At 47.0% G+C, this 71,098-nt stretch overlaps 3 protein-coding genes and 1 non-coding gene across 4 annotated transcripts; all 4 read right to left on the bottom strand.

The window, feature by feature from the left end:
- Positions 1-8,819: 8,819 nt before the first annotated feature.
- Positions 8,820-20,803, bottom strand: LOC117099069 (general transcription factor 3C polypeptide 1-like). The gene is given in 10 exon segments (XM_033238325.1): positions 8,820-9,765; positions 10,496-10,530; positions 10,533-10,687; positions 12,037-12,088; positions 12,814-13,330; positions 13,732-14,012; positions 18,056-18,253; positions 18,256-18,314; positions 18,869-19,156; positions 20,503-20,803. Coding segments are annotated over 10 exon segments (2,085 nt in total). The 5' UTR covers positions 20,790-20,803; the 3' UTR covers positions 8,820-9,552.
- A 19,274-nt stretch (positions 20,804-40,077) lies between these two features.
- On the bottom strand, positions 40,078-42,040 carry LOC117099067 (spermatogenesis-associated protein 31A1-like). The gene is made up of 2 exons (XM_033238323.1): positions 40,668-42,040; positions 40,078-40,177 (listed from the first exon to the last, which is right to left on the bottom strand). The coding sequence occupies exon 1, from the start codon at positions 42,032-42,034 to the stop codon at positions 40,724-40,726; it is 1,311 nt and encodes a 436-aa protein (XP_033094214.1). The 5' UTR covers positions 42,035-42,040; the 3' UTR covers positions 40,078-40,177; positions 40,668-40,723.
- A 4,085-nt stretch (positions 42,041-46,125) lies between these two features.
- On the bottom strand, positions 46,126-69,293 carry LOC117099068 (putative ankyrin repeat domain-containing protein 19). The gene is given in 9 exon segments (XM_033238324.1): positions 46,126-47,565; positions 50,133-50,186; positions 54,720-54,750; positions 54,752-54,788; positions 58,001-58,138; positions 58,914-59,020; positions 63,801-63,974; positions 64,137-64,251; positions 68,316-69,293. Coding segments are annotated over 9 exon segments (1,023 nt in total). The 5' UTR covers positions 68,519-69,293; the 3' UTR covers positions 46,126-47,401.
- On the bottom strand, positions 56,530-56,632 carry LOC117099482. The gene has a single exon (XR_004443818.1). It is a non-coding gene; the product is annotated as a U6 spliceosomal RNA (small nuclear RNA).
- Positions 69,294-71,098: the final 1,805 nt, after the last annotated feature.

Below are 71,098 nucleotides of genomic sequence, written 5' to 3'. Positions count from 1 at the left end.
AGGAGGCTGGGAGTGGTGGCTCATGACTGTAATCCTAGCACTTTGGGAGGCCGAGGTGGGCAGACCATTTGAGGTCAGGAGTTCGAGACCAGCCTGGGCAACATGGTGAAACCCAGTGTCTACTAAAAATACAAAAATTAGCTGGGTGTGGTGGCGCATGCCTGTAATCCCAGCTACTCAGGAGGCTGAGGCAGGAGAATCTGGAAGATGGAGGTTGCAGCGAGCAGAGATTGCACCACTGTACTCCAGCCTGGGTGACAGAGTGAGACTACATCTCAAAAAAAAAAAAAAAGAAAAAAGAAAAATGAATAAGAGTTGTTAGATGTACCAGCTATGGCCAGGCGCGGTGGCTCAAGCCTGTAATCCCAGCACTTTGGGAGGCCGAGACCGGCGGATCACGAGGTCAGGAGATCGAGACCATCCTGGCTAACACTGTGAAACCCCGTCTCTACTAAAAATACAAAAACTAGCCGGGCGAGGTGGCGGCGCCTGTAATCCCAGCTACTCGGGAGGCTGAGGCAGGAGAATGGCGTAAACCCGGGAGGCGGAGCTTGCAATGAGCTGTGATCTGGCCACTGCACTCCAGCCTGGGTGACAGAGCGAGACTCCGTCTCAAAAAAAAAAAAAAAAAAAAAAAGATGTACCAGCTATTTGGGGCAGAGGGAAGAGCCTGGACAAAGGCCTGGAGGTATGACTAAGGGTCAGGAGCAAGTGGGACGGGTGGTTCCTTGCCCTCCAAAGACCAGGCCAGAACTGCTGACAAGCCTCACTTAAGAGGAAGGGGGACCGATAGCAACATCACTTTCCCAGCTGCCGCATTCCTTACCTTGCAAGCTCTGAGGGTCAAAGTCATCCATTTGACAGATGAAATGAAGGCACACTTCAGGCTGGTCACCTGCCTGAGGTCACACACTGAATGAGTGGTCAGAGTTGGAACCAGAACTCTGGGCTCCTGATGCCAATTTCAGCTCTTGTTCAGCTTGCCCTGCTGGAAAGTACCTAGATTGAGAGGTGAGGAAGGTTTAGCAGACCCCTGTGGGTGCCCGTTGCATCTGCCTGTGCAGCAGTTTGGAGACGTGGCTGACCCCAGATCTGCGAGTGGCTACGTGACCCAGGCCTGCCCAATAGGACGTTTCTTCCCCGTGGCAACAGCTTACAGTTTAAGGACAGACATACCCTAGTGGTCCATACTCTCTTTCTGCTTGGATTACTAAGCTGTAAGGAGGGTACTGGGAGGGGCAGCTAGAAACACACAAGAAAGCAGAGCTGAGAGATGGAGACATAGTCCCAGTGATAGCTCTTGAGATCCTGGATCCAGCCATGCCTGAAACCACGTTTCTCCTGGACTGTTTAGATACATTAGTATGGAAGTCTTTACGCTATTCATCAAATATTTCCAGCTTTTGGCCTTCTGGACACATGGCAGGATTGTACCTCCTGACCCTCTGTAGCCAGATGGGGCCATGTGACTGGCTGGGACTGGGCAGTTGTGAGCAGAAGTGATAAGTCTCACTTCTGGGCAGAGCATTTTTCAGATGGCTGCCACGCCCCCTAGGGGGATTTTCCTCTCTGTCACAGAGACGGATGATGATGGTGACTGCTCCATCTGCCTGGGCACCTGGGCCCTTGGGTGAGGAGATATAGACTGAAGTTTCAGTTCACCTGTGATAGACGTGTATCGTGAGCAAGAAATCAATCCTTTGTTGTTCTAAGATGGGGTTGTTTGTTACCACAGCATAATCCTGCCTACCCTAGCTGAATCAGTGAGCTGATAAATTTCCTTTTTATGCTTAAGCTGGTTTGAGGTGGGTTTCTGTCCCCTGCAGCAGAAAGTGTTCTAGCATTATTCTGATATTATCCCCACAGTAAGGACTCTGCTTCCAATGTAAGGAAGGACCCTGCATTAGTCCTTGTGTTACTATAAAGAAATACCAGGCTGGGCTGGGATCACGCCTATAATCCCACCACTTCGGGAGGCTGAGGCAGGCGGATCCCTTGAGGCCAGGAGTTCAAGACCAGCCTGGCCAACATGGCAAAACCCTGTCTCTACTAAAAATACAAAAATTAGTCCAGCATGGTGGCACATGCCTGTAATCCCAGCTACTCAGGAGGCTGAGACACGAGGATCGCTTGAATCTGGGAGGCAGAGGTTGCAGTGAGCCGAGATGGTGCCACTGCACTCCAACGTGAGTGACAGAGAGATCCTGTCTCAAAAAATAAAAATAAAAAAGAGAAATATCAGGAACTAGGTAATTTACAAAGAAGCTTAATTGGCTCACAGTTCTGCAGGCTGTGCAGGAAGCAAGGCACCAACATTTATTCTGGGTGAGGCCTCAGGCAGCTTCCAATTATAGCAGAAGGTGAAGCGGGAGCCTGCGTGTCACCTGGCAAGATCTGGAGGAAGAGAGCAAAGTGGGAGGTCCCAGACTCTTTTAAACAAACAGATCGCCGGGCATGTGGCTCACGTGTGTAATCACTTTGGGAGGCCAAGGTGGGCGGATCACCTGAGGTCAGGAGATTGAGACCAGCCTGAGCAATATGGTGAAACCCCATCTCTACTGAAAAAAAAAAAATACAAAAATCAGCCAGGCTTGATGGCGTGTGCCTGTAGTCCCAGCTGCTTGGGAGGCCGAGGCAGGAGAATTGCTTGAACCCAGGAGGCAGAGTTGCAGTGAGCCGAGTTCACACCACTAAACTCCAGCCCAGCAACACAGCAAGACTTACCCGGATCTCCCATGAAGTGACTGAGTGAGAACTCACTCATCACCAAGGGGATGGTGCTAAGCTGTTCAGGAGGGGTCTGCCTCCATGATCCAGTCACCTCCCCACAGGCCTCACCTCCAACATTGAGAATCACAGTTCAACATGAGATTTGGAGGGGACAAACAGCCAAACCATATCACCCCATTCAAAGGCCCCAGAAGACCAGGCACTAGCACCTTTCATGAATGACCTAGGGCAAGTCATTTGCTGTTACCGAGCCTCAGTTTTCTCTTTTATAAAGTAGAGGTTAGGAATAAGTAAGTCTCTTGGCTTGCTCTGTGAATGAAAAGACAGGGTGGAACAAGCCCTTATTAGATGTCAGTTGTCTTTGTTTTTTTTTTGTTGTTGTTGTTCGTTTGTTTTTGTTGTTTGGTTTTTAGACAGAGTCTCACACTGTTACCCAGGCTGCAGTACAATAACGCAATGTCGGCTCATTGAAAACTCTGCCTCCCGGGTTCAAGCAATTCTCCTGCTTCAGCCTCCTGAGTAGCTGGGATTACAGGCACCTGCCACCACACTCGGCTAATTTTTGTATTTTTAGTAGAGACGGGATTTCACCATGTTGGTAAGGCTGGTCTCATACTCCTGACCTGAAGTGATCCACCCTTCTCAGCCTCCCAAGGTGCTGGGATTGCAGGCATGAGCCACCACACCCAGCCAGAGGGGGGTTGTCTTTCCATCATCACCTTGAGCTAGGCTCCAGGCCAGAGGAGAAGAGGGCTGTGGCCCCAGCCCTTCCCAATCTCCTTCCCAGAGAGTTCATAAATGCTTCCCTCCAGAGGCCTTGAAGCTTTCATTGCTCTCTGCTGGGATTCAAAGAACACATAACCCCAGTTCTCCAACCATCAACAGTTCCTGCGAGATCTCAGTCTGGGATGCTGTCGGGGGGTTCTAGATGCTTTAACGACGGAAGGAGACAGAGGGAAGTGAAGGCCCAGAAAAAGGCAGTGATTTGCCTAGAGTCCATCATGCCCTGCCCCATACCTGAGCTCCTTTTGGCCCCCCTGCTGGAGGTGAAAGCCCCTTCCTCCCTCCTATTTGGGGATGTTGTTTGCCTCGGTCCGGCTGCTGGCCCCATGGTATGGCACAGCCCTGCATAGCCCGCCCAGCCCCAGGTGCACCGGCAGAACCCAGGAAGGGGACTTCCGGTGGAAGATGGAGCAGTGAGCACATGCACTTCCCCTCCCGGGAGCCCATTCCACTGACAGTAAAGGAAGCAGGCACTTCCTTTAAACTCTCGGCAGGGAAGAACAAGAAGAGGACTCATCTGCCGTCAGGAAACACCCACGCATTCATGCAAGATGAGAGGATGGAGTCAAGTCTGCTCGAACATCACCTTTTCCACGTTGGGTTGGGCCCTTTATTCAAAGTGCAACACCCCACTGCCTGGTTTTGCTTTTTCCATCACACTTATTATATCCTTTCATACATCTGTGTTATTTATCCATCATATTTACTGTCTACCCTGCTAGAGCAGGGATCTAAGTCTCCGCTGGGTCTCAGAGCCTAGAATAGTGCCTGGTATAGAGCAGGTGTTCAAAAACATTGAATGAGTGAGTGAATGAATGAATAAATCAATGGTAGAGCAGTGACTGGCAAAGCGGTATGCAAAGAGGAGGGAACCATCTGCCCCAGACCTAGAAAAGGCACGGAATGAGGTGTGCAGATGAAACAGACCGCCTCCTGGGGAGTCTGTAATCAGAGCCAAGAGCCCTTCCTTCATTGCTCAGACCATGGGGCAATCATAGGTCTCCCCGCTGTGTCTAAGGGTGACAAATGTGAAGGTTTTTCTTTCAAAAATCGATGGCCCCAGGCCAGGCGCAGTGGCTCATGTCTGTAATTCCAGCACTTTGGGAGGCCGAGGTGGGTGAATCACCAGAGGGCAGGAGTTCAAGACCTGCCTGGCCAACATGGCAAAACCCCATCTCTACTAAAAATACAACAATTAGCTGGGCATGGTGGTGGGTGCCTGTAATCCCAGCTACTCTGGAGGCTGAGGCAGGAGAATCACTTGAACCCAGGAGCCGGAGGTTGCAGTGAGCAGAGATCGCACCACTGCACTCCAGGCTGGCCAACAGAGTGAGACTCTGTCTCAAAGAAAAAAAAAAATGATGACCCCAGATAAGAAACCCTTTCATCCTACTCTTTAGGGAGTCTCCCAGCACAATGCTGGCTCCTCCACCACCCTAAAACAAATCCCATCCCTGGAAGGCAGTGTGATGGGGAGGTCCCTGAGGCTGGCAGACTGGGAATAGCAGCAGATCCGCTTTCCAGCCTCCAGCCCTGTGGACATGATTTTACCTCCTGCGCCTCAGCTTTCTCATCTATGAAATGGGTATACTGATCAGGCAGACGTCTTAGGGCTGTTGTGGCGTCGAGTTAATGTGTGTAATGTGCCCAGAACAGTGTCTGGCATCTGGCAGGTGCTCAGGAAATCTTGTTGCTAGGATATCATCAATTGTATGGGTAAGTCATGCCCTGCCCCAGTCAGCTCTCACTGGCGTCACCCTGGTGCCTGTATGGACCAAGAGCACCAGACATTTGGAAACCAAGACGAAGTAACGGAAAACAGAGATGCTTGGGCGGCTGCTGCCACCTGCTGGTAAGCACTGCAACCTGCAGATGTCGGCTGAAGGCAGTGCCGTGGCGCTCTGCTGTCCAGGGGAAAAGGGACACACAAGTGTATCTGCCTGGAGCTTATACAGGGGACCCTGGACAATCGTCACAGCAGCCCTCTGCGGCAGACAATATGGGCGATGAAGACGGGGTGAAGCGGCAGGAGTTTGTTTAATTCAACAAAGGTTGGCTTCTACCCTTTGGGTGGATGGACCTGCGTTGGGCAGTGGAGGTAAGGAGGGAGACTCCACACACGCACATACATGCACACTCACACACACAAATGCCCATACACACATACATACACAGCATGTATGTGCACAGATACACACATTCGCGACTTCAAAACGTTTGTGGAGCCCGGGTGCGGTGGCTCACACCACCAACATGGAGAAACCCCGTCTCTACTGAAAATACAAAATTAGCCGGACGTGGTGGCACATGCCTGTAATCCCAGCGACTCGGAATCTGAGGCAGGAGAGTCGCTTGAACCCAGGAGGCGGAGGTTGCAGTGAGCCGAGATCACGCAATTGCACTCCTGCCTGGGCGACAAGAGTGAAAACCTGTCTCAAAAAAAAAAAAAAAGTTGGTGGAAAATGGAATTCAAAGATTAAAAATAAGAGACAAACGTTCTTTCTCGACGTAAGTTCCATCAAGGTCAAGACACTTCGGGGCAATGAGACCAGCCACTCAGCCCCTCCCTGAAAAACTGAGGGTCCTGGGAATTTCACCATGGCAATGCCATCTTTTTTACATTAACTAAAGAAAGGTGCCCTTTAAAGATTTTTTCTTTTTCTTTTAAGATTAGGAAACAAAAAGTCAGAAGGAGCCATATCAGGACTGTAAGGTGAGTGCCTCATGATTTCCCATGGAAACGCTTGCAAAATTGCCCTTGTTTGATGAGGAGGGAGCAGGGGCATTGCTGTAGTGGAGAAAGACTCTCTGGTGAAGCTTTCCCGGGTGGTTTTCCGCTAAAGCTTTGGCTGCTTCCTCAAAACACTCCCATAATAGGGCATGCTGATGCGGATGTGCCAGGGGGTCGCTGAGTTAGCCGTGTTGAGGGCGTGTTTTATGTCACGTAGCATCACAGGCCGGGGCTTCCCAGGGTGTGCACAGACAGATATGGATGGAAATGGGAAGAGGGAAAGTGGGAGGGGCCCTGAAGGGGAGGGGCCTTGAAGGAGAGGGGCCCAGAGGCTTTGCCCAGATTTGAAATGTTGTATGTAAGAGAATACATTCATGTATTTGCTTATCTAAGAAAAAGAGAAAAGAATTAAGAGTGAGAAGGGCAAGACTGTGGGGTACAGGGAAGCTGGGGACACAAAGCTGAGGTGTTCAGGCCTCGTGCGGGTGCCCATCTGGTCTTTGCGTTCCCTACCCTCTCTGCAGGAGACCCAGAGCCACCACCTAGCACTGTTGTGGCAGCCGCAAAAGGGCCAGAGACCCATTTTTGCCCCTTCATAGGTTTTGTTTGGTAGTTAGTACTTAATGTTTCTTCCAAATTTGCATTCCTTCACAGCCTGGGCATACACATTTTAGTTTTCCACAGTTGCTATTACTCCCTAGTATTTAACCCAAGGCCCCTTTCCTCTCATTTATTACCTGCCTGGCCCCTGAAGGCATCTCAGCTCACAACTACTGGTCAATGCTGTGGTTTCTGGAGACTTCTGTGCAGAGAGCTGCCTTGGAAGGATGGATGGATGGATGGATGGGAAGACAAGTGGATGGGTAGGCGGGTGGATGGATGGATGGACAGATGAATGAATGGATGGGTAGGTGGATGGATGGATGGACAGAGGAATGGGTGGATGGGTAGGTGGGTGGATGGATGGATGGGAAGACGAGTGGATGGGTAGGTGGGTGGATGGATGGGCGAATGGATGGATGGATGGATGGATGGACAGATGAGTGGATGGATGGGTAGGTGGGTAGATGGATGGGTGGATGGATGGATGGATGGATGGATGGACAGATGAGTGGATGGATGGATAGGTGGGTAGATGGATGGGCGAATGGATGGATGGATGGACAAATGAATGGATGGATGGGTAGTGGACAGTTGGGTGGATGGATGGGCAGATGGATGGATGGACAGATGAATGGATGGGTAGATAGGTAGGTAGATGGATGGATAGATGGGTGGGCAGATGAGGGGCTTCATGATGGGTAGGAGGGAGGGGAAGAAGGAACAGGTCATCCTCGGGCAGAATGACTGTGGGAATGTGGGCTGGTGTTCACAGAAGCCCCATCTCACCATCTGAGAGCAGTCTCCACCATCCCTGTCTCATCTTCCAACATACGCCCACTCTCTCCATCATCTGGGAGGCACAGGTGAAGAAGGGAACCTGCTGAACCCGACTATGCACTTGCACCTGGTGCTCTTCAGCTCACCTTGCCTCCCTCGAGGGAGACACTCTTCCCCGTTTTCAGACAACAAAACTAAGGCTCTGAAATATGAATGCGAGGGTCGGTTTTTTAGAAACATTTACCGGATTCCCAAACCTTTCTTCCACCACACCACACATTCCCAAATACATTCCCATTTGTACAGCATTTTATTTATGAAGCAGACCACATCCGCTATTCTACTTGATTGCCTCAAAAAATCCCATAGAACACTATTGTTTCTACACTTGAAACTTTAAAGAGAAAAAAAATGAACACTAAGACCTGACCAGGCTTGGCAGTGCAGGGACTCTCTCTCAGGACCCTGACTCCGAAGTCCCTGCCTTTGTCCCTCCTCACCCAGAAGTTTGTGGCCTAGAGTGACCAGGGCGTCCCTCGCAGAGGGAGGATGGAGACAGGGTTGGAAGGTGGGTCAGGTCAGGGGTCCTAAGGGTACACGTTCCCCAGAGGGGACACTTTTCTAGGTGAGAGAAGCTGCAGGTGGGTGTGAGACACAGCTGGCCAGGGCGGGGCCCATCCCACCTAGAGGGAACAGCCTCTGCTCCACACTCTGACTGCCATAGGCAGGAAGCTAAGTCCATTGTTACTGGAACTTTCCATTTTAAGAGATCTGAATTTTTTTAAAAAAAAAATGTGAACTCTACATTTTAAAAATGTTGGCAACTAACTTAAAAATGTAACCATGTGAGCTCAAGAGAACTTCAAGGTGCCAGACCCATCTGCAGGCCCTGCCGATGGCACCAGCTGTGCTGAGCCGAGCTGATCATGGGCCTGGCACTGGGCTGGGAGCTGCTCTGTGGGGGACGGGCCTGGGACCAGCTGAGAAAGCGGCGAGGGAGTCGCCTGTGCCCCTCTCCATCCTGGAGGCCATGTCTCACCGCTGGCTGAGGCCAGGCGGGGCTGCCGAGCTCAGGATCAGGGCCTTCCCTCTTCCTTTGGTTTCATTGGGAACAGCCATTCCAGGTTGTTCTGCAGCCAAAGTAGGGAGTCCCCTAGGGGAATCACTGATTCTTTAGGAAACACACAAAACAGAATGCATTTTACTTCCCTTTAATCAAAAAATAAATAAATACACTCCACAGGGACTTTTTTTTTTAAATGAGGAAAAAAGGTGAAAGAACAAAATAAAACAAACAAAACCCAAACCTACAGTGACTCTTCATTTCCAGCCTGCAGGGAGTCACCAGCCAGGCCGAGGGACACGGACAGCCAGCCCAGCTGGGGCCTGCCAGGTGACTTGCAAGGTCGGAAAGGGAGCTGCTCTGCTCTGGGTGGTTCAGTCCCAGCCAGGGGTTGGAATGTCCTGCCTGTCGAGGGGCCACAGTCCCTGTAGAGGCCCCCCGGCAGCAGTGCACACCGATCCCTATTCTGCAAGGCATATCCCACAAGGCCCTTCCTCTTGGTGGCACTTGGGCACTCAAGGAGCCAGGAGATCCTGCCAAGATGGCTGGAGTCTGGAATGTGAGGTGTGCACAGGCGGGGCGAACTCTGGAGACCCAGAGACAAGCACCAGCTCCCAGTGTGATGAGGCCAGTTCCCAAGGGGCAGGCCCAGAAGAGCCTGGGGAGCAGGCAGGTGGGGGAGCCCCTCTTTCCAGAGTTCCAGGACAGTGGGAAACATGTCGGGCTGTGACTCTGGCCAGAGCACCCGTCCCCTGCTGCAGGAGGCTCGGCAGACCCAAGGCCGGGGCACAGTGGGGTCTGCTGAGCATCAGGCAGAGTGGTGTGGCAGGTGGTGGCTGGGAGGGAGGGAATGCCCATAGGGGTCCTAGAGGGGGATCCACTTGTTCCAGTTGACCTCGTGGGGGAACACACGGCCCAGCCGGAGGGTACAGTCCAAGGTGGGCTCGTAGAAGGCCATGGGGCTCTCGTCCAGGCTGGAGGGCACCTCCACCTCCTCCACCACGGGTGTGGAGAAGAGCGAGACGGCCCTTGGCTTTCTCAGCCAGCACTTCCGGATGCAGCCGAGGGACTCCAGGCCCTGGAGACACCAGACACACAGGTTACAGTGGCACTACCCTCGCCTGCTTGATTTATTCTTTAAGCATTTAGGGAATGCTCTCTCTGTACGAGGAAGCCACTTCCCAGAGCAGGGGGCACCTGAACTGGGCATGAGTCAAGTGGGGATGTACCAGGAGGGTTCAGGCAAAGGCCCTGGTGGGAGAGGCAGCGGCCTGAGTAGCATGTGTACAGCGCGGGCTGGAGCCACCACGCTGAATCTCATTTGTGGAGGAGAGGCCTGCAGCGGGGGCTGCATCCCAGCGTCCTGTGAGCCAAGACTGGCTTCCAGGTGGGGTTCCGTTTGGCTCGCGGGGAATGTGACACTAAACTTCAAGCTCCTAGCTGCCAGAGGAGCTGGAGGCCCCATGCGCACTGGGCCAACGGAGCACAGGGCAACTGTCAGCCGAGCAGGAAGCAGCCGCACCAGGGGGCAGCTGCTTGACCCGTGGGGCCCTGCGGGCTCGTGAGTTAGTGATCCCTGGCACAGAGAAAGCATCAGAGACAAGCACCAGGCACCCCCTCTTCCATGGAGCTGGTGAAGGACACCGAGGGATGGTCTGAGAGGCAAGAGCCCAGGACAAGCTGGGGGAGGGGGTGCAGGCAAGCAGTATGGTGGTACCGCATGCTGCCTGGGGCCTGAACATCATGGCTGGGCCACTGAGAGCACCCAGCCGCCCCCACCCCCTGCTGAGCCTGAGAAGGCCCCATACCTGGAGCAGCTCCAGCACGGCGACGGGCTGCAGGATCCCTGGTAGTGGCGCAGCAGGCAGTTCTCGGGGATGCCAGGCCTGGTCATGATGTGGTATAGCATGGACTCCATCATACCCTTGCATACGGGCAGGTTCAGGTGGCCATCCACGACACGCCATGGCCGGCGGATGAAGCAGATGCTCTCACAGTCCCTGCAGGGGGAGGGCTTGGCATCAGGGCTTGGCGGGGGCAGAAGGGCAGCTCGTTCAGACAGAACACTGAGGCTTAGGGGTGTCTGGGCCTGGCCCAGGTCACAGGGCTGAGACCAGCCGCCACCTCTTGTTCTCTGCTCTCCAAACTCCCCGCTTCTCTCCTGTCTGGACAGAGGGGCCCTTGACCGCCAGCTGGGTGGAACCACGATGTGGGGTCCTGCTCAGATGCAGCTGTAACTGAGGCCTCAGTGCGCCCACCCACGTTGGCAGGAGAGGGCCAAGAGTTGAGACTCCTGGACTTGCCAGCTCTCCTGGCAGTCCGGGCAGCAGCTACCTCCAGGCTGTGGCGAAGCTCACAGGAGTGTGACCCTGAAGCTCTGCCCCACACCATGTGCAGAGTTCCAGGAATGCTTTCCTTGAAACCAGGGACTGAACAGCCACCCGGGGCCCAGGAGTGGGGCGGACCCAGAAGAGCTGGACACCTGGCTCTTATCGCTACGCCTGGCCTTGGAGGGGCACACCTGAGCTCCTGAAGGCCAGGACACAGGGCACTTGGGCCCTCCCAATCTGGGGTCAGCACACACACTCATGGGAGGCGCCCCCACCAGAGGGGCTTCTGTGGCCCCCTTGCTTCCTGTAACTCTGTGGCACAGTTGTCCCAGGGGCAGCTGGGCATTCAGGGCTTATCCCTCTGTGGCCCTGGCTCATCTGCAGGAGTGGGTGAGGTGCCTGTGGGTCGTGAGGAGCCAGTGAAGCGCAGCTGACGGCACCAGGCATGGTTCTCCGCCAGTGCCCTGGGCATTCTGGAAGCGCAGCCCTTGTTCCAGGCCGACCTGGGCACTGCTGGTGCTCAGCACGCCTGCTGCTCACCCACCGCGCCCCTCCAAGTACCCCTGCCGAGAACCACGGTGCTGGGCAGCCTGTCAGAGCTGGCACCTGGGGAAAGACCCTCAAAAACCCTCACACAGGCCGGGCGCAGTGGCTCAAGCCTGTAATCCCAGCACTTTGGGAGGCCGAGACGGGGGATCACGAGGTCAGGAGATCGAGACCATCCTGGCTAACACAGTGAAACCCCGTCTCTACTAAAAATACAAAAACTAGCCGGGCGAGGCGGCAGGCGCCTGTAGTCCCAGCTACTCGGGAGGCTGAGGCAGGAGAATGGCGTAAACCCGGGAGGTGGAGCTTACAGTGAGCTGAGATCCGGCCACTGCACTCCAGTCCGGGGGACAGAGCGAGACTCCGCCTCAAAAAAAAAAAAAAAAAAAAAAAAAACCCTCACACAAATCCTTACCCTCGGTCCTGTCAAGAGCCCCACCTGAAGCCCTGGAGCCAGAACCCCACACACCCACCTTTCCTGCGCTGCATGGGAGATGCTGCTGGCTCCAAAACTCTCTGCGAACCCTGAGGGAAGAGGAAGAGAATGAGAGAGACTCGGAAAGTCAGGGAAGCCATCTCTGCCTCCCCACCTTCAGCATGGCACCCAGCATGAGCAGGGCACCTCGAGGCTCAGGGGATGAAGCGTCAAAAAAAATGACAACGATCATCTCACAGAGCAGCCACTCTGGAGGTGGCGGGGCCGGGGAGACTGCCGCATACAGTGCCACATGCAAGCAGCGTCCCAGGCCCGGACAAGCCCCACACCGGAGGAAGCCAGCGAACACCTCCTTTTCCACCCAGAAGCCCTGACCACAAGGGTGGTGTAAAGCCCGAGGCAAAAACAGCCCAAAGAAAACAAAAACGCCCAGAGAAGCCACATGAGAAGGCTGCTGCTGGCAGACGTGCAGGACAGGAAAGGGCGTGCTGCCACCCGAGGAGGGTGAGACCTCCCTGCCGTTACTGCCCCACAGCAGCCGCTGCAGCACACACGCTGGCCCCATCGCCTGAGCTCCCACTCCAGAACTCACAGTGCTGCCTGGGGGTGTGGGAGGCCTGTGCTCCCCTGGAAATCCATTTATAGGCAGCATCCTGCCCCGTCGGGGCTCAGGCTCCCAGAAGCTGAAGTCAAGCCCCTTTTGTGTCAGTGGCAGGTCCCCCATATCCCGGAGGAAGGCGTGGGGTCCATCGGGGCGGAGGGGAGGGAAAGCACGGGTGGAGTGAGGTGGGGTGGGGGACAAGGCGCACGGTACCTCTGGGGTCTTCAGAGCCCTCTGGAGGCTGTGCCTGGCTACTCAGCTGCTCTTGGCCTGGGGAACTGAACTCCCCGACACCCTCTCGGTCTTCCCGTGCTGCCCCCGCTGCAGCGGTGAATTCAAGAGCTGGGGGTGAAGATGGGGCCTGGGCTTCTGCTCCATCTTCAGCTCTGGGCCCAAGGATGGGGGCGAAGTTTGAGTCCTGGAGTACTGGCCTCTTGGCAAGGGTCATCTGGGTGCCTTCAGTGTCGGTCTCCCCATTCTCACTGGCCCAGCTGGCACGCCTCTTGGTGCCCCGGGGGCTGTGAGAAGGAGGTGCCTGCCCCTCGAGGGGGCCGTCCTCGCTGGAAGACCCCTCTGGGGGTCTGGCCTGGGGGTCTTCTCTCTGGATGTCGGCATCCTCTCTGTCTTTCAGCCGCACCGAGTGCAGGAGCCAGGGCCAGGCAGAGCCCATGGCTACCAGGCGCGCAGTGTTGCCGCCGACCTCCAGCACCTGGTGCTGCTCCAGGAGGGCCTGGGGAGGCAGGAGACACAGGGGGTCTGTGGGGAGCCCGGGATCCTCCGCGCTGGTGACCTCCCCTCCCTGGCGGGTTGAGTGCCCCGAGCAGCCCAGGCTCGCGAGGCGGGCGGGCTCCTAACCCCGGGGCTGCCCCTTGCTAGCCCTGTGCCCTGGAGCAGCTTCTCTTCCTCTCTGGCTGCGGTGAACCACGTCAGCTGTGGTGCGGTTGTGAATCCACAACTGCACCCTCAACGCGGACATGAAATGCCCCAGTTTTCAAATGTTAATGACTTATTCAACGTTAAAAAGAATGCAGCATGCTATGCCCCAAATCAAGCCCATCTTCAGTGTGCACCTGGCCTGGGAGCTGCAATTTCCGCTTCAGTGATATCCGGCTAACCTAAGGCACAGCTCACCTGGACGCAATCTGCGAATGTCCTGGTGCGCCCGCCACCTGCCTTCTCCAAGGCCGAGAACCGTCTGCGCAGCTCCTCCTTGTCAATCCCAAAACAACCCGTGGCTATAATGACTTCCAGGATCTCCAAGGCAGCAGTCAGGTCTTCGGGACTATACCCAGACAGCTCCAGCTGGAGGACAAACTCCTCCAAGCTGCAGGTGTTTTCCTGGGGCTTTATCAGCTTGGTGAACGTGTCAGGGAGGCAGGAGGTTCCCACTGTTAGCTCTTCCAGAGGAGCGGCTGTGGGGACACGGAGGAAGTTCAGAGGCAGCCCGACAGAGGTCCCCCTCCCCTGCCCAATGCACAGGCCACACTCAGGAAAGGCACGCTCCAGCACCAACTCACTGCTTCCCCGACAGCCACAGGGGTCACCTGCTGGGCGGACAGGCTGGGCCCCTGGCATCAGGCTCCTGATCTGTGACCCTGAGCCTGACTACAGCTGACTGGATTTCTCATGGCCACTATGATTCTCCTGCTCAAGACGTAAAGTGAAGGGCACGGAGGCCGAGGACTGGGGTTCGAGAACTGTAAAGCCCAGTGCTCTGAGGGGGAGTCCCTGACCAGGGCTGGCCTGGTCCCATCCCTTCCTGCTGCTCATGTGCCCACTGTTCCTTAGACCCTGTGAAAGACACCAGGCCCCTTCTACACACCCCACTTTTGCCTACACTAGCCAGGGCTGGCTTCTGTTGCTTCCTATGGAATATGTCTCTGCTAAGGCCATAATCGATAGGTTATCACTACATTTTTGCCCAGTCCAAACTCCAAAGTACAGAATTCTACTGTGGTTATGAAGCATATAGCGAACACCATCAACTTCAACAATGCACCTCACTTTATTGTGCTTCACGGATATTGTTTTTTGGGTTTTTTACATACTGAAGGCTTGTGGCAAGTCTGCGCCAAGAGAGTCTATGGGCACTTTCTTAACACCGTGTGCTCGATTTGTGTCTGTCATGCTTGGGAATTCTCATATTTCATCTTTTTCATGATTATATCTGTGACGGTGGCCTGTGATCAGTGACCTTTGTCCTTAACTATTGTCACTATTTAGGGGCACCACAAACCACGCCCACATACGACAGCAAACTTAATTGATAAATGTCATGTGTGTTCTGACAACTCCAGGGACCAGCCATTCCCCATTTTCCTCCCTCTCCTGGGGCTCCCTATTCCTGAGACACAACAATATTGAAGTCAGGTTGGCCAGGTGCAGAGGCTCAGGCCTGTAATCCCAGCACTTTGGGGGGCCGAGGCGGGTGCATCATGAGGTCAGGAGATCGAGACCATCCTGGCTAATGTGGTGAAACCCCATGTCTACTAAAAAATACAAAAAATTAGCTGGGCGTGGTGGTGGGCGCCTGTAGTCCCAGCTACTCGGGAGGCTGAGGCAGGAGAATGGCGTGAACCCAGAAGGTGGAGCTTGCAGTGAGCCGAGATCGCGCCACTGCTCTCCAGCCTGGGCGACAGAGCAAGACTCCATCTCAAAAAAAAAAAAAAAAAAAAAAAAAAAAATTGACGTCAGGCCAGTTAATAACCTTACAATGGCCCCCCTGTGTTCAAGTAAAAGGGAGAGTTGGACATCTCTCACTTTACATCAAAAGCTAGAAAATATCAGGCTTCGCGAGGAAAGCATGGTGACAGCCAGGACAGCCGAAAGCTGGGCCTCTTGTGCCAAAGTTAGTCAAAGTTGTGAGGGCAAAAGAAAAGTTCTTGAAGGAAATTAAAAGTGTTACTCCAGGGAACACACGAACAATAATAAAGCAAAAACAGCCTTGTTGCTGATATGGAGAAAGTTTCAGCGGTCTGGATAGATGAAACCAGTCACAACCTTCCCTTAAGCCAAAGCCTAATCCAGAGCAAGGCCCTAACTCTCTTTAATTCTATGAAGGCTGAGAGAGGTGAGGAAGATGCAGAAGAAAAGCTGGAAGCTAGCAGAGGTTGGTTCATGTAGTTTAAGGAAAGAAGCCGTCTCCGTAACATAAAAGTGCAAGGTGAGGCACCAAGTGCTGCTGGAGAAGCTGCAGCAAGTTCTCCAGAAGCTCTAGCTAGCTGAGATCAGCGATGAAGGTGGATACACTAAACAGATTTTCAATGTGCACAAAACAGCTTTATATTGAAGATGCCATCTAGGACTTTCATGGCTACAAAGGAAAAGGCAAGGCCTGGTTTCAAGGCTTCAAACGACAGCCCACTCTCGATAGGAAGTAATGAAGCTGGTGACTTTAAGTTGAAGCCAGTGCCCATTTCCCACCCCCAAATTCTTAGGGAAGAGAATTATGCTTAATTTATTCTGCCTGTGCTCTATAAAAGGAACTGCAAAGCTGGATGACAGCATGTCTGTTTACAATGTGGCTTACTAAATATTTTAAGCCCACTGTAGAGACCTACTGCTCAGACAAAAAAGATTGCTTTCAAAATGGTATGCTGATTAATGATGCCCCTGGTCACGCATGAGCTCTGATGGAGATGTTCAAGGAGATGAATGTTGTTTTCATGCCTGCTAACACAACATCCATTCTGTACCCCATGGATCAAGGAGTTATTTCACTTTCAAGTCTTATTATTTAAGAAATACATTTGATGGCTGGACACAGCTGTAATCCCAGCACTTTGGGAGGCTAAGCGGGTGGATCACCTGAGGGCAGGAGTTCAAGACCAGCCTGCCCAACATGGTAAAACACCGTCTCTACTAAAAATAAAAATTAGCCGGGTGTGGTGATGGGTGCCTGTAATTCCAGCTACTCGGGAGGCTGAGATAGGAGAATCACTTGAACCTGGGAGGTGGAGGTTGCAGTGAACTGAGATCATACCACTGCACTCCAGTCCAGGCAACAAGAGTGAAACTCTGTCTCAAAAAAGAAAGAAATTCATTTCGTAAGGCTATAGCTACTATAGTGATTCCTCTGATGGATCTGGACAAAGTAAACTGAAAATCTTCTGGAAAGGAGTCACCATTCTAGATGCCGTTAACAACATTTGTGATTCATGGGAGGTGGTCAAAATACCAACATCAACAGGAGTTTGGAAAAAGCTGATTCCCACCCTCATGGACGACTTTGAGGGGTTCAAGTCATCAGTGGAGAAAGTAACTGCAGATGCAGTGGAAATAACAAGAGAACTAGAGGCAGAGTCTGAAGATGGGATGGAGTTGCTGCAATCTCAGGATCAAACTTGAACAGATGACTTGCTTCTTATAGACGAGCAAAGGTGGTTTCTTGAGTTTCTTGACATAGAATCTACTCCTGGTAAAGACGCTGAGAACATCGTTGAAATGGCAGCAAAGGACTTAGAATATTACATAAACTAGGTCTGGTATGGTAGCTCATGCCTGTTGTCGCACCCCTTTGGGAGGCCATGGCGGGAGGATCCCTTGAGGCCTGAGACCAGCCTGGGCAACAGAGCAAGGCGCTGTCTCTACAAAAAATTAAAAAAGTAGCTGGCTGTGGTGGCACATGCCTATAGTCCAAGCTACTTAGGAGACTGAGGCAGGAGGATGACCTGAGCCCAGGAGCTAGAGATGACTGTGAACTATCATCATGCCACTGTACTCCAGCCTAAGCAACAGAGCAAGACCCTGTCTCTAAAAAACAGGCTTGGTGTGGTGGCTTACGCCTGTAATCCCATCACTTTGGGAGGCGGAGGCAGGAAGATCACTTAAGGCCAGAGTTAGAGACCAACCTGGGCACATAGTGAGTCCCCGTCTCACTCATTTCAAATAAATAAATAAAAATAAAAAGTAAAGTTTCAAAGGTCATCAATAGAACCAAAATAGTGTCAAAATTGGAAGTAAAGGAGGCAGGAAATCATGAATGTGAGTGGAATACTCATCTTTCCTAGCAAGGGGTCAAAAGATAGTATCTAAAAGGTTCCTAAGAGCACGAACTTTACTAAGCACCAGGAGACTAGAGCCCCGCTGCCCCCCCGGGGAGAGTGGGCGGGGTGGGGAGGTGGGAGTACTCTGCTCTTCCTGGCGCCTGTGGCACAGCTGTGACTAAAAGACAGCGGTGGTGCGGGGAGTTCTCCCACAGAGGTGTGGGCATAGCACCGGCACCTGGGGAAGGTGTCCCTTGAGTTGGCTGCAAGGATGGGGTGTGTTTTTCCGTGTGTCCTGTGGCTGCATGCCTGGCCTGGGGAGCCCGAAGGTCTAGGTCTCAGGCCAGGCCTCAGGGTCCTCCTGGATGATGGCAAGGCCGGGCCCTCCCCCAGCACCAGCGGGAGCACTCACCAGCGGGCCTGAGCCGGGCAAGGCCGGGCCCTCCCCCAGCACCAGCGGGAGCACTCACCAGCAGGCCTGAGCCGGGCGGGCACAGGGCTGCAGCGGAGCTGGAACTTCATCTGGCAGGAGTTGACCATGATGCTGTCATTGGGATTGAGGTTTCGGGTGCTGACGATGCCGGGGGAGTAGTAGCCCCTCATCAGCAGGTAGTTGGTGTGGGAGGCCTGCGAAGGTTTCACCTCCATGCTCTGGCGCTTGCCCCCATGCCTTCATCCAAGTCATCCTCTTCATCCTTGTCATCCTCCAGGCTGCCATCCTTCCCCAAGCTAGAAGACAATTGCGACCTGGATACCCAAGCACAGGCCAGCCAGCTGCTACTGCAGCCTCTCCCCTCCCTCGAGAGGCCTTGTGGCTGGGCCTCAGCAGTGGCCCCAGCACTGGCTGTGCTTCATTACCAAGGCTGGTGTGGACGGCTGCCCCAGATCCATCCCCTTTCCACCTTCCTGTGCAACGTGCTCACCCCTTGTCACGTATCTGAGTCTCTGTGGGGACTGTTCCTCTTGCCCGTCTCTCAGTCCAGAAAATACCCACTTCCCCAGGAAGCCCCAGCTCTGTTGCAAGGCCCTCAGGACCAGTCCTCCCTTCTCTTCCCTGCCCCTCCCCTGCCCTACTGTGCTGCATCCTTCTCTTTGGCCAATTCCCGTAACACCTGGGAGGCATCAGCAGAGGACGCCTTGGACACTGGCCTACAATCCCCAGTCACTCATCTGCAACGCCCATCCTGCAAGCTCCCGGAAAGCACTACCAACCCCTGCCGGTCTGTGTCTGGCCAATGCCTAGCACGTGGCCAGACCTGATGCTGTGGACGCCGGGCTCTTACCTTTTGATGACCTCATTCTCCACCATTGAGCTATCTGCTACGATGATCTGCTCCGGGATCTTGACATCCACGGAAATAAGGCCCAGAGAGAAGAGGGTCAGGACGGCCACACAATTTCCTCCAGGGCCGTCCAGTGAAAAGGCCACCATGTCATTTGTGGGCTCATTATTATCCTGGTCTTTGAAAGAGAAACGATCAGGCTGGTCCAAGTTGCCGGCAGCCCGCATTCTGTCCAAAAACTGGAATGACTCCGTGCAGATGGTGCTTGGAAATTGCCACGTAAAAATCCTACACAGACAAAAAGAAAGGAAGGGCCTGACTGATGGCCGGCCGTAGGAAGCCATCATTTGGACAGGCTATGAGCACGTCAAATCATTATGATGAGAACTAAGCAAAATGCCCCACTTCTCCCCTAAAGCTCTCCGTCCCATCCCAAATGAAGGCGCTGTGTTCCCATCTAGCAGTGTTTGTGTCTCTCTTCCCCGCTAGCGTGAGTACCTTCCATGCAGAGTACCGTCTCCTCGTCTAATTCAATGTGGCCTCACCTTGCGTTCCAGGAGGGTGCTGGCAGGCTCACCTCACAGGCACTCACTGTACACAGTTGCTGAACTAGGGATGGTGAGCATGCTTTCTGTAATAACAGTCCCCACACAAAGCCAGCCCTGGTCTCACATGTGTGCCCAAGCTGTCTCCATACAGCACCTGGTGAGGCATTTCCCCGGCTCTGTCCAGAGAGCAACATTCCGCGACCCTGCTACCAGGGTCAGAGGGAGGGACCCAAAAGGCCTTCCTTGTCTGCTGACCACTGCCCTCGGTTCAGATGGGGACATGCGGTCAGAGCAGTGTCTCCGTGACAAATGGCCTTGTTGGACTTGGACATGTATCTTCTGCTGCCACACTTATTTCCCAGAGGCCTGAGGGTCATTCGGGGTGAGGGTTGGGGAGGAGGAAGTGTCTGCCATCACGGGGAAGGGATGGTATCAAAGAACTGAAAGAAGATTCATGGTGCTGTCTCTGAGCATCTGACTGCAGCCCTGTGCAGACCTGAGGGTGGGCAAGGAGAACGGTATGAAGGGGGAAGCTGCCAAGGTGGTGGCTTGGAATTTTCTCAGGGACTCTGCATGTGGTCAGGAGGCTGGTGGTGCAACGCTCTCTGCGGCATGAAGCCACACTGCAAGAGCGTTTCAGGAGGGAGCCCCAGGAGGATGTCTGTCTGGACGCACCTCCGCACCCCAACCCCGCACCGGCTGCTGGAGCTGCGAATGGGCCCAGGAGACTTCCCGGGTCTCAGGCCTACACGGAAGAGGGACTGAGGTTATGCTGGAACTGGAGGGTGAACTTCCAGCTGGGCCAATTATTAAATTCAAAACCGATTTCACTCCATCTGATAAGAGAAACGGAAACAAACCACCTGCAAAATGGCAACACCACCAACACAAAGATGCTGCTAGCACTCACCTGATCCCCACACCAGGAAGGAGGAGAGGGGCTGCAGGAAACCCCAGAGCCTGCGTCTTGCGCATGAGGCTGCGAGGGGCCGCGGCTCCAACATGCTTTCATGGCCACAATGCTTCCTTTGCTCCTCTTTATGTGGCTCAACTTCGGAGTACCCAGGGCTCCTGACAGGTACTTACCTGTAGTAGGTCTGGGATAGCTGGTAGGACATTGGCACGAAGGGCAGGGCCCGGTTCTTCTTGGGGCCCAGCGTTTGGTTGACCCTGCGCGGGTTGACCAAGCTCCTCTTCTGGCACTCCATGAAGGCCTTCACAAGAACGTGGTCCTTGTACTCCCGATAGAGGTGGAAAGTCTGCAACACAGTGAGGCAAGGGTGAGTGGGGTTCTCCAGCCGGCCAGGGAAAAGGCTGGGGTATGTGGAGGCAGAGGCTGTGGCTGATGCTTTATAGAGGAAGTGACCGATCATGGGAGGCCCAGAATGGCGTGTGTGTATGTCAGTGTGTGTGTGACTGTGTGTATCGGGGGGGGAAGGGGTGCTGAGGAAGTCGGCAATCCCAGTTCTCGGACCATCACATCACACTTCCAGAGACCACAAAGGGCGGGGAACTGACGAGACAGGGGGCTATTCACTCCCAAGCCGATTGCTTTTGATGCAGACAGACGGAATCAACACAGAGTCATCTGGTCTACCACTCTGTCAAGTCTTTTATACAGACTTGGTTCACTATAAAACTAAGGTGGACAATTATCATGGACAGAATTGTGTTGCCTCGAATTTATGTTGAAGTGCTCACCTCTACTACCTCAGAATGGGGCTGTATTTGGACAGAGGACCTATAAAGAGATCATTGAGGTAACATTAGGTTATATAGGTGGGCCCTAATCAGTAAGACTGATTTCCTTGTAAGACGAGGAGATGTCGACAGAGACCACACACAGACCACGGGACAATCATGTGAGAACACAGTAAGAAGGTGCCATCGGCAAGGGAGGGAGAGAGGCCTCAGAAGAGACCAAATGTGCTAGTTCCTTGATCTTGGACTTCCAGCCTCCAGAACTGTGAGAAAATAAATTTATGTTATTTAAGTCACTCAGGCTGTGGAATTTTGTTATGGCAGCCCTAGTAAACTAATAGAAATACTTTTAGGGACAACAAATCATGGACTTTGTTATTCTAGGAAGATGACTTTAGCACTGTTACCTACTTCTACCTTGAAGTCGTAAAAAAAAGGCAGTGAGAAGCATTTCCATGAAGTGTATAAATTGTGTCCTGTGAAACAGAATGAGTTAATAAGGTTAACACCTGTCAGCTGTGTATGATGCTGTGTCTCCAGTCTCCATCTGGACAGCAAAGGGGAAGGCATGGACAGGAGACCTGCCTTCAGAAGAGCAGCTGACAAAGGGGCCCACAGCCTGGGGACTGTGACGGCAGTCACCTCCCGAGGCCTGGGATCCCACAGCACAACTGTGAAGGGAATGTCTTACTTGCTAGGCCCAGATGGGTAATTTCCTCCCATCACTGTTTTTTTGTGAAAAATTCTTCTGAATATGTAATTTTGCCCCTAAATAAATATGGTGTTGGACATTTTTCTGACTAGGAAGTTAGTAGGATATTTGCTTTTCTAGCATCTTTGTTGGATGACTTTTTATGGTTGCAAAGTCACTTAGAAAAAAGTTCATCCTCCCAGCACCTCCCTGGACCACTGTCCCCATAAATGACATTGAACTCACAACATAAAGGAACTCACCACTACGTAAATAGGTGCTTGACTGTGATTTAACACCTGAATCACTAAAATTGATTGCAATAATTATCCAAAGAAAAACAGCCAAGTGCAGCAGTAACGACAGCCTCTGAGCTCTCTCCACATCTCCTCCGGGACAGCCTCTGAGCTCTCTCCACGTCTCCTCCGGGACAGTCTCTGAGTTCTCTCCACGGCTTCTCTGGGGCAGCCTCTGAGCTCTCTCCACGTCTCCTCCGGGACAGTCTCTGAGTTCTCTCCACGTATCCTCCGGGACAGCCTCTGAGCTCTTTCCACCTCTCCTCCGGGACAGTCTCTGAGTTCTCTCCAAATCTTCTCTGGGACAGCTTCTGAACTCTCTCCAGGTCTCCTCCGGGTCTCCTCTCCCGTAGAATCTGGTCACCTTTGAGTTAAGGCATCTCCTGTGAACAGCCCAGTTGGCTACTCTGAGTTTTGGGGGTAGCTGTCCTTGGTTTATCTGAAGTGCCTGGAGACCATCCTTTCTGTTACCCATTGTAGTGCCTACGTGGCTTAGCTGGAGCCCTACCCTGCTTTTGTTGCCCAACCAATGCCTATGCGACACAGCTAAATTCCCATTCAGCTTTAACTCTGCTTAGTTTTAGAAAACAGGATGTCTGGGGTCAGAAGTTCCTTCTTAGGACTAAACTGGCTGAAGCGGGCAAAATCCGCAATGGAAGCTTGGCCTCTGAAAACCCTCTGGCTTCATTATAATCCAATTTCCATGTTAAACGACGCTCCCACTGGCACCTTTACAGTTGACAATCACCATGACAATGGCCAGAAGAGACCAAAAACAGACAGAAAAGAGGTGGCTCTTTGATTCCAAAAAAAACCTACCTCCCTTCCCAAGAAAAACTATGAATTTTCTTCCCTTTCCTCTTAATACCCAGCCCCTTCATTAAGAATCCTCTGAGAAGTTGATTTGCGGCTATGCTCCCACTTCTCCCATTCCATGGCCATTGAAAAAAGCCCATACTGTTTGATACTCACTCTCAGTTTCATATTCTAGCTTCACACCAAACAAGAAAGAGCCTCTTTTAGGGTAATCAGGACCCTGATTCTATTCCCACATGGAAACTGTTCCCACTCACTACTGGCTTAGCAGAACACACAAACTGTCAGATGGCTCCATTACAATGACTTGACTTTTAATTCTCAATTGTTTCTGTTCCTAAGATTTTAGGACTTTCTACCAACTCATAAAAAAAATCTTTAAAAAGGTAAGACAACCTTCACATCTAAGATGCTCAGCTTTAAACTAGTAAGTTCTTAAGGATGTTTTTTTCTCCAAGGAAACAATTCTCCTCTTTGCTGAGCAGTAATAGAAGTTTTAATATTAAATAAGTACACAAGTAAAAAAAACAGACAAAAATGTCTTCATAGCAAGGCTGTTAACAGTTTTCTTTTCTTTCTTTTTTTCTTTTCTTTTTTTTTTTTATTATACTTTAAGTTCTAGGGTACATGTGCATGACGTTTATATCTTGTATAACTCCCCAATGCAATCCCTCCCTCCTCCCCCCTCCCCATGATAGGCCCCAGTGTGTGATGTTCCCCTTCCCGAGTCCAAGTGATCTCATTGTTCAGTTCCCACCTATGAGTGAGAACATGCGGTGTTTGGTTTTCTCTTCTTGTGATAGTTTGCTAAGAATGATGGATTCCAGCTGCATCCATGTCCCTACAAAGGACGCAAACTCATCCTTTTTGATGGCTGCATAGTATTCCATGGTGTATATGTGCCACATTTTCTTAATCCAGTCTGTCACAGATGGACATTTGGGTTGATTCCAAGTCTTTGCTATTGTGAATAGTGCCGCAATAAACATACGTGTGCATGTGTCTTTGTAGTAGAGTAATTTATAATCCTTTGGGTATATACCCAGTAGTGGGATGGCTGGGTCATATGGTACATCTAGTTCTAGATCCTTGAGGAATCGCCATACTGTTTTCCATAATGGTTGAATTAGTTTACAATCCCACCAACAGTGTAAAAGTGTTCCTATTTCTCCACATCCTCTCCAACACCTGTTGTTTCCTGACTTCTTAATGATTGCCATTCTAACTGGTGTGAGATGGTATCTCATTGTGGTTTTGATTTGCATTTCTCTGATGGCGAGTGATGATGAGCATTTTTTCATGTGTCTGTTGGCTGTATGGATGTCTTCTTTTGAGAAATGTCTGTTCATATCCTTTCCCCACTTTTGATGGGGTTGTTTGTTTTTTCTTGTATATTTGTTTGAGTTCTTTGTAGATTCTGGATATTAGCCCTTTGTCAGATGAGTAGGTTGCAAAAATTTTTTCCCTTCTGTAGGTTGCCTGTTCACTCTGATGGTAGTTTCTTTAGCTGTGCAAAAGCTCTTTAGTTTAATTAGATCCCATGTGTCAATTTTTGCTTTTGCTGCCGTTGCTTTTGGTGTTTTAGACATGAAGTCCTTGCCCATGCCTATGTCCTGAATGGTACTACCTAGATTTTCTTCTAGGGTTTTTATGGTATTAGGTCTAACATTTAAGTCTCTGATCCATCTTGAATTAATTTTCGTATAAGGGGTAAGGAAAGGATCCAGTTTCAGCTTTCTACTACGGCTAGCCAATTTTCCGCACCATTTATTAAATAGGGAATCCTTTCCCATTTCTTGTTTCTCTCAGGTTTGTCAAAGATCAGATGGCTGTAGATGTGTGGTATTATTTCTGAGGACTCTGTTCTGTTCCATTGGTCTATATCTCTGTTGTGGTACCAGTACCATGCTGTTTTGGTTACTGTAGCCTTGTAGTATAGTTTGAAGTCAGGTAGCGTGACGCCTCCAGCTTTGTCCTTTTGACTTAGGATTGTCTTGGCAATGCGGGCTCTTTTTTGGTTCCATATGAACTTTAAAGCCGTTTTTTTCCAATTCTGTGAAGAAACTCATTGGTAGCTTGATGGGGATGGCATTGAATCTATAAATAACCTTGGGCAGTATGGCCATTTTCACGATATTGATTCTTCCTATCCATGAGCATGGTATGTTCTTCCATTTGTTTGTGTCCTCTTTGATTTCACTGAGCAGTGGTTTGTAGTTCTCCTGAAGAGGTCCTTTACGTCCGTTGTAAGCTGGATTCCTAGGTATTTTATTCTCTTTGAAGCAATTGTGAATGGAAGTTCATTCCTGATTTGGCTCTCTGCTTGTCTGTTACTGGTGTATAAGAATGCTTGTGATTTTTGCACATTAATTTTGTATCCTGAGACTTTGCTGAAGTTGCTTATCAGCTTAAGGAGATTTTGGGCTGAGACAATGGGGTTTTCTAAATATACAATCATGTCATCTGCAAACAGGGACAATTTGACTTCTTCTTTTCCTAACTGGATACCCTTGATTTCTTTCTCTTGCCTGATTGCCCTAGCCAGAACTTCCAACACGATGTTGAATAGGAGTGTGAGAGAGGGCATCCCTGTCTTGTGCCAGTTTTCAAAGGAATTTTTCCAGTTTTTGCCCATTCAGTATGATATTAGCTGTGGGTTTGTCATAAATAGCTCTTATTATTTTGAGGTACGTTCCATCAATACCGAATTTATTGAGCGTTTTTAGCATAAAGGGCTGTTGAATTTTGTCAAAAGCCTTTTCTGCATCTATTGAGATAATCATGTGGTTCTTGTCTTTGGTTCTGTTATATGCTGGATTACGTTTATTGATTTGCGAATGTTGAACCAGCCTTGCATCCCAGGGATGAAGCCCACTTGATCATGGTGGATAAGCTTTTTGATGTGCTGCTGAATCCGGTTTGCCAGTATTTTATTGAGAATTTTGCATCGATGTTCATCAGGGATATTGGTCTAAAATTCTCTTTTTTTGTTGTGTCTCTGCCAGGCTTTGGTATCAGGATGATGTTGGCCTCATAAAAAGAGTTGGGGAGGATTCCCTCTTTTTCTATTGATTGAAATAGTTTCAGAAGGAATGGTACCAGCTCCTCCTTGTACCTCTGGTAGAATTCAGCTGTGAATCCATCTGGTCTGGACTTTTTTTGGTGGGTAGGCTATTAATTGTTGCCTCAATTTCAGAGCCTGCTATTGGTCTATTCAGGGATTCAACTTCTTCCTGGTTTAGTCTGGGAGACTGTAAGTGTCCAGGAAATTATCCATTTCTTCTAGATTTTCTAGTTGATTTGCGTAGAGGCATTTATAGTATTCTCTGATGGTTGTTTGTATTTCTGTGGGGTCGGTGGTGATATCCCCTTTATCATTTTTTATTGCGACTATTTGATTCCTCTCTCTTTTCTTCTTTATTAGTCTTGCTAGCGGTCTGTCAATTTTGTTGATCTTTTCAAAAAACCAACTCCTGGATTCATTGATTTTTTGGAGGGTTTTTTGTGTCTCTCCTCCTTCAGTTCTGCTCTGAGCTTAGTTATTTCTTGCCTTCTGCTAGCTTTGGAATGTGTTTGCTCTTGCCTCTCTAGTTCTTTTAATTGTGATGTTAGAGTGTCCATTTTAGATCTCTCCTGCTTTCTCTTGTGGGCATTTAGTGCTATAAATTTCCCTCTACACACTGCTTTAAATGTGTCCCAGAGATTCTGGTATGTTGTATCTTTGTTCTCATTGGTTTCGAAGAACATCTTTATTTCTGCTTTCATTTCGTTATGTACCCAGTAGTCATTCAGGAGCAGGTTGTTCAGTTTCCATGTAGTTGAGCGGTTTTGATTGAGTTTCTTGGTCCTGAGTTCTAGTTTGATTGCACTGTGGTCTGAGAGACAGTTTGTTATAATTTCTGTTCTTGTACATTTGCTGAGGAGTGCTTTACTTCCAATTATGTTCAATTTTGGAATAAGTGCGATGTGGTGCTGAGAAGAATGTATATTCTGTTGATTTGGGGTGGAGAGTTCTACAGATGTCTATTAGGTCCGCTTGGTGCAGAGATGAGTTCAATTCCTGGATATCCTTGTTAACTTTCTGTCTCGTTGATCTGTCTAATATTGACAGTGGAGTGTTGAAGTCTCCCATTATTATTGTATGGAGTCTAAGTCTCTTTGTAGGTCTCTAAGGACTTGCTTTATGAATCTGGGTGCTCCTGTATTGGGTGCATATATATTTAGGAGAGTTAGCTCTTCCTGTTGAATTGATCCCTTTACATTATGTAATGGCCTTGTTTGTCTCTTTTGATCTTTGATGGTTTAAAGTCTGTTTTATCAGAGACTAGGATTGCAACCCCTGCTTTTTTTTTTCTCCATTTGCTTGGTAGATCTTCCTCCATCCCTTTATTTTGAGCCTATGTATGTCTCTGCATGTGAGATGGGTCTCCTGAATACAGCAGACTGATGGTTCTTGACTCTTGATCCAGTTTGCCAGTCTGTGTCTTTTAATTGGAGCATTTAGTCCATTGACATTTAAGGTTAATATTGTTATGTGTGAACTTGATCCTGTCATTATGATATTAACTGGTTATTTTGCTCGTTAGTTGATGCAATTTCTTCCTAGCCTCGATGTTCTTTACATTTTGGCATGTTTTTGCAATGGCTGGTACCGGTTGTTCCTTTCCATGTTTAGGCTTCCTTCAGGGTCTCTTGTAAGGCAGGCCTGGTGGTGACAAAATCTCTAAGCATTTGCTTATCTGTAAAGGATTTTATTTCTCCTTCACTGATGAAGCTTAGTTTGGCTGGATATGAAATTCTGGGTTGAAAATTCTTTTCTTTAAGAACATTGAATATGGCCCCCACTCTCTTCTGGCTTGTAGAGTTTCTGCCGAGAGGTCTGCTGTTATTCTGATGGGCTTCCCTTTTGGGTAACCCGACCTTTCTCTCTGGCTGCCCTTAAGATTTTTTCCTTCATTTCAACTTTGGTGAATCTGGCAATTATGTGTCTTGGAGTTGCTCTTCTGGAGAGTATCTTTGTGGCGTTCTCTGTATTTCCTGAATTTGAATGTTGGCCTGCCCTACTAGGTTGGGGAAGTTCTCCTGGATGATATCCTGAAGAGTGTTTTCCAACTTGGTTCCATTTTCCCCCTCATTTCAGGCACCCCAATCAGACGTAGATTTGGTCTTTTTACATAATCCCATACTTCTTGCAGGCTTTGTTCATTTCTTTTTCTTTTCTTTTTCTTTTGGTTTTCTCTTCTCGCTTCATTCATTCATTTGATCCTCAATCGCTGATACTCTTTCTTCCAGTTGATCGAGTCGGTTACTGAAGCTTGTGCATTTGTCACGTATTTCTCGTGTCATGGTTTTCATCTCTGTCATTTCGTTTATGATCTTCTCTGCATTAATTAGTCTAGCTGTCAATTCTTCCACTTTTTTTTCAAGATTTTAGTTTTCTTGCGCTGGGTACGTAATTCCTCCTTTAGCTCTGAGAGGTTTGATGGACTGAAGCCTTCTTCTCTCATCTCGTCAAAGTCATTCTCTGACCAGCTTTGATCCGTTGCTGGCGATGGGCTGCGCTCCTTTGCAGGAGGAGATGCGCTCTTATTTTTGAATTTCCAGCTTTTCTGCCCTGCTTCTTCCCCATCTTTGTGGTTTTATCTGTCTCTGGTCTTGATGATGGTGACGTACTGATGGGGTTTTGGTATAGGTGTCCTTCCTGTTTGATAGTTTTCCTTCTGACAGTCAGAAGGACTGTCTGTTGGTCTGTTGGAGATTGCTTGAGGTCCACTCCAGACCCTGTTTGCCTGGGTGTCAGCAGCAGAGGTTGCCGAAGATAGAATATTGCTGAACAGCGATTGTACCTGTCTGATTCTTTCTTTGGAAGTTTCCTCTCAGGGGTGACTCCACCCTGTGAGGTGTGGGGTGTCAGACTGCCCCTAGTGGGGGATGTCTCCCAGCTAGGCTACTCAGGGGTCAGGGACCCACCTGAGCAGGCAGTCTGTCCGTTCTCAGATCTCAACCTCCGCGTTAGGAGATCCACGGCTCTCCCCAAACGCTGTCAGACAGAGTCGTTCGCGTCTGCCACGGCCCCGCTCTTTCCCCTAATGGACTGCAGCTGTGCGCTGTCCGCAGAGTAGAGTCTACAGAAACAGGCAGGCTTCCTTGAGCTGCTGTGAGCTCCACCCATTCGGGCTTCCCAGCGGCTTTGTTTACCTACTTAAGCCTCAGCAATGGCGGGCGCCCCCCCCCCAGCCTCGCTGCTGCCTTGCGGATAGATTGCCGCAGACGGCTGTGTTAGCAGTGAGGGAGGCTCCGTGGGCGTGGGACCCTCCCGGCCAGGTATGGGATATATTCTCCTGGTGTGCCTGTTTCCTTAAAGCGCAGTATTGGGGTGGAGTTACCCGATTTTCCAGGTGTTGTGTGTCTCAGTTCCCTCGCTAGGAAAAGGATTTTCTTCCCCCTTGCGCTTCCAGGTGAGGCGATGCCTCGCCCTGCTTCAGCTCACGCTGGTCAGGCTGCAGCAGCTGACCAGCACCGATTGTCCGGCACTCCCTAGAGAGATGACCCCAGTACCTCAGTTGAAAATGCAGAAATCACCGGTCTTCTGTGTCGCTCGCGCTGGGAGTTGAAGACTGGAGCTGTTCCTATCTCTTTCTTTTTTTTAACGGGGTCTCGCTCTGTTGCCCAGGCTGGAGTGCAGTGGCACAATCTCAGCTCACTGCAACCTCTGCCTCCTGGGTTCAAGTGATTCTCCTGCTTCAGCCTCCCAAGTTGCTGGGATCACAGGCGCCTGCCATCACGCCCGGCTAATTTTTTTGTATTTTTAGTAGAGACAGGGTTTTGCCATGTTGGCCAGGCTGGTCTCAAACTCCTGACCTCAGGTGATCTGCCCACCTTGGCCTCCAAAGTGCTGGGATTACAGGCATGAGTCACTGTGCCCTGCCAGATTTCGAATATATGTAAAGAAAAAAGTAAAATTTTCAAATACTTGTTTAGATAAGTACTGATATTTTAAAAACAACCAAGCCTAAATCCCTAGATTTACAATTTTTAAAAAATAAGAAAAGCAATGCAATTCACAGAATAAAATCTTTTGGAGTAAAGTAACATAACTCTAACAACTGGTAAATCTAGAGCAAGAAATGACTTGCCCAAGTAACAGACCTAGTAGGTGGAGAGTTTATCTGACTCCAGAAACCACACTCTACAAAATAAACATATTGACCTTCAGTATGTATATAATCTGTAACTGGTGTGAAACTGTGGCAGAAATACAAAGAGCAGTGGATGGCTGTGTGAATTGAAGTGGTCACTCGAGAAAACTGGTTGAGATTGTGAACCGTAGGGAACAGGGGGTGCTAATTCTGGATTGTTCGGCATAGAGGAGAAAGAAAGAACTGCAAACATTATTACAGTGAAGGAGGGTGAGGCCCTCCTAAAACGGACTACATTTCACCAGAAGCACTGATCCAGGGGGGCAACTGAAGCACAAAAATGATTAGAAACAGAGTGATGCCACCCACGTTTCTTTCTTTCTCTCTCTCTCTCTTTCTTTCTTTTCTTTTCTCTCTTTTCTCTCTCTCTCTCTATTCTTCTTTTCTTTTCTTTCTTCTTTTTTTTTTGGAGTCTCGCTCTGTCGCCCAGGCTGGAGTGCAGTGGCGCGATCTCAGCTCACTACAAGCTCCGCCTCCCGGGTTCCCGCCATTCTCCTGCCTCAGCCTCCGGAGTAGCTGGGACTACAGGCGCCCGCCATCTCGCCAGGCGTGTGTGTGTGTGTGTGTGTGTGTGTGTGTGCGCGTTTAGTAGAGACGGGGTTGCACTCTGTTAGCCAGGATGGTCTCAATTTCCTGACCTCTTGATCTGTCCACCTGAGCCTCCCAAAGTGCTGGGATTATAGGCGTGAGCAGCCACCGCACCCAGCCGATGTCACCCATGTTTCTTAGGAAAGACGTTAGCAGTCTCTAAATCCTCATCTACTGTGCGTGGCACAGCGTTATTTTACAGTTTTCTGAGATTTATAATTGGCATCATTTGCACAGCGGCAGCGTGACGTGGCTGTGGAGAGCATAGAAGGCTTGTCCCCGGGGAAGTGGGCTCTTCTGGTTGCAACATGGTGGAGGCCAGCCCCCCACAAAGAGGGAAGGTGCCGCAGCAAACCTCTGAGCAACCAAAAAAGGAGCACCTGCTTGAAAAGGTGACAGCCACGAGGCCATGGGCCAGTTATAAGGATTAATTGTGTTACAGGAATGGTTATAAACTGACCGACCTCAGAAGGTATATGGAGGAGGCAATTATCAAGCCCCTTGATGGTCTGTGGTTGGATGCTGTGTACTTTGACAACAGTGCGAGCATGGCAGAAAATGTAGCTGTGTATGTAGGGGAAAACCTCCAGAAAGTTTTTCTGTGGGAGTTCTTTGTAAACTATTAATAATGCAACTGGCAATTGTACTGCAGTCTATGAAGGGAAATCACTCTTAGGGATCAATGCTGTAGAAAGATAACTTGTTTTTTGCTTCTTTGCTCAGTGTTAAGAAGTCCTCACATCATTGTCACCCCCCCCCCCCGCGACATCTGTTCTGTAGTGCCTGATTTATTGAAAGTAGTATGAGGCCTGTTTTAAACATAAATCTATTCTAAATCTAAATTTGTAATACCTTCTGAATGTCATTTAGACAGTCTTTTTTCTGGAGATTAAAAATCACTTTATTTCTAGCAAAATGCTCTGACGTAAAATATTTTAACAACAAAGAAGATCTGTGTTTGTTGTTTTCTCCATTATCTAATTATTGATATCCATTTCATCTGGGCACATACAAATGGTAAAAATATTTACAAGCTTTGGAGTAGGTGAATCTAATCAAAAATAAAATATAGATGTTAATAGAGCCTGGAAATATTGTCAATACCTTTTTAACAGATTGAGCCTTGTTGATTATTTCTTCTGGGGTAAAGGCTCAAATTTATTCTGTGAAATTAGACACACAAATTATCTGAAGCAATGTATGGCAGATGAATATACAGTGATTGATGGAAATGTTGCTTTCGTGCACATTGTTCATTGCAATTTTGCATAAGTTACTGAACTATGAATTACTATTGAGGAACAGCACATTCAACATGTCATAGCAATCAATGCTTTAGTATGGACATTTTCTATGTTTCTAGACTCTCTGGCCACTCTTAGCAAATTTAAATCAAATGACTGAAGTACAATCACTTATTTTAACTGTGTTAAAATAGTCAATTTGAAAAGTATATTTTTCTGTATGAATTTTTTTTATTTACTTGACTCTATTTTGTTCTGATAACTAAACTTATCTATATAAATTGCACTATTGAAAAAAAAGTATAGGCTGGGTGCAGTGGCTCACGCCTGTAATCCCAGCACTTTGGGACGCCGAGGCGGGGGATCATGTCATCAGGAGATCAAGACGATCCTGGCTAACATGGTGAAACCCAGTCTCTACTAAAAAAACACACACACAAAAATTAGCCAGGCGTGGTGGCAGGCGCCTGTAGTCCCAGCTACTCAGGAGGCTGAGGCACGAGAATGGCATGAACCCGGGAGTTGGAGCTTGCAGTGAGCCGATATCAGGCCACAGCACTCCAGCCTGGGTGACAGAGTGAGACTCCATCTCAAAAAAATAAAAAATAATAATAAAGTAAAATAAAAATTAGCCGGGCGTGGTTGCAGGTGCCTGTAGTCCCCGCTATAGGCTGAGCTCGGTGGCTCAGGCCTATAATCCCAGCACTTTGGGAGTACGAGGTGGGCGACCACAAGGTCAGGAGATTGAGACCATCCTGGCTAACACAGTGAAACCCCATCTCTACTAAAAATACACAAAATTAGCCAGGCATGGTGGCAGGCACCTGTAGTCCCAGCTACTCGGGAGGCTGAGGCAGGAGAATGGCGTGAACCCGGGAGGCGGAGCTTGCAGTGAGCCAAAATCACACCACTGCACTCCAGCCTGGGCGACAGAGCGAGACTCCGTCTCAAAAAAAAAAAAAGAAAAGAACACAATACAACTATATATATATGTGTGTGTATATATATATACACACACATAATCTGAAGATCCATGTCAATTCCTTTATTTTATGATGCAGTGACATTGTAAGGAAGTAGAAAAACTAAGTTAAAAATGTTTAATTATGAAGAATATAGAAAGGGGATTTCTTGTTGAAACAAATAGGCTAAAAGAGGCTTGGTATCAGCTCTGCCTCTCTTAGAGGAAGGACTGTGACCCTGTTGGATAATCTAGTGATAACAGCTGATGTTAAAATAGATTCTACCAAGGCAAGGACAACGGTTTGCTTATGAGCAGTGAGGAGTATGTAGTCTTACCATAGTCCACCCTTTGGAAAGTGCTGCATATATAATTAGTAAGGCCATTCATATTCATTTTTATTATACAAATGCTGATTAAATGTATACCTTCTTCCACTCAGATGTTAATGTGTCCCTTCCTCAGTATATTTATTAGGCTATGAGTATATCTCAAGCATAGATTAATTTGTTTTGTAAGATTTCAAAACATTCCTTTTTTAGCCCTGTAATGAATATAAAATGGATCCCTACTGCCTATCTTAGAAAATGTGCATTTCATAGAACGATTTAAAAAATAAATCCTTTTAAATTGCCCATCTGCTTAAGCTGTGTTTGCGGAACATTAGAACTATGTCATGTCTTAGAAACATGTGTCATACAACTATTTGTGGACATTACTGCATTTTAAGGAATAAAATAATATTATTAAGAAGTATAATTTTTTCAAGTGATACAGTAAGAATATTGCTAGAGATTTGACCTATTTGTGAAAAATCTTTGCATGATTATTAGCTTGCTAAAAATAAAATGAACTCTGCAAACGTGATCCAAGCTGTTCTGTATGAAATTATGTGCTGGCTGCACAGTCCCCTGGGAGACCAGTGTGAGTCCAGATACCTCTTTGCTGATTTGTTTCAGTTCTGGGGTTCATTTTGTTTAGAGGTTTTTATCATATTTTCAAAGTACAGAAGTCAGGCATGTCAAGTTTAAGTCTTGTCCCCCCCAAACTTTAAAAAATATATGATATTGATATAATTTGGCTGGATAATAACAAACTGGACAAATAAGATATTTTCTTTCATTGAAGGTTGGTAATATTTTACTCATTTAAAAATTTTTGGGTGGGCACAGTGGCTCACACCTGTAATCCCAGCACTTTGGGAGGCCAAGGTGGGTGGATCACCTGAGGTCAGGAGTTTGAGTCTAGCTGGCCAATATGGTGAAACCCTGTCTCTACTAAAAATACAAAAAATTAGCCGGGCATGGTGGTGCATGCCTATAATCCCAGCTACTCAGGAGGCTGAGGCAGGAGAATCTCTTGAACTCAGGGGGCGGAAGTTGTAGTGAGCCAAGATTATCCCACTGGATTCCAGCCTGGGCGACAGAGCAAGACTCCATCTCAAAAAATAATTTAAAAAAAAAGAATTCTCTAAATTGTGGGTCAGAATTCAAGCTAATAGAAACCTGTGGGAAAAAAAGCATTTGCAGGTCTACTTGTGGAATCCATAATTCTTTTCAGAGGCAGCGACGTTACCAAAGAAAAAAATTGTATGAGCATGTCCCCAAGCAGAAAACCCCCTTCAGTGCAATGCTGACAATATCTGGGTGTTCCGGGGTTCTTGGGGAGTGCAGCTGACATCCCGGCTGTGCTGCTCATGTGCTAAGTGGTTTTGTATCCACTGAGAAGGACCTGTCAACAGGTGGCTGCTCGGGCCCCTAAAGAACGGATGTGTGGTGTCTGTGAAGCCTGTGCCGGATCTCTGAGGAGGATCTGTGAGGGGCATCTCACCTACAGCGAGGACGCTGTGTGAGCGCCGTGGGGGAGGCCTCAGTGCCAGGCTCCTGCTGAGAACTCTGAGTGAGGTCTCTGTGGAGGCTCAGCGTGAGGTTTCTGCCTGAGTTCCAAGTGGAAAGTCTCTAGGAAATCCGAGTCTTCCTGTACGCGACCTGTGAGGCCACATGAGGTCTCTGTGGGAGGACTCCATGGGGCAGCTGGGAGGACTCCACGGGGCAGCGAGAGGGCTCTGTTGTCTCTTGTGAGGCCCCTGTATGAGGCCTTCGCAGAAGGTCTCCGTGGGCGCTATGTTCCCGAGGTCTCTGTGGGGTCTCTGTGGGAAGTCCCTGTGTGAAATCTCTCTCTGTGTGAGGGACCATGGACTAGAGGAAGTCCCTGTGTGAGGACCCTGTGAGGGCCCTGTGAGAGCTCTGCAAAATCTCCGTGTGGAATGTCTGAGGGAATTCTGTGTGAGAGGTTTCTGGGCCATGAGTGTGGAGCAAACTGGGGCCTGTGTGTGAGGAATCTGTACAAGGTCTCTGTGGAGACGGGGAGATCTCCAGGCAAGGTCTCTGTGTGAGGAGGACTCTGAGAGAGGTCTCTGTGAGGCAGTGGGGGGTGCTGTGTGCCCTTTCTGGAGCTGGAGGCCAGGGGTTGCAGTGAGCTGCATGAGTCTCTGCATGAAGTCCCCGTTTTATGGCTCTGTGTGAAGTCTCTGAGGCCTTTGTGGGGTCTCTGTGTGAGGTCTCTGTGTGAGAACCATGGAAGATCTCTGACATTTGCGGGAGGTCTCTGTGGGACTGAGTGAAGTCTCTCAGTGTGGCCTCTGTGGGGTTCTCTGTGTGAGGACTCTGGGAATCTCTGTGCTAGGTCTCCGTGGGGCACCATGAGGTCTCTGAGAGCTCCGTGGGGTCTCTGTGGAGGCTGCAGTGTGTCTCTCTCTGCGGCAGAGAGAGGTCCCAGCGTGCTCACTCTGTACGGGATGTCTCTGCGAGGTTCCTGTGGGAGGTCTCTGTGGGTCTCTCCATTGCTGGCCTCGCTGCCCCTCATGGGAGACAAAGCCGCAGAAGGGCTCAGGGCTTGTGGCTTCCTGTGTTCTTGTTGGTCTCTCAGCGTGGCCTGTGGCACTTCTAGCCTGAGCCCTGGGCTGCACATCCCGCTCCTCCACATCCCAGAACTTGCCTCTTGGTTTCCTAAGGGAACCCGGCAGCAGCCAGGCCTGGCCCATCCTCAGCGGTCAGGGTCCCAGCTCTGTGCCACACTCTCCTGAGCTCCTGGGGGACCAGGGGTGCTCTCTGCTCCAGGTCCCTGCCCCTCCTGCTAATCCTGGCTCCGCTGTCACTGCGGGGCCCACCTTGAAGGCTGCCTCAGTTATCCAGGCCCCGGAGAGGACCAGGCCCCAGGAGAAGCCACAGGCTGGGGACCGTGCCCACTGCCCCCTCCATCCCAGGTGCCAGCCAGCCCCATATGCTGGGGGCAGGGCCATTTCCATTGCCATCTAGATCAGTGGCACTGCCTGGCACAGGCCTCTCCACCACTGAAATGAGGCCCCAGGACCTGGGCCTCCTGCACGCCTGTATGTGGCACAAGGCACAGAAAACTCCCTCTAGAGACCTGGCTCCTCCTGTCCCTGATTTGTGGAGACCTCCCGTTTCCCCATATGGACAGGGCCCAGAGAGGAGGAAAGCTGTGCTGAAAGCAGAGGGAGACAGCAGGGACCGCTCCTGCCCTGCCCACCCCCTGCCCATTCTGGACAGGTCACTTCCAGCTCCGTTGTGTGTTCAAATCCTGCCTGCCTGCCTCTTCCCCTCCTGGTCTTTGGGGCAAGCCAGGACCTCAGGAGCCAGGGGAGGTTGGCTGTCTGACCCCAGCTCGGCTGCTGGGCCCTTGGAAGTCACCACCTCTCCCCCAGGAGCGGTCCTGGGGCTACGTGTATATTAAAGGTCACCAGACTCCAAGTTATGCCTGCGGTTCTCTAGTCCTTGCTTTTTCACCTGTTGTCAACACATCCTTGAAAAAATTCAATAGATGGGCCAGGCACGGCGGCTCACACCTGTAATCCTAGTACTTTGGGAGGCCGAGGTCGGTAGATCACCTGAGGTCAGGAGTTCGAGACCAGCCTGGCCAACATGGCGAAACCCAGTCTCTACTAAAAATACAAAAATTAGTAGGATGTGGTGGTGGGTGCCTATCATCTCAGCTACTTGGGAGGCTGAGGCAAAAGAATCGTTTGAACACAGGGGCTGGAGGTTGCAGTGAGCCGAGATTGCACTACTTCACTCCAGCCTGAGCAAAAGAGCGAAACTATCTCCAAAAAAAAAAAAAAAAAAAAAGGTTCCATAGGTTATTATGTGCAAGTTTATCAAAGATGTTAAGAAATTCGTCTTCCTTATTAACTTTGCCATCTCACTAATATGGCCCTCTGTGTTGGGGGTAAATGTGGTTTTTCTAGGTCTGTGATCTGGGAGCTGGAGCAGGGACGGACCCTGGGGTGGGGCCGGGATGAGCCACTAGGCCCCTCTAGGCCTCGCGAAGGGGCTGGAATGTCAGAGTCTCCTGGGTCACGGCACCACTTATGGCTCCCTCACACACACTTCACCCCCTTTGCAGTTCTGTCTGCATCCCCTGTAGCTCTACAGAGTCCCACCATCAGAAGCCTCTGCACGCACAGGCATACCCTGCTCCATTCACCCAGAACGACTTCTTTGAAGCTGAGAGACACGTAGGTGAGATAGACAAAGGCAGGTGACCCAGGAGCAGGGTCTTTCACTCATTTGGAGCACGGGAGTTCAGGGCCCTCAGCAGCCTCCATGAAGGCTACGCCCCCCGCTCCCCACCCCCCACCTACACATGCACAGAGCTGGAAGGTCTGTCCCCACCGCCACTCCAGAGTGCGAGAAAGGGAGAGGCAGTGGGATGGGGACTCTGTGCTTCTCACGTTGGCTGAGCTAAGAGGGCCCATCTCCATCCCAGCCTTTGTCAGGGAGAGAAGGGGCTTCCCAGGGGCAGGCATTATCTATTCTCCACCAGGATACCCAGGGTCAAGACTTCTCCCACTTCTGAACTCAGGGCCCAGCACTCTCCCACCCAAACTTCCACTATTTTGTGACACATGAAGCTACTGGGGTGTGGCACTTCCTGGAGCCTGCATGGCGATGTTCAGCCCTGTGACATCTCTGCAAACCTTCTCCCTAGAGCTGCCGAAACGTGGAGGTAGACAGTAAGTAGTGGAAAGACAGTTGAACCGTATTTCAGAGTGGGCTCTTCATAGGCTTTTCTCATCTTGTTTTTAGAATTTTTTGTTGTTAGGCCGGGCGCGGTGGCTCAAGCCTGTAATCCCAGCACTTTGGGAGGCCGAGACGGGCGGATCACGAGGTCAGGAGATCGAGACCATCCTGGCTAACACTGTGAAACCCCGTCTCTACTAAAAAATACAAAAAACTAGCCAGGCGACGTGGCGGGCGCCTATAGTCCCAGCTACTCGGGAGGCTGAGGCAGGAGAATGTCGTGAACCCGGAAGGCGGAGCTTGCAGTGAGCTGAGATCCGGCCACTGCACTCCAGCCCGGGCGACAGAGCGAGACTCCGTCTCAAAAAAAGAAAAAAAAAAAAAAAAAAATTTTTTTGTTGTTTGTGTAAAGACAGTGTTACGGAAACGTAAGGTTCAGTGAAGGAACTCAGGAAGAAAGTGGGCTTGCAGCATCACTGTCAGCACCCGTCCATGTCCTGTTGCTTCTAGAAAGCAAGCCCACACCAAGCACGGCACAAATCAAAGCCATCACCCTCTTATGAAGAAAAACAATATATATTTTGACCAAATTAGATACCTCCCCGAAGAAGACAGTGCCTGGGACAGGCACTGTGATGGTGGCTGGAGGCACCGGGTGTCTTCGGCTAGTGCTGAGGAGGACTGACTGGGGGTACAGCTTTCTTGAGGAGCAAGAGCTGGGGATGTCGCGGGCCCCACGACATTTTCTCCTCCACCATCTGTCCGACTGCTGTCATGAGCCGCTGAGCTTCAGCACTGCTGCTGTACACACAGGACCTATTTTGTCCTGTTTTGGCTCCCGGCAGTGACTGGTGCTGGCTTTCTTTTTCTCTTTGGGAAAAGCTGCTGGAAAAATGCTTTATGTTCTCTCCAAGGTGGCTTATTAAAGGAGGCTGTTTTTTTTATGGCAATGTCTGGACCCCTTCATCCCAATGAGTGTCTATCGGGCTTTGTCTCTTGCATGAGACTTGACAGTTTGGGTTCTTGGGCTCCCTGTACCCCAGGATGCTCCTTCTGGCTGCCATGAGGTCACGTAGCTCCTGGGAAGCCTGCATGTTCCCAGCAGGCGTGCTCTGGAGATGGCCCTGGGGCACTTAAGGAGCCAAATTCTCTGCAGCCAGGGGCAGAACAGACGCTTGTGCATCTGGAAGGAGCACAACAGCGGCACAAACTTGAGGCTGGGTCTCTGACTTCGTGGCCATTCCAGGCTCAAATTCACTAATAACCTCCTCCATAGGACACAACTGTCTTGAATCTTGGGCGACAGACAGTTTAGGGAGTAGAGAACTTTTGCTGGTCCTTGGAGCCTCGAAACCATGCACATCTTCCCTTGTGGCTTGGAGGTTTGCCAGCATACGGGTTCCTGAGGGGACTCTGGGTTGTGGCACTGCCTCCCTGGTCTCTACAGCCCTTGAAGACTGGGTTCCTAAGCTCCTGCTCTGCTGGGTGCTGCCTGTGAGGCTGTATGTGAGGGGCTTAGATGGCCACATGCCCTCCTGTGCAGCTGGAGGAAGCTTCAAGGGCCCATGATCATTCCAAGATGGGATCCCTGGCGGGGCCCTCTGGAACTGCTTACATGCAGGGGAAGAGGCCAGAAGACTCTCTGGCACATCAGATGCTTTGGTCAGCACCTGCTTTCTCAGCCTTGCCGTTGGTGGCTCTCTAAGGAATGTGGCCACCTCAACTTTTGAGCCAGCCCGATTCACAGGTGGCTGAGTAGGGACCGGCAACTTGTGTAAGGGACAAGGACGAAATCTTTTTTTTTTTTTTTGAGACGGAGTCTCGCTCTGTCGCCCAGGGTGGAATGCAGTGGCCGGATCTCAGCTCACTGCAAGCTCCACCTCCTGGGTTCACGCCATTCTCCTGCCTCAGCCTCCAGTAGCTGGACTACAGGCGCCCGCCACCTCGCCCGGCTAGTTTTTTGTATTTTTTAGTAGAGACGGGGTTTCACCGTGTTAGCCAGGATGGTCTCGATCTCCTGACCTTGTGACCCACCCGTCTCGGCCTCCCAAAGTGCTGGGATTACAGGCTTGAGCCACTGCGCCCGGCCAAAATCTTTTCTACCTTAAAGCAGCGAATGGGTTTGAGGACCCTGAGGGGTAGACTCCACCTGTGTTTGGCCCATAACCTCCCAATATGGGCTCCCAGCACCTGCTGAGTACACGGCTCAAGGAAGGGAAGCACCTGGGCTGTGTTCACATAGGCTTCCCACTTTTCAGGGGTGCTAGATTGCTGGTTTTCTTTTTTTTTTTTTTTTGAGATGGAGTCTCGCTCTATCGTCCAGGCTGGAGTGCAGTGGCCGGATCTCAGCTCACTGCAAGCTCCACCTTCCGGATTTATGCCATTCTCCTGCCTCAGCCTCCCGAGTAGCTGGGACTACAGGCGCCCGCCACCTCGCCCAGCTAGTTTTTTGTATTTTTTTAGTAGAGACGGGGTTTCACCGTGTTAGCCAGGATGGTCTCGATCTCCTGACCTCGTGATCCGCCCTTCTCGGCCTCCCAAAGTGCTGGGATTACAGGCTTGAGCCACCGCGCCCGGCCAAAATCTTTTCTACCTTAAAGCAGCGAATAGGTTTGAGGACCCTGAGGGGTAGACTCCACCTGTGTTTGGCCCATAACCTCCCAATATGGGCTCCCAGCACCTGCTGAGTACACGGCTCAAGGAAGGGAAGCACCTGGGCTGTGTTCACATAGGCTTTCCCACTTTTCAGGGGTGCTAGATTGCTGGTTTTCACGTGGGTGTTGGACGCGGGAAAAGCCTGGTTGACAGCAAGCCAGGATCGATCACACTCACAGGGATCAAGCCCTCGTTCATCTGGCCCAACTTCCTGCCCACGTGGGCTTTCAGGATGTTTTCTATACGATGCCTCTCTGTGCGTCTTAGCAAGTCACTTCCCGAGTCACTCCTCAAGGGCTTCCTCAAGTCCCTTTCCGACTCCTCAGAGGTCGCCCCCAGAACCTTCCCTGGGAAGCTTTCCATGCCCCTGGATAGATTTTGCGGGGTCTGCCCCAGAATTTGCCCCAGATGTGGGCACAGGTCCCTCTCCAGCTGGAACTTCACCTTCTGTGCCTCCTTGCTGCTTTCGCCTGTGGACGTGGAGGACTGCCAGGGCCTGGGTCTGCCCTTGGCCTGACTTGTCCCTGACGATTCGTCCCGAAGCTGCATCAGATCCAGAGACTCTTGGATCCTTCCCAGGTTGCCCTGGTGTTGAATGAACCACTTCTGAATGTGTTGCTCCAGTTGTCTCCGGACTTCAGGACTGATTGGAAAGTTCTCAGGCAGAATGGATGGCAAGCTTTCCTGGGGAAGGTTAGGAGTGGAGACACTAAACACATCCTGAGATTTTTGGACCCTAGAGGGTAAAGCCAACCCACCTTCTAGTTGTTTCCTCAACAAAGGCCATTGAGGGTGCTGAGTTTCAGGTAGGCAGAGAGCTTGCAGTTTATTCTGCGATGCAGGGCAAGCTACTCCAGAGTTATTAATCCGGGATGGAAAGGCAGGAGATAGGACTGGGAAAGAGGACTGGAGATTGGCCTGAGCCATAGGTATGGGCCGGAATTGGGGCATGGATGAAATAAAGGGTTGGGACTCGGGCCCCAGATGGGACAGGGGCTGGGTCTGGAAAAGCAGTGGGGACATTGTAGTCTCCCTTTGAATTGGGCAGACATTGGAAATCCCATTGAACAAGAAAGGAGGAGACTGTAAAGTGTAAGACCTTTCAGTGACCCAGGCATTAGCCACCAGGGATTCGCTGTGCAGAGAGGGGAGGCCCCAGAAAAGCTGGCTATAATTCTTCAGAAAACTTTCCTGCAAGATCCTAGGATCTGAGAGCTTCTGAGGACTGGGCAGCTGTTTGGAGTTCTTGCCCATGTTCCAGAAGGGTTTTGGAGTTGTGGGGTCCTGCTCAGCATCCAGTGATTTAACCAAATTCCCCAAAGAATTCAAGTGCTTTTCTGGGCTCATTTGTTTTGGAAAGGATCCATTGTTTTCTTTTTCCTCCGAAACGTTGACCTTGGCTCTTTCTATGACTTGTATACCCATGACATTCTGGCCTTCAGAGTTGAGTAAAACTGGGCTACCAGCTTCCCTCTGACAGGTCTCTGGTGGGTGATGATCTTGCTGGACTGACGAGTTGAAGACACACCAGGTTCTGGTAGTCTCCTGCCACCAGGAGAAGGCAGAAACTTGACTGTTTGAGCCGCCAAGTCCTGAGATGGCTGGGACAGAAGCTGCCAATCCTTACGTGGTGACAAGCTTTGAGGGACGGTGCCCAGTGGAAGTGCCACTGAGTCACAGTGAGATGGAATTATCAGAGTGGAGTCCCGCAGGGGAGGAGCAGGGAAAGCTTTTGGAGGAGACGGAGAGCAGGCCGGAGGATCAGGGGTGTGTGGTGGGTGAGGGAAAAGTGCAGGTGGCTCAGGTGAGGGGCTTTCTGGGGGAAGGGAAGGTTCTAGTGGCTGGGAGGCACTTAGGGAGGAGACTGAGGTGGTCATTGGGCCTGGTGATGGGGCGGAGGCCAGATGCTGAGGATGCTTGGTTCGAGGATCCGGGGAAGCTAACAGGGAAAGCACGGGAGCAGCATCTTCCATAGGCTCATGAGAGGACCGGGAGGATCCATCAGGTGCTCTTTTGCCCACCTCACCTGGGGGGTCTGGACCGGAGAGCTGACCAAAGTCACCTTTGCCAGGATGTGGCCCCAGGAGGCTACAGGAGACAGGAGGCACAAGCTGCAGCCAGGAGCAGGTAGGGCTGGGGGGCAGAGTAGGAGCTCAGGTCACCGCCCCTCCACCACCCCACATCCTCACTGCCCAATTCTCCTGCTACCCCTTGCCCCAGGGTTTTATTCCCATCCTCTGTCCCCCTGGTCTCCCCATCCCAGGTCAGCTCCAGGCTGCCTATGGCCCTGGGGTAGCATCCCAGCCCTAGTAGGAAGGATGAAGGGAAGGGGAAGTGCCTCACCTCTGCAGTTGTGAAAACAGGTTCCAAATCTCCTCCAGGCCTCTTGGGCAAGCTCTACAAGCTGGAAATCAGGAGACCGGGTTAGGGCAGTGCAGGAGGGGCCTGGGATCTCACAGGAGGATGAGTGCATGTTTCTTTAGGGAAGACCATAAGGAAGACCATGGGGAATTAAGGAACCAAAGTTTGCCACAACACAAGGAGCCGAGTGAAACTGCTGAGTTGCTAGCTAGTGCAGAATCCTGGAAAATGAGATGTTCCTCAAATTTACATCCAATTACCACAAAAGTGTATAGCTGGAGATATACAGTATAGTTGTCCACTCTAGCCCCATTATCTACTTGATAAGGGAAGTAAAACCAAGAAATATTAAGTAACTCACCCAATGCTCCTAAGGTGGCATTACCTAGCATTTCATGGCACCAAAAGAGAAGATACAATTACATGTTGCTGAATTACATAAATTACCAGATAAATACATTAAATTCATCAAATAAATTAAAGGTGTGACGTTGGCAAAGCAATTTAATGGCTCAGAGGGTGGTGGGAGGCCTCATCTGCTTTTCCTTTGAAAGAAAATCTCTAGATTTTTGTCTGTCTTTAGAACACAATGTACAGAACTCAGCCTTCTACTATAGAGTCAAATGCTAAATTTTTGGCTGAGGAGTTATGGTACTTATCTGATAAAATCATACATGTCAAAACCTACCATATTTTATGAAACAACATCATGTAAAAGTCTGATTCAACAGAAACATTGGAGAGTGATTTTTTTTAAATATGTGAAAGTATATATATTTGTTTCCAAAATTATTTAAAGTGGCCATGATGGAATTATAAGTTTAAACAGTTTGAGTCAAATAGATGAACCTGCATGCATGAAGCACATTAAACAGACTTCTTTGGCTGGTAACATTTGTTGCAACTCTCAAGGTCAGACACATTTTCATGTCTCTTCTTAGTCACTGCTTCCCTCCCATTGTATTACCATTTTATCATTTAAATAAATGTAATTCATATTTAAATGAGTATAGAAAAAAGAATCTAGACATTATTTCTTTAGCAATTTCCCTTATGCTTATCTAGTTCAGAAGGTCACATGGTATATGGTTAAAGAATTTTCCCGGCCGGGTGCGGTGGCTCAAGCCTGTAATCCCAGCACTTTGGGAGGCCGAGAGGGGCGGATCATGAGGTCAGGAGATCGAGACCATCCTGGCTAACACAGTGAAACCTCGTCTCTACTAAAAATACAAAAACTAGCCGGGTGAGGTGGCGGACGCCTGTAGTCCCAGCTACTCGGGAGGCTGAGGCAGGAGAATGGCGTAAATCCAGGAGGCGGAGCTTGCAGTGAGCTGAGATCGGCCACTGCACTCCAGCCCGGGCGACAGAGCGAGACTCTGCCTCAAAAAAAAAAAAAAAAAAAGAAAAAAAGAATTTTCCCAGCCCATATGCCACTTGGAAGACTCATAGTGAGACTTAGGTTGATGAATGATCAAAGATTATGAGAATGTTTTCCAGAACTGTCATTTAGATAGCAGCACTAATCTACTTTGACACATAACTACACATTTAGATAACCCCACTGTAACTATACACATGAGATTTTCTTGAGTAGAGAACCAGAAAGAATCAGATAACTTATAATAAGAGAAGCAGCAAGGGAACCTCTTTCTTTTTATAGCTGAACTTCTTTTCTTCAAAGCCAGGACCTCTACTTGTAACAAGCCCACCTCATTCTTAAGTCTTTGCATATCTTGCTGTAAGTCTTCTTCTAGATATGCCTTTGATGTTCTGTCACTATGTGGTGGAGAATAACTCACATTTTCTAATTCGGGTTTCATGCTTTTATAGATATTAGCAGTGGGACTGTCACATGTGGGTCCCTGAAACACACTTGCCAGTCATCTTCTAAGCTTTAGAAGAGCTTCTAAGTTCCATATGGCTTGTGGAACAAGCGCTGTATCGGTTTTTGGTTTTTGTAAGTGTCTGTAACAGCAGAAATACTGTGGCCTTCTATCCATATTACATGCTTCAATTCTTTGGAGTGAGCAAACCACAAATCAAAAAGACTTTTTGGATTTCTAGACTGAGGCCAATGTCTAATGTCTAATTTCCAATCTGTGGTATTTTGGGTTATATTTTTTTTTTTTTTTTTTTTTTTTTTTTTTTGAGACGGAGTTTTGCTCTGTCGCCCAGGCTGGAGTGCAGTGGCCGGATCTCAGCTCACCGCAAGCTCCGCCTCCCGGGTTTTACGCCATTCTCCTGCCTCAGCTCCGGAGTAGCTGGGACTACAGGCGCCCGCCACCTCGCCCGGCTAGTTTTTGTATTTTTAGTAGAGATGGGGTTTCACCGTGTTAGCCAGGATGGTCTCGATCTCCTGACCTCGTGACCGCCCGTCTCGGCTCCCAAAGTGCTGGGATTGCAGGCTTGAGCCACCGCGCCCGGCCTGGGTTATATTTTCTTGTCATTTGCATATCAAACTCTTGGTCTTCTTTCATTTCAGCCATAACTACTGGGTTCCTTAATTTTTCAATTTCTGTATCATTACAACAATTCTCTTTCTTCTTCATCTCTGTGAGAAACAGGCTACGTGTCTGGTTTGTTACAATTTTTACAGTCTGATTTATTTTCACTTGAATAAAGCTTAGAAGATGACTGGCAAGTGTGTTTGAGGGGCCCCGAGTGTAAATGCAATGACAAGACCTGAGTGAGATGGGCTCGTTCTGTTCAGGCAATGCCTGGAGTACTACAGAGTTAGACACTCCAGGTGTATCTGCTTCCTCAGGGATATTATCAGGGATATGATTCATCAGATTACAGGGCACTCCCTTTAAGTTTGTCCCTCTTTAGGTTTACAATGTAAGAGCGCTTCCTCAGGACAAACAGTAATTTTGGATTTTTCAAAACTTTCAGCAATCTTCAGTTGAACTTTTTTGTAATGAATTTTTTTTTTGAGATGGACTTTCACTCTTGTTGCCCAGGCTGGAGTGCAATGGCATGATCTTGGCTCAACACAACCTCTGCCTCCCAGGTTCAAGCGATTCTCCTGCCTCAGCCTCCCAAGTAGCTGGGATTACAGGCATGCACCACCACATCTGGCTAATTTTGTATTTTTAGTAAAGACGGGGTTTTCCACGTTAGTCAGGCTGGTCTCAAATTCTCGACCTCAGGTGATTCACCCGCCTAGGCCTCCCAAAGTGCTGGCATTACAGGTGTGAGTCACCATGCCCGGTATTGTAATGAATTTTAAAGGAAGTCCTGAATATACAGATATATCGTCTTTATTACAATTTTTACTCAGTTCTGGTTCTTGAGACATTTTTTTTTTTTTTGCAGGTGCAAAAATGAAAATTAATTTGCTTCTTTTGTTTCTCAGGTGTCTTTTCTGACAGGGTGCATGTTTTAAAATTAACTTTATTCTCAATTAAGTATGAACAAAGAAAAAATAGAAAATAATTAAAATTGAACTGTGAAACTTAATCTACGTTTTACTACCCCTAAGTTACTGGATTATAACTAAGAAGTAAAAAATAATTTGCCTTGGCTTAATATAGGAGAAAAACATGAGTCAGGAAGCTTAACTCTGTTTGTTTGGAGTAAACTTAATTCATTATGAATTAAATCTGACAGAAATGGGTTCACAGATGATATGTAGTATTCTACAGGCTTTCTCTCTTGAAAGGATTTTTACCTCAGCATACCCTAAATAGTGAACCCCTACAGTGAATTAATATCTCTGAGGATTAACTAAAGAGTAGGCAAATGCTAAATTATTAGAAGCCAAAATGCATACCAATCAGAAACAGAAGAAAATTTTTAGATTCTACTTCAAATGTTCTACTGTAATATGACAGTGTTATCTAGAAAGTTATCTGCTTATATCCAGGTCTAATATATTCTAAGCTCCACTAGTGACAGTGGGTTAAAAAATTTTAATAGCATTTTCTACTTATGTTAAAACAAGAAAGTTATTGTTTGTACCCTGACACCAAAGTCCCTTTCTGGAAGGCATGATTCTCTCAACAGGCAGTTGGGCTGATTTTAGGAACCCATTCTCTCCCTGAACATAGACACCAAAGATAACCAGAAACCAAAAAACAGACGAAGTCTTTAACCTCAGCACTGGTGACCGGCAACATAAAATTGCAAAGTCTGAACCACTGGGAACCACTCCTTTAACATGAGGTGAACTCAGGGGCCATCACTGTCCAACTGTTTATAATTTCTCTTGCTTAGTAATACAACTCCATTTCTGATGTCACTTTCTTTATCATGAAGAAGGTTATAAAAATAAAACAGCAAAGTGACTTCTGGAAATTTCTGGCCTCAATTCCAAGGGTACAGATAGCTATAAGTTACTATAGACTGTAAGAATATTTTAAATTTTATAACTGGCTAAAATGTTTTAAAATTCAGTATGAAATTACGCTCTTTGGATTCTAAAAGGATAGCCTAAAAGGTCACTTCATTTGGACTATGCCATGGTATTAAAGAAAAACAAACAAACAAACCAATAGTAAACCAGAAATTTAAATTGCTATATACCTGTGGCTGTTTATTTCCACTTCTTTCAAGCCTTTCTTGCTTTTCCTCTGAAGCCACTTTTAAGTTGTGTTCTGCTGACAAATCCATATGTTCAGTTAAAATGACTTAGAATAAAGACTATAATCTTTATAAAAATGGATACAAAATAACATACTTTTATTTTATAAATTGAGAGTTTAAATGAAGCTAAATGTTTACTGGAATATCTACATTTTTAAGAAGCACTTCTAATTATCTAAAATTTTAACAAACCACTTGGGGAGACACTAGATATCAGCAGGTTCAAGACATGCAAAAGTCTCAGGGTCACCCACAAATTATTCCACCCAATGTAAATAAACAAAACTGCTGGAAACAAGACAAAAATTAAAAATACAGTGAAAACGGCCGGGTGCGGTGGCTCAAGCCTGTCATCCCAGCACTTTGGGAGGCTGAGACGGGCGGATCACGAGGTCAGGAGATCGAGACCATCCTGGCTAACACGGTGAAACCCCGTCTCTACTAAAAAATACAAAAAACTAGCCGGGCGAGGTGGCGGGCGCCGTAGTCCCAGCTACTCGGGAGGCTGAGGCAGGAGAATGGCGTAACCCGGAGGCGAGCTTGCAGTGACTGAGATCCCCGGCACCGCACTCCAGCCCGTGCGACAGAGCGAAACTCCGTCTCAAAAAAAAAAAAAAAAAAAAACACAGTGAAAACATATAGCCGGCGCGGTGGCTCAAGCCTGTAATCCCAGCACTTTGGGAGGCCGAGACGGGCGGATCACGAGGTCAGGAGATCGAGACCATCCTGGCTATGGGTGAAACCCCGTCTCTACTAAAAAATACAAAAAACTAGCCGGGCGCCAGGCGGACGCCTGTAGTCCCAGCTACTCGGGAGGCTGAGACAGGAGAATGGCGTGAACCCGGGAGGCGAGCTTGCAGTGAGCTGAGAGCCGGCCACTGCACTCCAGCCTGGGTGGCAGAGCAAGACTCCGTCTCAAAAAAAAAAAAAAAAAAGAAAACATATAAAGTAACACTTTACTATTCTCTACTTCATAATAGTATCTTTTTAACAACATGCTAAGCGAGTTGTTATTTACTAATAATTTGCAAAACTTTTGTTACTGTTACACCTTTATAATGTACACTCTGTTTTTTACATCTGAAATGTTTTCCTCTACTATTCTGATAAACATATTTTTGTGTTGTAAGACTCAGAATGTAGGCTGGGCACAGTAGCTCACACCAGTAATCCCAGCACTTTGGAAGGTCCAGGTGGGATAACTGCTTAAAGCCAGGAGTTTAAGACCAGTCTGGAGACCATAGTGAAACCCTGACTGTATAGAAAATTTGCCAGGCATGGTGGTGTGTGCCTGTAGTCCCAGCTACTCAAGAGGTTGAGGCAAGAGGATCTCTTAAACCCAGGAGTTTCCGTTTGCAGTGAGTCTCAATAATGCCATTGCAGTCCACCCTGGGTGACAGAGTAAGAACTTGTTTCCAAAAACAGAAAAAGAAAAAGGCTCAAAATGCTATGTGCAGTCCTCCTTGAATCTGGCTATCTTTCTCCACGTACACAGGCTCTCTGTCCTTGGGGCTCCCTTAGTACTTTGTCCATTTTTCTAGTGTCACTTCACCATCTGAACCGCGCATCATGTCTTTGCACGTCTATCCCTTTTGTTGCTGGACTGTAGCAATCATCTTTGTATAAAGTCTTTATTTTACTAAATGTTTATTGAGCTCCTGCTAAGTGGTAGGCACTGGGGTTTAAAGAATGAGAATAAAAGCTGTCAGGGATGGCTTTTCTAGAGATCATGCATGGGCTGAGACTTAGACAGTGAGGTTTGCCAGATTAAAAGAGGCAGACGGCAGGAAAGATAGTACATGCCAGACAGTGGCAAGACAGGGAGAGAAGCCTCCCAGAGTGTATGTATTTGTCTACATGAGAGGGATGGTGACGGGGGCATCACCAGCAGCTCAGTAATGGCAGCAAAAGGGGCAGACAGAGAAAGGGCTGCAGATGGAGATTTGGGCAGAAGCCAGTTTCTGAAAACCTTATATAAACCAACTATTACTGTTGTTTCTTAAATTTATTTAAAAAAAGCAAAACAAATTAGAAAAGCATAATTCCAAGAAAAAGACCAACATTTTACTTTATTGTATCTTATCCTATTTGACTTGATTTTTCTTAGAGATGGGGTCTCACTCTGCCACCTAGGCTACAGTGTAAGGTTGCTATCATAACTAACTACAGGATCAAACTTCTAGGCTCAAGTAATTTTCCTGCTTTAGCCTCCCAAGTAGCTGAGATCACAGGGGCAGAACACCCCACCCAGCTACAGATTTTTAAAAAATAGACACGAGGTCTGGCAATGTTGCCCAGGCTGCTGGACCTCCTAGCCTCAAGGGATGCTTCTAGCTCAGCCTCCAACACTGACAAGATTACAGGCAGGAGCCACCATCCCTGGCAACACCAATATTTTCAAATGAATAAACTGGAGCGCCATCATTTTATTTTATCATGGATGGGTGAAAACTTTGTAATAGATTCATGGACTCCATGGATTTGCGACAAGGAAACTATAGCATTAACTACGGCTGAAGCTTCCCTTGTCTTCCAGTCTCTTCACATGATTAAGAGTAGAGACACTCAAGTGTCTTACCTTTTGCACCTTCTTTCCTTTTTTTCAAATTTGCAGGCTTCACAGCTGCTGTTTCTGCCAAACATGCAAGCTTGTTAGATATTCCTTCTAGAAAACATCATCCCTCTGCCTCCTTACCTGGCAAAGTTTCACTCACTCTGCATGCTTCCCTTAAATCCTACCCATTTTTTTTAGAAGCTTGCAGTCATCACCACAAATTTAAAAGTGCATGGCATCTAATGAACATAATAAATTTCTAGTAAATAATAACTATATGCTCCCAGGTGACACCTATCCTCCACCTACCCTCTACAAAATGGGTCAGCACACTGCAGACCACAGGCCAAATCCTGCCTACCATAAGTTTTTTCTCAGTAAAGTTTTATGAGAGTACAGTCATGCCTATTCACTGACATGCTGCCTATGACTGCTTTCACACTACAATGGCAGGGTTGAGTAGCTACGACAGAGACCACATGGCCTTCAGCTGCTTAAATTGTTAGAGAGAGAGAGAGAGAGAGAGAGAGAAGAGAAAGAGAGAAAGAGAAAGAGAGACCACATGGCCTAAAATATTTCCTATATGGCCCTTTATAGAAAAAGCTCGCCAATCCCTGCTTTATACTCTGAACAGAATGCCCTAATTCTCAAATTGAATCTAATGCCTCCCCTGCTCACAATTTTCCAATGAATTTCTAGAGCAAACACTGCTGGCTCCCTACCCAAGAGCAGTTCCTTGTTGTTTCTTGCTGGAGAATCACAAATCTATTTGGATATTTATTATCTCAATACTCCTCTCCAGCTTCAAAAGGTAAGTGATTATTCAAAGCTAATCACATAACCACATTTGCTTTCCCAGTGCCTGGTTTAGGAATGAACATGTGGTGTGACCCAGCTAATAAAATTTTACAAAAAGGGCTGAGCGCCGTGGCTCATGCCTGTAACCCCAGCACTTTGGGTGGCTGAGGCAGGCGGATCACAAGGTCAAGAGACCGAGACCATCCTGGCCAACATGGTGAAACCCCGTCTCTACTAAACATAGAAAAATTACCTGGGCGTGGTCGCACGTGCCTGTTGTCCTAGCTCCTCGGGAGGCTGAGGCAGGAGAATTGCTTGACCTTGGGAGGTGGAGGCTGCAGTGAGCCAAGATCGTGCCACTGGACTCCAGACTGGCGACAGAGAGACTACATCCCCCCCCCCCCAAAAAAAAAGCTTATGAGTTTTCTCCCAATTTAAAAGACACATGTGAAGAAAAGCAGCCCTTCCAGCCTTTAGATACTGTCTTGTGAGAACATGATGTTTGGAGCTATTGCTAAGTAGCCAACCATGAAAGGAGACATGAACAAGACACTGCCAACAGCATAGCTAAAAGAGGAACAAGTGGGATCCAATAATATCACCACAACAAAAACAAGCCTGGTTCTTATGGTTTTGGTCACTGTTAGGTCTTGTAGTATTTGCAGCCAAAAGCATTCTACCTCAGAAGTTTCCCCTGGCCTACAGGATAAGATCTACTCAGTTCTATTCCATTAAAAGTCTTTTACTGGACTTGTTTCTAGACATAGGTAAAACAACAACAAAGTCTTTCCTAAGGTTGCCTTCACTGACACATACTAAACATAATAAACACATAATAAATAATAAGTATAAGTTATTTTCACTTCATTAACAAGCTCTCCATATTTTTTTTTTTGCACTAGTAAATCTGAACTGCTCATAAACTCTACAAAGTTCACTATCTTTTGTACTTGCTCCTCGTGTTTTAAAACTTTCATTCTTCGTGGGTGCTGCTTCTGTCAAACATGCAAGCTTGTTAGATACTCCTTCTGCCAAGCATCATCCCTCTGCCTCCTTACCTGGCAAAGTTCCACCCACTCTGCACGCTCACCCTAAATCCTACCCACATTTTAGAAGCTTGCATTCATTACCACAAATGTAAATGTGCCTGGAACATACTGAACATGATACATATGTAATAAATAATAACTATAAGCTCCCAGGTGACATTAGACACATAGCACTATTTAAGGTGGTAAATAAATAACAGTGGTAATAACAATCTCCTAACTGTATTTTTTAAATGTATTTTGTCACATTGGAAAAATGCTTAGTCTATAAAAGATACATGATAGTTATTTTTTAAGTGGACAAATATATGAATGAAATAAAATATTTTTCTTAAAAATTCTGTTAAAAAACACAAAAATTAAATAGTTATCTATATTCTAATATTCTATTATGAGCACCTTAAAGACAAAAACTACGTCAATTCCATCTTTGTCTTGTGCATTTGCCAAACCTAACTCACAGAAGTGATTTGATAAATATATACTAAATTAACGGTGTCTTTATACAGTTCAGATTGTACAACACATTAGGTGTTATACTTTTGTTATTGTGAACCATTTTTATAATTTTATTATAATTAAAAATTTTTTTGAGCCTAGAGTTTGGCTATTGGAATATTTATTATGATCATCTCTTACCTAATGGTTACCAGAGTTTTTTTTTTTGTTTTTTGAGATGGAATCTTGCTCTGTCACCCAGGCTGGAGTGCAGTGGCACGTTCTCGGCTCACTGCAATCTCCACTTCCAAGGTTCAAACAATTCTCCTGCCTCAGCCTCCCGAGTAGTTGGGAATATGGGTGCCCACCCCCATGCCTGGCTAATTTTTGTACTTTTAGTAGAGATAGGGTTTCACCATGTTGGCCAGGCTGGTCTCAAACTCCTGACCTCAAGTGATCTGCGTTCCTTGGCCTTCCAAGTGCAGGGATTACATGCATGAGCCACCACGCCCAGTCTGGTAACAGATTACCTTGTCCCAACAAAATTACTATTATTATAATTATCCAGCACATAAAAAAACACAGCTTGTTCTAAGAAGTGCATATATCTCATGAGGTTCCAACTTATGGTGAATAAATTAAAAGTAGACCTTGTTTGTATAAGAATATGTAACATAACTTCTGCTTCTTGGGAAGGAATTACTTTTCTGTCTTCTGTATTCAGTAGGTATCTTCAGAAATAATCTCCTATTTGTATGGGTGCACAATGGCTCGGTTTTATGGTTCTTATTGCCATTTGTTTATGGTATCAGAAAGGGATTGTTGAATTCCCAGTTCTAAAGACAGTTACTTTCTTAGTGACACAGATTCCTGTGTAATACACTTGACCCTGAACAATAAGAGTTTGAACTGCAGGGGTCCACTTATATGCATATTTTTCTTCTGCTTCTGCAACCAAGAGACAGCAAAACCAACCATTTTCTTCCTCCTTAGCCTAATTAACCTGAAGATGATGAAGATGAAGACCTTTGGGAGGATTCACTTATGTTTATGAATAGTAGGTATGTTTTTTCTTTTCTATGATTTTCTTTTTTTTTTTTTTTTTTTTTTTTTTTGAGACGGAGTCTCGCTCTGCCGCCAGGCTGGAGTGCAGTGGCCGGATCCAGCTCACTGCAAGCTCCGCCTCCGGGTTTACGCCATTCTCCTGCCTCAGCCTCCCAAGCAGCTGGACTACAGGCGCCCGCCATGTCGCCCGCTAGTTTTTTGTATTTTTAGTAGACGGGGTTTCACCTTTAGCCAGGATGGTCTCGATCTCCTGACCTCGTGATCCGCCCGTCTCGGCCTCCCAAAGTGCTGGGATTACAGGCTTGAGCCACCGCGCCCGGCCTGATTTTCTTTGTAACAGCTTCATTTCTCTAGCTTATTTTATTCTAAAAGCATAGTATATAATAATGCAACACATACCAACTATGTGGTCATCGACTGTTTATGTTATCAGTAAAGTTTCCAGTCAATGGTAGGCTATTAGTAGTTACGTTTGGAAGGAGTCAAAGTTATACTCAGATTTTCAATTGCACAGGGATCAGAGTCCCTAACTCCCAAAATATTCAAGAATCAACTGTAATTAACATTTATTTACTAAATATAAACCATTTACTATAAAAATTAAATAGAAGATCCATTTGCATAACAAGTCCAATTTGTAACAATGTAATTATAGAGGAAAATGCAACATGCTAACTTAAAAATCTAATTTCTTATTTATATCAATACAAAAATATAATGTAGAATTTCAGGGATCATAAACGAATTTTTTTCAGAGAATACTGTTTGAGATTGAGAACTAACTTCTTAACTCTGAATTCTAAACTAAAGAAATTAAATTTAAAAAATTAATTTATACATAAATATACATATTTTAAACTGCTCTTTTATGATTAAAAATACGTAATCTTACTTTTTTGGGGTTTTTTGGGAGATAGAGTCTCGCTCTTTCATCCAGGCTAGAGTGCAGTGGTGCCATCTCAGCTCACTGCAACCTCCATTTCCTGGGTTCAAGTGATTCTCCTGCCTCAGCCTCCCAAGTAGCTGGGATTACAGGCACCCACCACCATGCCCAGCTAATTTTCATATTTTTAGTAGAGATGGGGTTTCACCATGTTAGCCAGGCTGGTCTCAAAAGCCTGACCTCAGGTGATCCACCCGCCTTGGCCTCCCAAAGTGCTGGGATTACATGTTTGAGCCACCACGCCTGGCCTGTAATTTTGCTTTTTAAAATCAGTAAGACCACCAAGAGAAATGAGAAATTTACTATCAGAAGTCTTACCTTGATTGTCATTTCGAAGATGATTTTTAAGTTATCTTATTTTTATGTTCCAAAATTTGTTGTTGAATGCTATGCATAATAAATGTAATAAATAAAATTAGTATTTTAATAGCGATATGAAAAATATTTACCAAACATATTAAATTCTTTTTTTTTTTTTTTTTTTTTGAGATGGAGTCTTGCTCTGTCACCCAGGCTGGAGTGCAGTGGCCGGATCTCAGCTCACTGCAAGCTCCGCCTCCCAGGTTTACGCCATTCTCCTGCCTCAGCCTCCCGAGTAGCTGGGACTACAGGCGCCTGCCACCACGCCCGGCTAGTTTTTTGTATTTTTTTTTTTTAGTAGAGACGGGGTTTCACCGTGTTAGCCAGGATGGTCTCGATCTCCTGACCTCGTGATCCGCCCATCTCGGCCTCCCAAAGTACTGGGATTACAGGCTTGAGCCACCGCGCCCGGCCCAAACATATTAAATTCTTAAAGCATTTCAGACAATGTCAGAGCTAATATCAGAACTCTAATGTCCAATACACTTGAAAATTTTAAGCTCTATAAACTTATTAAGCTTCTAATTAAAGAAAACACAGGAAGTACTCATAAACTGAGAAAAACATAGCTCAGTAAGTTAATTCTAGTTAACTTAACAGCCTGGAAACTGTCCTGCACTCAGAGTAAGTCCTCGCTCTGTAACCAATAGGTATTTGTTTTTTCAGACCATTGCTTCTCTTAGCCCGTGGCTTCTTCAAAAAACAAAGTTTACTACTGACTTTTTTTTTTTTTTTTTTTTTTTTTGAGGTGGAGTCTCGCTCTGTTGCCCGGACTGGAGTGCAGTGGCCGGATCTCAGCTCACTGCAAGCTCCGCTCCCGGTACCCATTCTCCTGCTCAGCCTCATAGCTAACACAGGCGCCCGCCATCTCGTAGTTTTTTTTGTATTTTTAGTAGAGACGGGGTTCACCGTTGTTAGCCAGGATGGTCTCGATCTCCTGACCTCGCGATCCGCCCTCTCGGCCTCCCAAGTGCTGGGATTACAGGCTTGAACCGCGCCCGCCTACTACTTGACTTTACTAGGTTGTTAGCAGGATGTAATGGGATAAAATGTTTAAATAAATGTTCAGAGAAATAGTAAAGCAATGGAAAAATTTATTCTTGAGCTGCATTGCTGGAACAATTTTGGAATCTCAAATAAAACCTGATGAGCGTTTTTTTATAGGTTCTAATATTTGAATGTCACAGTTTTCAGAGAATATTATTAAGTGCTAATTTTGGTTATTAGTTCTATTCATTGTGGCTTATAGTTCAGAGCATTTTAGCTAGTTCATAACTTGTAACTAAATTTATATATAAATATATTATTGTCTCATTAAAACATATAACCTAATTGTCCCCTATTACTGAGCTCATCAATCACACCAAGGGCAGAAAACTAATAGATGTCAAAACCTGGCTGGGACAACTACCATTCCTTCTCTACCTCCTCAAACTCAGAGCCAGCAGGTCTCTGTCAGAGGCTGCATCTTCTGGGTCCTCTCCGACTCACATACAAGACAAAGCCCTGCTTGTATTGTTTTTCAGTTCCATGAAACAGATGCAAGTTGATGTTTCCTCATTTCCAAGTCATGTACTAACAACATATTTGCATGTAACATCCCATATGCCACTCAGCTCTGTTCTCATTTCACAGATCACCTTACATGAATATTTCTATAATGATCATAATAACAATTTCCATATTGGGTGACTCTTGTTTTGGTTTGACTCACATTATTTCCTTGAAGCTAGTTAACAAATAGTCAAATGACCTTCTAGGGACTATGCAACATGTGGAATGCTTTCTGAATTTGTGTGCCATCCTTAGGCAGCAGGCACGCTTATCTGTTCTGTATTGATCCAATTTTAGAATATGTGCTGTTGAAACAAGTATAAAGCCCTGTTTTATACATGGATACTCAAAAGTCATGGATGAGGCTTAGCTCTGTTAAATCCAAATTATCTACTTTAGATACAGAGAATTCTGTTGAATGACTTCCTGTGAGGTAGAATTTTAAAATATTTTAAAAACTTGAGGTAGAGATGCAAACAGCCTGACAGATTTTCATTATTATGGAAACACATTACTTGAGGGGCCAACTCCAAGTTGATGCCCATTACTCTATTGAAGGATAATGTGGAACATTCTGCTATCTAACAAAAGCTGCTACACAGGACAGAAAAAAGGCTCAAGGTACAGATGTGACAACAAAAGGCAAACGGACCTCTGCTCTCTTCCTGCAACATTATTTGAATATCCCTGACTGTTGAGTACAATCCAACTAATATTTGCTAGAGAACAGATGGAAACTGGTCTCAAAGGATAACATACCATGGAGGTATAGGCTAGGCCTAGCTAAGAGGTGGGCTACAAATAAGGTTTGTAGTATTAGGGAGAAGGTCAATTTACTCACTATGTGTGTGGGTAAAGCTAGGAGGCCTCTCTGCCAGAGCAGGGTGCTGGGAACAATGGCTGAGCCTATATACGTGAACTAAAAAACACTGTAGCTGTGGATACTGTGTATGAGTCATCATGAAGAGTGAGGGATCTGAATCAGTAAGGGCATCCTGGTGCCAAAAGTCAATCATTACCAGATTGCAGGACAAGTTACAATGGCAGCAATACAGGAAGTGAATCAATGGAAACAACAGAATGACTAGAATGGCCTTTTCCCCCCTTCTTCTGACTTGTAAAGCAAGATTGTCTCCCTTGGACTTAGGGAACCCCTTAGCTTTCTGAGAAATCCAAAGGAGGAAGGCATAAGAGATAGCCCCAGGGAATAATACAAGATTTTTTGCTACACTGGACATTTCAAGACCCAACAACTAATTTGGAAAGTCAGGCCAGGCATGGTGGCCTTTGCGAGGCCGAGGCAGGAGAATCACTTGAGCTCAGGAACATGGGCAACATAGTGAGACTTTGTTTTAAAAAAAAAAAAAAAGAAAGAAGAAAGAAAAAAAGAAAGTAAAAGATGTGACATTATTTATGTCTCACATACAAGGGTAACACTTGGAATGAAATGAACAACACTGAGACCCCTAGGGATAAAGGTCTTCAAAGGTCCTGAAAGAATCTTGCACTCATTGCTACTTCTAACTAGTCTAGCTTTCTGTTTGATTTCTGGTTAAAAAGTGGACTAACTTGTTGCCATTCCAAACTACCTCAACCAAACTATGAACTCTCATCTAATGTATAAGATGCAATATTTGTAATTATTTTAAACCTTAATTTAGTATTAACCTAATATAAGCATATACCTTCTCAAATCACAACAAACAGCATAATCCTCAGCAGTTTGGCCAAACATGTCTTGAGAAAAGATATTTACATTTTGTTGAAGGAGGAGGCTGACGATACTTGACGAGTTATGCTGCACAGCAAGCATGAGGGCTGTTCTAAAACAACAAAGAAATAACAGCACTCAAGAACTTTAATAAAGATATTTAATTAGCAAATTGGATACACTTTACCGATTTCATACCTTGCCTGTCAGGATAGACATAATAACCATTTACATGTACTAGCTTATGTGTATAAGTATCTTGGGTGCTCACGTGTTCATCTTGGTAAATTACCACCAAGGCTAGAAGGCAGGGACAACAAGGAAGCCTCTTGTCCCGTTGGGATATGACATAATACAAGCTCCTAATTTATAATCTTTCGGTGACCAAGAAACTGTGCTGAGGTCGCTTATCTGAAGTAGGCAAAGATTTAGATGAAGATTTCCCCATTGCTTTCCTAGTCTGATATATTGTAATTCAAAGTCGGCTAGGGATCAAACAAGTAAGAGCTATCTGCAGGCTGAAAACAACAGCAACAACAACAATAATAATAGTAATAGTAGTAGTTGTAAACTGAAAGTTAAAGTCTATGCTTTATAAAATTTAGAAAATACAAAACCCCTTTAGTTATTATGATTACAGGACCAAAAACATCAGATTACAAATAACAGTCTATAAGAGAAGATGAAGCCTACTATATACTGCTTTTGATGTTGCTCAGTCCAAATAACTGCTTTTCTACCTAACTCATTATTTGTATTATTTTTTACTATATGCCAATAATTATAAGTGAATCTTATTAACATTTCTTACTTGAGTTACCACTCTAGAACACTCAGGTTTTTAGGAAATAAACAAAAACAACAAAAAAAACCAAAAACTATTGCACCTTCTGAAATTGTCAACGGCATGTATATTTGCCTGGTTCTTCAATAAAAATTCCACCATTTGCTATCTCGTAGAATCTATAGCCAACAAAAGTGGAGTGTTTCCCTCCTGTAAGAAAGCAAAAACAATTTATAATTCACAAAATTACATATTTCTCAACTGAACTAAAAATCTTCTATAAGATGCTATGAACTTAAACTTGCAATAAAGAAAGAAAGTAAATGCAAAGCAGTCCCTTCCTTTTCACTCCTCGGTGCTTTCCCACACACTGCCTTGCAAACACCCCTCCTCTGCCTCCCCACATTAACTTCGGTCATCTCCAAAACTGACTTTATTTACCAGTCCCAAAAATCCTTGCTTCTATCTCAGCATTTAGCACAGTGTATCGTAATTATTTCATTGTTTCCCACTGAAACCAAGAGCTTCTTGAGGGCAAAGGCTGTATCTTTTTTCTCTATAACTCTAAAACCTAAGACATAGTAGCAAATGCTTTAAGTTTTTAAAATAAACTAATGATTTAAATTATCTCTAGAGTAGTGTTTCTTAAACTATATTTCAAAGAATATTTGTTTTACCAGAAGAACGGTACCCCAACAAAAAGGTTCCATGATCACCTGCATTTGAGAAGTATTACAAAACTGTATTATATGGCCAAAAATCTAGAAATCCCTTGAACTTTGCCTAATCTCAATTTGACAATACTTTTTGTGGCAAACATTAACACTTTAGGAACTAGAGTTTCAGGGATACAGTTGTCAGAGCTTCACAATACAAGTGTAGGTTTCCTCTGGGTGGTACAAACTTGCTTGATTCACTTGTATCAATGGTGTCAGGATGTCAATGTCAGGCACTCCTGATGCAAAGGGGCCACTAAGGAAATGAGCTCTGAATTAAGAGAGACTGGCTTCAAATGCACTTATTTTCCTTACTATTAAATAGTGCGTGGGATTTTTCCTAATACAAGAGGATAGATTTTCATCTTAACTTAGAAAGTTCAGTATGTTCTGCGTAATCCAGACCAGTTAAAAATTTTTGAAAATAAATATTTTTTTTTTTTTTTTTTTTTTTTTTTTTTTTTTTGAGACAGTCCGCTCTGCCGAGGCTGAAGTGCAGTGGCCGGTCTCAGCTCACTGCAGCTCCGGGATACGCCATTCTCATCACCTCCGGAGTAGCGGGATACAGGCGCCGCCACTCGCCCGCTAGTTTTTTGTATTTTTTTAGTAAGACGGGGTTTCACCGTGTTAGCCAGGATGGTCCGATCTCCTGACCTCGTGATCCACTCTCGGCCTCCCAAAGTGCTGGATTACAGGCTTGACCAAAAATAAATATTAAAAAGCAAAGCTCAGCAAGAAATTTTATTCTCAATTATAATGATAATCCTGGGATACTAATGCAACTTTACTTTTAAAATCCATTTGTATTGGTTTCCATTTAAATTGCTATTTAACATTATTTTTTTACTTTAGGCAAAGTATAAATCAGAAATAAAAATACAATGGCTTATCAAGAAAAGTTCTAATACTGATGTATAGGGCTTATTTCTAGCATAACAAAAGCCAGTAAGTAACGCTTTTTTCTTTGTTTTGAGACGGAGTCTCACCCTGTCGCCCAGGCTGGAGTGCAGTGGCATGATCTCCCCTCAATGCAAGCTCCGCCTCCCGGGTTCACGCCATTCTCCTGCCTCAGCCTCCCAAGTAGCTGGGACTACAGTTGCCAGCTAATTTTTTGTATTTTTAGTAGAGACAGGGTTTCACCATGTTAGCCAGGATGGTCTGGATCTCCTGACCTCGTGATCTGCCTGCCTCGGCCTCCCAAAGTGCTGTGATTACAGGTGTGAGCCACCGTGCCCAGCCCTCACTTGCATTTTTAAGGGACACTGCTGAGAAGATATAATGTCTGCAATATTCATAATCTATCCACTTCTCAGATAGGCATAACCTAAAAAGGCTTCTAGGCATTCTTATGATCAGATCACTATTTGTGGTATAGATATAAAAAAAGAGTTAAACTTCTGAATTCTAAAATCAAACTCTATGATTGAGGGATTTATAAAACTATAGACTATATATTATGAACTAATATATGCTGTCCTGAAAAACTTGATATCTTTATGAAAATATACTATAAAAAAGGAGTTGTAAACTCAAATACTTGTAAGGATGAAGGAGGTTACCTAAGTAAGTGAAGTATTCAGGTGGGCACAGTAGGAAACTGGAGAATACGTGCCTCCTACACAGGGCAACGTCTGCACAGCAGACCAAGCACCGACGCGGTTCAGGGGACACCAGATTTGATTCTTAAGCCTGAGGTCCAGATTTCTGCATGAGTTTACTAAATTTTACATGTTGACTCAATTTAAAGAGGCAAAGAACAAATCTATGTACCACATGTAGACTATAGCCCTTGTGTTTTTATATTTGCTATGAATGTGTTACTAAATGATTGTGTATAAACCAAGTATTTGCATGTGGAACTTTTTCTTTCTCTAGTATCATATGTTTAACAAAAAAAACTCAGGCCCTGAAATATACATAATAAAAATTGCTGTTAAGACTCATAATACCCACCTCAAGAATTTTCCCAACATTTATTCATTTGCAATCTATGTGTATATCATTTTCCCAGACTGTTAACCAAATAGATAATTAGTTCATAGGACTGTGGAAACTAAATTATTAAAAGAATTCCTATTGTATTCTCACTGACTTCAAGGATTTCAGTGTTTAAAACTGACATCCTGATTACGCCAAAGCTCTATAAACTTAACAGACACACTGAGATAGTCCCTAATACAACTTCAACGAAAAAAAAAAAAAAGTTCAGGATTTGCTACTAATCTAATTGAAAAAAACCTCACTTGTAATGAACATTTGTTGACACATAATCACTAGAATGGTGACAGAGGAACATGAAATTGTGAAAGGGTCAGCCTCTACTTATGGAAAGATTACCCACAAGCAAATTGCTGAAGACTCTCTGAATGGCAGTGAATGATTCATGGTGGGGAGGAAAAGGTGTTATTCTGTAAGCTGAGAGCTGTTGCCAATGATATTTCCTTTCACTTCCCAGTCACAAACATAGAGAAAGACAGATAAGTCAGGCTAATGTTATTGGAAAGGAGAACTTTGAAGAAAGTAGCACCTATCAAATGCCAACTCTTTTAGAGATTTCTTATGTCTTTGAGATACGGGAATTTATATACTGCATTTATCTATTCTGTGCTTCTTAATCACGAGTGTATTCGGATGCTGAGGTATTTGTTTTTGCTCTTGTTGTTGTAAGAGACAAGATTTTTGGATTGGCGCCATGTTCCAGGAGAATAATTGCACAAGCCTCTTTCTGGCAATGTACAGCCTATTCGTGTAAGATAAAAAATTAGACTACAAATTCTAAGGGGCGGGCGGATCACGAGGTCAGGAGATCCAGACCATCCTGGCTAACACGGTGAAACCCTGTCTCTACTAAAAATACAAAAAATTAGCCAGGTGTGGTGGCGGGCACCTGTAGTCCCAGCTACTTGGGAGGCTGAGGCAGGAGAATGGCGTGAACCTGGGAGGCAGAGTTTGCATTGAGGGAAGATCACGCCACTGTACTCCAGCCTGGGCAACACGGTGAGACTCCGTCTCAAAACAAACAACAAAAATTACTATGTTTCTCAGGCTGGACTCAAACTCCTGGGCTGAAGCAATCCTCCCACCTCAGCCTCCTGAGTAGCTGGGACTACAGGTACATGCCATTGTGTATGACTTCAAGAAAATATTATTAACCATACATGTTCAGAACTTATTAGATCTATTACATCAAAAACCTCAGGGGAAAGCCTACACTTGTAGATTTTTAACAAAATTTCCCCAGGTCACTGTAATGCACAATTCTAGCTGAGAATTACTGCAGCAGACAATCACTTCCGTTTCATCTCTCACCCACACGGCCAGTATCCTTTATCAGTTGGGATGTGGCCAGAAAGAGAAGAGTATGAGATAGAGTTTTTTATTAAAACTCCAGTTAATTTTCCTGGGTGTGGGTATAACAGGGACAAGTAAACTCAAAATCCCAGTTGATTTTGCTATTTATAAGTTCCTTATCTCCCACCTTCCCACCAAGATATTCTAGATTTAAGAGTTTAGACTCTTATCTAAGTGACTGTTTTTGCCAGGATAGGTAATAAGTCAGTTACTAGTTTGTTCCACCCTTTGCTGAAGTGTTTCTCACCTCATCGCCATCTATTCACTGCCAATCTGGTTTCCTCAGAGTCCTCTAAAAATTAATCTTTAGGCAAGTTTCAATCACTCTGTTTACCAAACCAAAAATGATTACCCCAAAGCTGAAGAGCACTTTGCCTCAATACATAAACTGGAAAAACAACAAACTAAAAAACAAAACCTCTTCTTGGCATTTTCCCTCATTACCTAATTTCCAAGTGACCTGCATGTTTTTGATTGCTCCCCTTTTCCCTTCCCATTTTTCCCTCTTAAACCTTACCAATGAAAGATACATCCTTTTTTTTAGAAAATTGTCAGCAGCAAGATTTCCATTTATTGTAAGTTGCTTTAGTTTTGAGTTTTAAGATAAAACCTGTTTCCAGGGTAATTTTTTTCCTGTGATTTTTTAAATACTAATTAGAAAAAAAAATACACCTGGGGTAGGAAACAAATATTTGAAAAGAAGTTTTACCTTAACAAATTCACAAATATTTCCCGTAAGTGCACTAAAAAAGCTGTGCCCTCTAATGCTTCTTTAAAAGTATCAATATTTAAAATAAAATTTTAGACAACTATTTCAAAATATTTTTATTCAGAAACACTTGAGTTCCAAATATGCAAAACTGACTCTTACCTATGTCAATGTTAAAACAAACATTTTGAAAAGAAAGTTGATTGATCTATACCTCATTTAGTGCTTCAATATTTGCCCGGTGGGAAAGCAGTTTTTCTGCCAGTGAAGTTCCCTTGTTATACATAGCATAATGGAGAGCAGTGTTGCCATAGATATCCTTAATGTTTGGATTGGCGCCATGTTCCAGGAGAATAATTGCACAAGCCTCTTCCTGGCAATGTACAGCCTATTCGTGTTAGATAAAAAATTAGACTATAAATTCTAAGAATTCAAAATACGTATTCCACAGGTTTCACCAACTAGTTATATTTAAATGAGACAAATTCATTTTAACTCTATGTATTTAAATCAAATCCATTTCATGCTGAAAGAGTTGGCTACTATATACCTTTATTAACGGTGTCCTGTTAAGTCTGTCACAGATGTCAATCTGGCAACTTCTGCTCAGCAAGAGAGTAACCACTTCCACACGGCCATGGGCACAGGCCAAATGTAGAACAGTCCTAGGAGAGTGAGAGGAGATTTCAGGAAATTGTAGTGCAGTATCTCAAAACCTACAATGGTTCATGTAATTGTAAACACTGAATGGCAGTTATTCCTCTGCCTTCAAAACAAATAATTTTCTTTTGAAGAAAGTACAGTATTTATTAGCTCTTACTGCTCCCTACCTTAATGAAACAGCAGCCTACTTGCATAGAATGAGCTTGGTGCTTGGATTCAGTTCAACTAGGGCTTGAGTTCTACTTTGTACTCGGTCACATACCAGCTATTGCTTAACCTTTCTGTGCCTCAATTTCCACATTAATAAAATAAAGATGACAATAGTAGCTAGCTCACAAGATACCATTATGATGCTTAAATGAAAATCTATGTAAAGCATTTAGAACCATTTCCAGAACAAGCAACAACTCAATAACTGTTAGATTTTTGTTTGTTGAGGCAGGGTCTTGCCCTGTTGTCCAGGCTGGAGTGCAATGGTGTATTGCAGCCTCACTGCAGCCTGAAACTCGTAGGCTCAAGCAATCCTCCTGCCCTAGCCTCCTGAGTAGCTGGGACCACAGGAGCACACCAGCATAATCAGAAAATTTTTAAATATGTTGTGTAGAGTAGGAATGTCACTTTGTTGCCCAGTCTGGTCTCAAACTCCTGGCATCATGGGAACTTCCCACCTCAGGCTTCCAAAGTTCTGGAATGACAGGTGTGAGCCATGCACCCAGCCAGATGTTATAATTATTACTATTACTACTACTTAACAAAAACATTTTAATTAAGTAAAATGATACAATTATTGCTATTTTGCAGGATGATTTAAAGGTTAGGTCACATTTTAGCATATCTGATATTGGAACGGCATTTATAATTCATAATTTTTTATAATTGGTAGCATTTAAAAAATCATCTCATTAATATAGAAAATAGTAGGGTATTACACAATCCATGAGGCCTTACATTAAGTAGAATACGGTATACACAGCAGGTCTAGGGCAGTTCTAGGCATCTAACTGACACCTAAACACATTTTAATTCCTAAAAGTACCACGGGGAACGATCACTGAAGTAACAACATATTTTTTAAACAAATTACTTCTTACTTTGATTTTTAAAAACATGAAGCTAAAGAAAACTAATGATTGAGATGAACAGGTATGGCTCATTTCAGTCAACCCTGGATTTACAGAATATATGCAAATCAGACTTTCCAATTATTAATATTAGAATTTAAGACTGATAAATTTTCAAAAGGGCAGTTAAAGGTTATCTCTTACTGTTTTCTACCTTCAGAAATGCTTTTGCTTGAAAGGTGGGAGGAAAAGCTTCAGTGAGATTAAGTCCTACTATTCCCATTTTAAATCTCTCATCTTGCTCAGGTACAACAGGTAAACATAAAGGCTTTAAGTATGGAAGGGTCCTGAGAGATAGTGCAAAATGTCTGCTACATAACAGGTTTTCAGGTTATGTTTGATGAACAAATGGATTGATAGAATACAGTTGGGGAGCCCAGTATTTTTAAATACAACTTCTATAAACCAATATTTTTGTGATAGTAATAATATTTGCTGTTTGTTATTTTTATAAGACTACAACTATAATGAAATGATTAATCTATCATTGTTTGCATATGCATATATGTAATGAATCTATACATAAGAAAAACATATATACATAAAAAATATATACACAATAAAATCTGCAAGCACAGATAAAAAGATTCCCTTATTTCTGAAGAAGCTAAAAGTTCAAACAAGATAACTCTCAATAATATAAAATAGTGAGAAATTATTTTTATCTGTACAAGATTCATATTTCTCTCTTCCCAAATATTATTCCATTAATAAATAATAAATTTAATAAATAAATAAAATTAATAATAAATTTAATAATAAATAAATATAAAATTTTACTAGAAGTTTCATAAATGCTCACTTCAGAAATCAAAGGTAAGAAAAAGGAACAAAAGACTTTAAAATACAAATGCTCAGAAGTTACAAATTTTATCCTATTTTGTACATAATTTTGGCTAACACAAGACTATAGTATGTTTGTGTGTATGTGCAAGCAAACTGATTTTTTTTACCCTCACCGGCTATAGCAAAATACATCTTCACACATCAACATACCTCTCGACCTACTGCCACCTTCAATGGCCACATATCCATTCTATGGGTTCTTAACATAAATGCTGAGAAAAACAAAGTGCATGTATCTCTATTTTCTAAAGGTATTTTAATACAATGGAATTGATGGGTAAAGGGCATATACATTTTTAAAATGTGGTAATTATCTCCAAATTATCCACTTGAAAAGTCATCAGCAACTTAAACTTCAAGCAGCAGTATAAGTACCACTGCTCTTTATTCTCACAAACATGTGGATAGAAAACAGTCTCATTCCTCTTTCAACTTAAATTCTCTTATGAGAAACACTAAGGATTTTTTCCTATGTATATAAGTAACTTGTGGATCTGCAAAAAAGTACTTTGCTCACTTTTAGAGTTCTTTTCTTGTGGATTTGATTGGAAAGAACTCCCTGTAAAATAAAGATGTGCTTTTTATCTGTATATATATAACTGATATATATATATAACATATTAGTAATATATACAATTTGTTATATATAATCAGTAAATATAATGTTATATATATAATCATAAAATATATTATAAAGAATAAATTCGGCCGGGCGCGGTGGCTCAAGCCTGTAATCCCAGCACTTTGGGAGGCCGAGACGGGCGGATCACGAGGTCAGGAGATCGAGACCATCCTGGCGAACACGGTGAAACCCGTCTCTACTAAAAAAATACAAAATTAGCCAGGCGAGATGGCGGGCGCCTGTAGTCCCAGCTACTCGGGAGGCTGAGGTGAGAGAATGGCGTAAACCCGGGAGGCGGAGCTTGCAGTGAGCTGAGATCCGGCCACTGCACTCCAGCCTGGGCGACAGAGCGAGACTCCGTCTCAAAAAAAAAAAAAAGAATAAATTCTCTGTAGGATGAAGATACACTTTTCAGTTGAATATATATTTTTATATATCAGTAAAAATATATATAGTAAATTTTTTCAAGTGTGTTATCTTTTGTTAATTTTTTTCTGATACACAAGGGATTTTAATTTTTAGTTTGCTAAATCAACTTTCAGAATGCCTGTTCGCGAGGTCATTCTTAGGAAGGCCTTTGTTAACGTGAAATGTACCTGTATAAATAAGTCTCTGTGTTTTGTTCTGGTACTTTTCTCATTTTGCATATGTAAAAATTTCAGTCTAAATTCCATCAGGAACTCATTTTTGTGACATGAAGTTTCATTAGTTTTCTTCACACAGCAGGCATTTATTAATAACTCATCCTTTCCTACTCATCTGAAATGTTACCATTATCAATCCCTATGCATGTATCTTGCATATATTTCAGTGTTTTTGGATTTCCTATTCTGTTCCATTTGTGTTTTCAGCTGTTAGTAAATAATCAATTGTGGGAATTAATAGCACATTTTGATATCTAGAGGAGCAAGTCTTTTCACTCCATTATAAACATTTTTAAAAGTCATCACAATAGTAAGACAGACAGCAAGTGTCATGCACAAATCATAAAACCTTGATATTTTCATTCGGTTTATGCAAAACTGATAAACATAGAAAGAGCTCACATTTTGAGAAAACTGAGTCTTCCCATTCAAGGAACCCATGTCCCACTTGCAAGTGTCCCTCTAAGAAGCCGCAGTAAAGAACCTATCTACCTAGGTGGATTCAGATGTGAAACCGACACAGGGTTTTATCTGAGAACTCTTCGCCTACTGAAAATGGCTGCTGGTATTTTTGACAGGGGAACGAGTTCTCATTAGGCACCTCCCTATCATGCATATGACTCCATGTTTTACACGTGTATATGCTTAACTTCGTGAGTTAAATCACTCAAATTCTCCACCAAGCGCTGCAGGACGGGAATTGCCAGTGATGGAAAGCAGCTGAGGCTCCACTTGTCTCCGCGGCTCCGAGGGTCCCGGCGCCCTCCAAGGTCTGGGCTGCAGGGAAGCCGGGTCTGGGGTCCCCCTCCCACCGCAGGCTGAGCCCCACCTACCTGTCCTTTCTGTCGCGGGCGTCCACGTAGCAAAACCGCCTCAGGCAGCGCTCCATCTCCGCCGCGTCGCCCTTGATGGCCGCCCTGTGGATCTTCCGCAGTTCCCAGTCCCGGATGTGGTACCCCGGACCCGCGTACTCTTTGTCCCTGGAGCTCAGGAGCGCCTGGCCCAGGCGTCTCCCGAAGTTGAAGAGCTTCCTCATGGTGGCAACTTCTCAGACGCCCACCACCCGCTCCTGAGCCGCCGCGGCCCCTCGTGGCCTTTCCACCCCCACCCAGTCTCAAATCCGCGATCCCCCCACCAACCTGCGATCCACCCCCAAACCCGCCATGTAGCTCAGAATCCGCGATCCAGCCCTGTCCACCACAGCCTTCAGCAGCGACACTCGCAGCCTCCGACCTCTCAGACCGAGTGAGCCCCGCCAAGCCGTTGGGCGAGTGCCTGCAGCTCCGCGCTCAGACCGCGTAGACCGCGTGAGCCCCGCGAAGCCGTTAGGCGCGCGCCTGCAGTTCAGCGCTCAGACCTCTCAGACGGAGGGAGCCCCGCGAAGCCCTTAGGCGCCTGCCTGCATCTCAGCGCCCCGACCTCTCAGACCGAGTGAGCCCCGCGAAGCGGTTAGGCGCGTGCCTGCAGCTCAGCGATCCGATCTCTCAGACCGCGTGAGCCCCGCGAAGCCGTTAGGCGCGTCTGCAGCTCAGCCCTCCGACCTCTCAGACCCAGCGAGCCCCGCGAAGCCGTTAGGCGCATGCCTGCAGCTCAGCGCTCTGACCTCTCAGACCCAGCGAGCCCCGCGAAGCCGTTAGGCGCGCGTCTGCAGCTCAGCGCTCTGACCTCTCAGACCGAGGGAGCCCCGCGAAGCCGTTAGGCGGCGGCCGCAGCTCAGCCCTCCGACCTCTCAGACCGCGTGAGCCCCGCGGAGCCATTAGGCGCGCGCCTGCAGCTCAGCGCCCGCGGAGACTCGGGAAGCCGCTCCCAAGCCCGCGTGGCCGGAAGGGGGCGGCTGCAGCTCGAGCGCAGGCGCCTCTGGCTTGCGGGTTCTCCTAGGCTCTCGCGGGACGTCCGGGAATCGCAGGCCCGAAGCCCGTCCGGCCTGAGGGTCCGCGTGGCCGTGATTCCTGCCCGGCTCCTTCTCCGAAGAGAGATCCGGGCCGCTGACAGGAGCCCTCCGCAGCCACCAGGGATGGGGTTGGGATCCGGTTCCCGCCCTGGTGCAGCCGCCGCCGGCAAACTGCCTGACTTGGCAGCAGACAAGGCGACTTCTAGCCCCGGTTCTGCGAGGCTGGGAGCGCCAACCAGCTTGAGAGCTGCCAGTCAGCTGTTGTCAGCAGGTAGAGGGCACCTGCAGCTTGGGCGCCCAGGTGGTGGAGGATGGCCTGGGCGGCCTCTGGATCGCGAGTGCACCTGGCCTGAGAGCCCACCAGGCCCTGCCCCCGCCCGGCTCCTGCTGTGCTGGAGCTCGGGACCTCTAGCCGGGGGCCCTCTGCAGCCACCGGGGATGGGGCTGAGGGCCGATTCCTGCCCCTGTGCTGCCGCTGCAGGGCAGACCGCCTGGCTTGGCCGCAGCCACTGGGACGTCTGGCCCCGGTTCTGAGATATGGGGAGTGCGGGCGGGCTCGGGGATTGCCTGGAGGCTGCTGCCTGCACACAGAAGCCGGCTGTAGCTTGGGTGCCCAGGCGGGCTGGAGGTGCATGACCTGGTCTGCCTCGGGATCGCCAGCGCGCCCAGCCTGAGGCCCCCCGGCCATGCCTCCCGCCCCACTCCTCCACCAGAGGGAGATCGGGGTCGCTGGCATGGGCACTTGGCAGTCACCCCGAATGGGGTTCAGCGGGGGTTCTCAGTTCTCGCCCCTGTGCAGCAGCCGCCGAGTAGAATGCCTGGCTTGTCCGCAGCCACTGGGACACCTCTCGGGCCGGGCGGGCCGGAGGGTGAAATCGCTGGGAGGCGGGTGCCTTCTCGCCCTGTGGCGCCTCTGCGCCCCAGGGGCCGGCCTCCGGCGCACAGGGCTCCCAAGCATCCTGGGCGCCGGCCCGCTGCCCTCACGAAGTCAACTCAGAGAGGATGAACTTCGGGTTGCCTTGTCCGGCTGTGCTGCCAGGCGGGGCAGCTGATCTGCTGATGGGGTGGCTTTCTTCATCTTCTTGCCCACAGGACAGCGGGCTGGGAAGCCAGGGGCCGCCGGGACCTGGGGCTGGAAGCCGCATCTGCCCACAGCCGCAGCCTCCCGCACCTGTCATCCTGGCGGCGCCCTGGCGTTCGAGAAGCAGCAGGTGCGGAGCTCCTGCAGCTGCACCCCTGCAGCAACCCGCCCCGCGCAGGAGGCAGTTGGAAGGCCGCCTCCTCGCACGGCTCCTGCGGCCCCAGGACCAGGGGTGCGGTCAGCACCGCCCTCACGCCCCGCGTCTCGTCGACATTGTCCTCCCTGGAGGCGGCTGGACTTGAGCGAGGCTCGCAGCGATGGCCCCGCGAAGACTGGCATGCAGGGCTCAGGGTCCCGCACGCTGGCCCTGCCGCACCGCACCTTTCAGCAGCAGCTGGAATTCCTGCAGCAGCGCCTCGGGTGGGATGCTGGGACCCGGGGGTCCTGGCAGGCAGAACTTCAGCTTCTTGTCTTGGCCCCTGCTCCCCTTCTTGTTGTTAAACCTTTGTCACTCTGCCACGAAAAGCATCCAGGCGTCCTTGATTTCGACACTGCGTGCACGCTCAGCCGAGCTCATCTGACGGGCGATTCTCCCCAGGGCCCGCGGGCAGCTTGTTCCCTGGCAGCGGCTCCTGGACGCAGCT

The sequence above is a fragment of the Trachypithecus francoisi genome, unplaced genomic scaffold (assembly GCF_009764315.1).
Source record: "Trachypithecus francoisi isolate TF-2019V2 unplaced genomic scaffold, Tfra_2.0 Lachesis_group16, whole genome shotgun sequence".
NCBI lineage: Eukaryota > Metazoa > Chordata > Mammalia > Primates > Cercopithecidae > Trachypithecus > Trachypithecus francoisi.
The sequence above is the reverse complement of the archived record's forward strand: the minus strand, read 5'-3'. Positions and strand labels throughout refer to the sequence as shown.

Bases quoted from the DNA above. Each gene is read 5' to 3' on its own strand.
- LOC117099067 (XM_033238323.1), bottom strand. From the start codon at position 42,034: ATGGGTATACAAGTCATAGAAAGAGCCAAGGTCAACGTTTCGGAGGAA.